General features: G+C 43.7%; 1 protein-coding gene across 3 annotated transcripts; it reads right to left on the reverse strand.

The window, feature by feature from the left end:
- Nucleotides 1–30,706: 30,706 nt before the first annotated feature.
- LOC135527400 (glucocorticoid modulatory element-binding protein 2-like) lies at nt 30,707–57,345 on the reverse strand. Of its 3 annotated transcripts, XM_064955926.1 has the most exons (10): nt 57,215–57,345; nt 48,118–48,276; nt 47,485–47,558; nt 42,363–42,487; nt 41,994–42,097; nt 41,399–41,556; nt 41,243–41,317; nt 38,964–39,101; nt 32,097–32,219; nt 30,707–31,914 (listed from the first exon to the last, which is right to left on the reverse strand). In XM_064955926.1, the coding sequence occupies exons 2-10, from the start codon at nt 48,246–48,248 to the stop codon at nt 31,289–31,291; spliced, it is 1,554 nt and encodes a 517-aa protein (XP_064811998.1). In that variant the 5' UTR covers nt 48,249–48,276; nt 57,215–57,345; the 3' UTR covers nt 30,707–31,288. The 3 variants fall into 3 exon arrangements, with proteins under 3 accessions (XP_064811998.1, XP_064811999.1, XP_064811997.1); XM_064955927.1 differs by lacking the exon at nt 48,118–48,276 and having other exon boundaries at nt 57,215–57,342; XM_064955925.1 differs by lacking the exon at nt 57,215–57,345 and having other exon boundaries at nt 48,118–54,626.
- Nucleotides 57,346–68,571: the final 11,226 nt, after the last annotated feature.

The following is a 68,571-nucleotide window of genomic DNA, read 5'->3' on the forward strand; positions in this document are numbered from 1 at the left end:
ACCCCAGGAACCCCCACAATTCCCCTCTCTGGCAATGACATTCTCCAGGCACCCACCCTCAGGTGCCGCAGACAAGGCTCCAGACAGCCCACTCCCCCTGTTTCCCCCCCTGTGTCACCGCGTGGTTCCCCAGAGCCACAGACTGTATTACCCGTTCCCGCTTCCTTGTCCCCCATATCCCTGCCTTCATCCCCTGGTTCCCAGGGGGGCACTCTGCGACCATCACGGCCACGCAGGCAAAGGAGACCTCCGGGTCGCTTCAGAGACTTTGTTTGTTCCCTCGGGGACGAGGGACTTTGTGGTGGGGGGGCTGTGTAGCGACCCGCACAGACAGCTGTGTTTTATGTCTTAGGCTAGGATGTGGTTGTGTTGTACTGACCAGTACCCGGTGTTCGCGGGGTCCGACATGTCAGTCAACCTGCTATCTGCCAATCACGGGAATGCCTGGAATGTTCTGATGCCGGGCATCCTGGTGGTTGGCGGAGTGGCGTGGAGGGGGGTTGGGCAGGGGGGTGAGCATTGGAAGTTAAGACCAGGTTCAGCCTTTATTCTCTCTCTCTTACGTCTGGGCTGCCCAAGAGAAGGTCACGATTGGCTTATGGGTTATCTGTTATCTTTTTGGCGTGTGCTACGGCCCAAACAGTAGCCTGTGTAAAGTTGGTTTAATAAACCGTCAATTCGCAAACTCAAGCCTCTGTCTGGACAATTGTTCCTTTATGATCTAGTCAGGTCATTACAATATTCTATTGGGCGCCTGCTCAAAAGACCCAACATGAGCACGAATTTCGTCAACAAGATGTACAACAATACAAATCATTTCTGAGATGTGAGATAATTAACTTGCTCTCTGTAGTATCGTGTATATATAGATATCTATATATAATTTTTAGCTTTGGAATCGTGACATTACACACTTTCGAAGAAAATAGGTTGCTGGATCGGATCCCTGACAAGGTAAAAATCTGTCATTCTGCCCTTCAACAAAGCAGTTTACCCACTGTTCCTAGACCATCATTGTCAATACGAATGTGTTGTTATTAACTGACTTGCCTAGTTAAAGGTTGAATTAAAATAAAATAAAAAAGTTTGCTGGGTGGAGCGTTATAAATTCCTTCATTCATTGGATTCTTATCTCCTTTCTATAATATCTCTAGCAACGGCACAACGCAATGCACCCTGGACTAAAGAGTTAGACAAATAGGAAAAATGTGTTAGACCCTCTGTTAAATTATACATTTCTCGAGGTAGAAATATATATATTTTTAAATATGCTCATTCAAGAGAAGACATTATCCCGAGTTATGACATCGTCCAGTAGTGAAATCTGACGTGTGAAATAAGTGTTCTGGATCTAGATGTTGTATTCCTATTAATTTACAGTGACTTTATCACGGTACTAAATCAACCCGACCGGATTTCTGCCTGCTTGAACGCCAATAACTCAGATACACATGAAAACATTGAATTACCCAGGGAATCAATAGAACATCACTCAGAGATGCACAAAAACAATATAACATTCAAAATGTGTGAACCTTTCCTTTAATTCAAAGATGATTTCAGTGACAAGCTCAGCGTGGGCAAATGTATGTTAGCTTTTGTGCCCAAAATCAATCTACAGAAAGACTGCTCATTGAAGCACAATAATCCTTTGCTAGGTGTATATAAAATGGGGCGACTAAGGTTCCTTACCAAAAAACAACAACATTATTGACATATTTATTGTTTTAGTTTTGAAGAAATGGGGTTCAGCAGACAATGTCACCTCCGTAACATGTTTGAATGTTAGACAGCAAATTGTAGCCAAACTACTTTCGAGTTATCCCATTACCCTTTGCGAGATACGAGACCGATCAGTACAGGTGGAATCAACGCGCTATCTGACGTAATACAATGCATGTGGATAGATTAATTACTTATTGTCATTGTGGGGCTTGTGAGGCAAGAGCCCCCACTTAAATCTTCCAAGTACTTATTATTATTATTTAGCACTCAACTCCTATTACACCGTTTAAGGTAAAAATGCCATTCAAACTTTAAAACATGTAGACTGGTCTGGATTGAGTTGCTTGTATTCAACGTTTTTCTATATTTTATACTTCTTAAACTATTCTACTTTTTGGGCTTCTTTTTGTCCATGTTCATTCACTTTCATGACATTTCCTCAAGATTCTTAAAGGCCCCATCATCATTGTAAACGCAAAAATTCTACTTTTGACACAAATCAGATACTTTGACCACATTTTTAACAACTTAGACAAAGTTAGAGCATATGAAATCTTCCTCTACTTCTCTGCTTTTCAAATTTGACTGCTGAACAAAAATACAGTACAGTGCATTCAGAAAGTATTCAGACCCCTTGACTTTTTCCACATTTTGTTACGTCCATGACAGCCAGCTTCGCCTTATTCTAAAATGAATTAAATAAAACATTTTCCTCATCAATCACAATACCCCATAATGACAAATCAAAAACAGTTTTTTTAGAAATGTTATCAAATTTATTAAAAATAAAAAACAGAAATACCTTATTTACAAGTATTCAGACCCTTTGATATGAGACTCAACATTGAGCTCAGGTGCATCCTGTTTCCATTGATCATCCTTGAGATGTTTCTACGACTTGATTGGAGTCCACCTGTGGTAAATTCAATTGATTAGACATGATTTGGAAAGGCACACACCTGTTTATATAAGGTCCCACAGTTGACAGTGTATGTAAAAAAAACAACTAAAAAACAAGCCATGAGGTCGAAGGAATTGTCCGTAGATGTCAGAGACAGGATTGTGTCGAGGCTCAGATCTGGGGAAGGGTACCAAAAAATGTCTGCAGCATTGAAGGTCCCCAAGAACACAGTGGCCTCCATCATTCTTAAATGGAAGAAGTTTGGAACCACCAAGACTCTTCCTCGAGCTGGCCACTCGGCCAAACTGAGCAATCGGGGGAGAAGGGCCTTGGTCAGGGAGGAGACCAAGAACCCAATGGTCACCATGACAGAGCCCCAGAGTTCCTTTTTGGAGATGGGAGAACCTACCATCAATCAGGCCTTTAAGGTAGAGTGACCAGACGAAAACCACTACTCAGCAAAAGGCAGATGACAGCCCACTTCGAATTGGCCAAAAGAACTCTGACCATGAGAAACAAGATTCACTGGTCTGATGAAACCAAGATTGAACACTTTGGCCTGAATGCCAAGCATCACGTCTGGTGGAAACCTGGCACCATCCCTACGGTGATGCATGGTGGTGGCAGCATCATGCTGGGGGATGTTTTTCAGTGGCAGGGACTGGGAGACAAGTCAGGTATGAGGGAAAGATGAACAGCGCAAAGTACAGAGAACCTTGATTTAAAAAAAAAACTGCTCCAGAGCACTCAGGACCTCAGACTGGTGCGAAGGTTCACCTTCCAAGAGGACAATGACCCTGAGCACACAGCCAAGACAACACAGGAGTGGCTTCGGGACAAGTCTCTGAATGTTCTTGAGTGGCCCAGCCAGAGCCCGAACTTGAACCCGATCTAACATCTCTGGAGAGACCTGAAAATAGCTGTGCAGTGACTCTCCCCATCCAACCTGACAGAGCTTCAGAGGATATGCAGAGAATAATGAGATAAACTCCCCAAAAACTATTTTTAATACATTCTCAAATAATTGCTTTGTCATTATGGGATATTGTGTGCAGATTGATGAGGGAAAAAATGATTTAATCCATTTTAGAATTAGGCCGTAACCTAACAAAATGTGGAAATAGTCAAAGGGTCTGAATACTTTCCGAAGGCACTGTTCTGCTAAAAAGTTACAGCTGTTTTAGTAACTGCATCATCAACATTTTCTGTAACTTTTTATAAACTACTGACTGTTTACCCGAAACAAGTTAGAAGTTAGAGGGTATCAGATCTTCATCTACGTCTTTGGTATTCCAATCTGTTTCATGGAACAAAAATATCCTCTACTGATCTAACGATACAGCTGTTTTAGTATCTGCATTAACACATTTTCCCCAAACTTTTTCCATACAACTGCTGTTTTTATCACTCCCCGAACAAGTCAGACAAAAAAACAGGCCTTATTTTAGGGCATTTTTCACCCTGCCAGCTCCTATTAGTTCTATTGAGCACCGTGGCACCAACTTCCTTACTTCCTCATTATGCAGACCTAAGCACACTTGGCACAATTGAGGTGCGGACGTTTACTTTTTACACAAGTTGTTATTTTTCAGTTATGTCCTAAGAACAGTTTATAGTGGTAAAATAAAAAGGGATACATTTTTGGTGCCATTTAGGCAAAATGAAATTTTAAGCATCACTTCAGTCAAAACAGGCTCTGCGAACGTTCGATTCCATTCATTTGCAATGGGCTCTCTCTGCAATTGCCATTTTTCAGCCTTGGGTGAATTTTGACTTTTTCTATTGTCCAGCCTATTTATAGATGTACTAAGTCTTGTCAGAAGCTGGCCGATTCATTACTAAAAAACAACAGCTGCAAATTCCAATAAAACTACATCACGTTTTTGAAGTTCACTTTCCTTTCTTTGTCTAACAACACCATCATGAATCTTGCAAATAAGTTTTTTGGGTTAGAGTGCAGTATTTATTTAGTTTCAAAGCACAACCGTTTGTTAGCATGTTTCTCACATTGGCTTTAGCCATGGAGGGAGCAGGGTTACCAAAGCAACTGATGCCTAGCAACAAGTGCTTCGGAGGAAGACAACATCTTTATAGCTCGACTAATTCCAATGATTTATGAATCTGTTTCGAACCGAACAGATAGCGCTAAGATTTTGAATGTTTCCCCTGTCTCGATGACCTGGAATGATACAGAGAAGATTATTTAACTCAATTGCTTAGTTTGACTGTCTGTAAAGAGAAGGGCAGGCTGTTCGTGATCCTTATATGGCATCCATAAAGGTTCTATATAGAACCCTTTTGTATGGTTCTTTGATCAGAACCTCAAGTTCTATGTGGAACCAATTTCCCCTTAAGAGGTGCCATATATGAAGCAAGCATATAACCCTTTTTTGTTATTTTCAGAACCTTTTTTCCTAAGTGTGCACACAACTACTGACAACAACACAACTATTTACAACACACCTACTGAACCAAACAACTACTGACCAAAACAACACAACTACTGAACCAAACAACTACTGACCACAACCACACAACTACTGACCCCATATCTACTGACCACAACTGAACACAACTACTGACTACAACCACACAACTACTGACCAAAAACTACTGAAAACAACTACTGACCACAACAACTGACCACAAAGCTTCTGACAACTACTGACCACAACCACACAACTACTGACCACACAACTACTGAACCACACAACTCATGACTACAACCACACAACTACTAACCACAACAACTGACCACACAACTACTGACCACAACCACACAACTACTGACCACAACTACTGACCACACAGCTACTGAACCACGCAACTCATGACTACAACCACACAAATACTGACCACAACTACTGACCACAATGACATAACTCCTAACCACATTCACCAACCACACAACTACTGACCTAACCTACTGACCACAATCACACAACTACTGACCACTACTACTGACCACAACTACTGAAGAAAACTACAGACTAGGGATGGGCATTTGAAATGATTTAACTAATCACTATAATATAATTAAAGCCAAACTTTTTCCACTACCACAAAAATGATTTTAAAGAGCTTTAGCAAGACCCACAACTTTACTTTGTAAAGTTATCATCTAGTTGGTAATAATTAACAATAATACTAATTAAATTCAGCTATCCACATGTCATATAATTATTACTATTGCTATTATTGTTAAAATATCATAGTCATGTTTTGTTGATGTTGTTATTGTAGTATCAACTGTAACCAAGTAATAGCTTCAAACTTTTAACAACATTAAAATGGACATTGAAAGTGTGACTTAACCACATTCTAGACACTTTTTTTTATCAGGTTTGCCAATCAACAAACTGATGGATCTGGCAGGAGAATGTGTTCAGTGTGTGTCGTTGTACACTCCTGGCATGCCATAGAGTGCATACCAAGCACATAAACAAAGAGCTTACTGGGCATGTTGTCTGGCAGCTGGGCCATTGTCATCGCCTATTGGTCAGTGCAAGGTTTTCTGCAACTGCAATCAAAAGGGGTATTCAGTGGGGCTTAGGAGAGGCCACTGTGGTCAGCAGGAATATAATTGGACAACCAATTATGTCTCATTGAAGATCTAAATAACTTTTCTGGCCTCTCTGGACTAAAACCCAATTAGTGTACAATATTACGTATTGGATCTTTAAAAGACAGAACTTGTACATTATCCTGCAGTTTACCTATACGATGGGCTGATGGTGAAGTAGACATACATTCATATGGTATTGGTATTCATATCGCAAAATATATAAATTAGCTCTCCAAAATGAATTTCAATAGAATATTAAAAAAGGCCAGATCCTGCAACCATGGAGAGGTAAATACCTGTCTATTTATGGAAAAATTACACTGATAACTAATAGTAATATCTGAGTTTACTCACTTACTTATGGCGCTGCCTACCCCTGATGACTAGTTTTTCAAATCATATGAGCAAAACATATTTCACTTTATCTGGGACACTAAGCCAGACAAGAAAAAGCGTGCCTATCTATATAATGAATATGAACTGGGTGGGCTGAGATTACTAAATATTAAAGCACTAAGCCTCTCACGAAAAGCTTCACTTATGCGAAAGTTTTAATTAAACGGAAAATGGTTCTCAAGGAGATTACTAAGAGAAGCCCATCTGTTGTTGCCTTTATGCAGATTGCCACTTCTCATTTTTAGTTAATTGAAAATTAAACCTTGTTCAAAATATCTCTCTTTCTCAAACAGGCAATACAGAGCTGGTTACAATTTAAATGTCATCCCCCAGAAAAGACAGAACAAATATTACAATATTCTGGTTGAATTCGAATGTAGTGGTTGATAAAATACCTGTTTTTATGGGAAATATGTTTGAGAAGGGTATTACAAAAAAAAAATATTGTAAATTTGAATGGAGTTATGTCTTACATGGAGCTATCGGAAATGTATGAGGTCTGCTCAATCCAAGATTACAACCAATTGATTATAGCACTGCCCCGAAAATGGAGGAGGCAAGTGGCAGGAGGCAGGGAACTGTTCTGTCTGCCCAATATAAAGGATCAAATCTGTCAGAGGAATGAAAGTTGCATAAATAGGAAAGTATACCAGTTTCATTTTAGGACCAGGATGTTGACAGCTGTGCCATACAGATTGCAAACTAGCTGGAAGAGATTTTTGATGTACTGATTCCATGGCATAGGGTGAGCTGATATATAAAATTATGCAAGATTCAACACTTCGTGCTTTTCAGCTCAAATGATTGGACAGAATTCTTGCCACCAACAGAATATTGAATAGTTGGGGCATACAGCCATCGCAGCTCTGCAGATGTTGTTGTGAGGATCCAGAATCAATAGACCATTTGTTTTGGTATTGCCCTCTGTCAGGTAGGCTGCTTCTGGTCTTCAGGAATGGCTGAAAAAAGCATAACATTCATTTAAATGAACCCATAAAATAGCATTTTGGGGAGATTTCGAGAGACCTTGTCAGTCAATCTATAATATATGAATAATCTTAGCAAAACTATTTTTCTACAACTCACAACCAGTAAATTCGATTAGATATAATTTAAATCTATGTTAAACATCACAGCATAGTTGAACGAGACATGGTGTGTAGAAATCTGAAGAGTTTGACCAGCAGAGAGGGGTAAATTAAGGTAAAATATAAACTAAAAACTAAAAATGTAAGAAAAAAACAGATAATATATATTTTTTTCATTGATATTTACATGTGTTCCCAATTACCATGACCTTTAAATGGAGAAAATAGTTTAAAAAGGCATTACCATGATTAGCTCTCAATAGAGACAGCCAATGGCTAGAATATGACTGAAGTCAAGTTGGCACACCTGACACACAAGATGCCTAAAAGTTTCAAATGTATTTTTAGCTTTGGGCAATATTGGAATATATCATTGCTCTCTCCTTTCAATATTCATTGTCATTCAAGTTCCCAGACAGCAGTTACAGGTCGCAGTGAAGGTCTACATTACATCTGATGACCCCTACAGCTCAATGGATGAACCATCACCGTAAATGATTGAGATCAGATGATATTGGCTCAGTCAATTGAAGGAAAAAGGCCTTTACCTATATTATGTTATGTTTAGTTATCTCCCTTTGAGGAATGTACAGCTGAAGTCGGAAGTTTACATACACTTATGTTGAAGTCATTAAAACACGTTTTTCAACCACTCCACAAATTTCTTGTTGACAAACTATAGTTGTAGCAAGTCGGTTAGGATATCTACTTTGTGCATGACACAAGTCCTTTTTCCAACAATTGTTTACAGACAGATTATTTCACTTAAAATTCACGGTATCACTATTCCAGTGGGTCAGAAGTTTACATACACTAAGTTGCCTGTGCCTTTAAACAGCTTGGAAAATTCCAGTAAATGATGTCATGGCTTTAGCAGCTTCTGGTAGGCTAATTGACATAATTTGAGTCAATTGGAGGTGTACCTGTGGATGTATTTCAAGGCCGACCTTCAAACTCAGTGCCTCTTTGCTTGACATCATGGGAAAATGTAAATAAATCAGCCAAGACCTCCACAAGTCTGGTTCATCCTTGGGAGCAATTTCCAAACGCCTGAAGGTACCCCGTTCATCTGTACAAACAATAGTATGCAAGTATAAACACCATGGGACCATGCAGCCATCATACCGCTCAGGAAGGAGACGCGTTCTGTATCCTAGAGATTAACGTACTTTGGTGCGAAGAGTGCAACTCAATCCCAGAACAACAGCAAAATGCCTTGTGAAGATGCTGGAGGAAACAGGTACAAAAGTATATATCCACAGTAAAACGAGTCCTATATCGACATCACCTGAAAGGCAGCTCAGCAAGGAAGGAGCCACTGCTCCAAAACGCCATGAAAACGACAGACTACGGTTTGTAACTGCACATGGGGACAAAGTTGGTACTTTTTGGAGAAATGTCCTCTGGTCTGATGAAACAAAAATAGAACTGTTTGGATATGATGACCATTGTCATGTTTGGAGGAAAAAGAGGGAGGCTTGCAAGCCGAAGAACACCATCCCAACCGTGAAGCACTGGGGTAGCAGCAACATGTTGTGGGGGTGCTTTACTGCAGGAGGTACTGATGCACGTCACAAAATAGATACCATCACAAAGAAGGAAAGTTATGTGGATATATTGAGGCAACATCTCAAGACATCAGTCAGGAAGTTAAATTTTGGTTGCAAATGGGTGTTCCAAATGGACAATGATCCCAAGCATACTTTGCGGCAAAGTTGCGGCAAAATGGCTTAACTTCTTTGGAACTGGGGGGTCAGTATTGATTAGCTTGGATAAAAAGGTGCCCAGAGTAAACTGCCTGCTACTTAGCCATAAAAGCTATAATATGCATATAATTAGTAGATTTGGATGGAAAACACTCTGAAGTTTCTAAAACTGTTTGAATGATGCTTGTGAGTATTTTTATTTATTTATTTTATTTCACCTTTATTTAACCAGGTAAGCAAGTTGAGAACAAGTTCTCATTTACAATTGCGACCTGGCCAAGTTAAAGCAAAGCAGTTCGACACATACAACGACACACAGTTACACATGGAGTAAAACAAACATACAGTCAATAATACAGTATAAACAAGTCTATATACGATGTGAGCAAATGAGGTGAGTTAAGGGAGGTAAAGGCAAAAAAAGGCCATGGTGGCAAAGTAAATACAATATAGCAAGTAAAACACTGGAATGGTAGATTTGCAATGGAAGAATGTGCAAAGTAGAAATAAAAATAATGGGATGCAAAGGAGCAAAATTAATTAATTAAATGCAGTAGGGAAAGAGGTAGTTGTTCGGGCTAAATTATAGGTGGGCTATGTACAGGTGCAGTAATCTGTGAGCTGCTCTGACAGTTGGTGCTTAAAGCTAGTGAGGGAGATAAGTGTTTCAGAGATTTTTGTAGTTCGTTCCAGTCATTGGCAGCAGAGAACTGGAAGGAGAGGCGGCCAAAGAAAGAATTGGTTTTGGGGGTGGCTAGAGAGATATACCTGCTGGAGCGTGTGCTACAGGTGGGAGATGCTATGGTGACCAGCGAGCTGAGATAAGGGGGGACTTTACCTAGCAGGGTCTTGTAGATGACATGGAGCCAGTGGGTTTGGCGACGAGTATGAAGCGAGGGCCAGCCAACGAGAGCGTACAGGTCGCAAAATGGTGGGTAGTATATGAGGCTTTGGTGACAAAACGGATTGCACTGTGATAGACTGCATCCAATTTGTTGAGTAGGGTATTGGAGGCTATTTTGTACATGACATCGCCAAAGTCGAGGATTGGTAGGATGGTCAGTTTTACAAGGGTATGTTTGGCAGCATGAGTGAAGGATGCTTTGTTGTGAAATAGGAAGCCAATTCATTGATGTATACAGAGAAGAGTCGGTCCAGTATAACAGAACTCATATGGCAGGCGAAAACCTGAGAAAAAAATTCAACCAGGAAGTGGGAAATCTGAGGTTTGTAGTTTTATTTAAGTGATTGCCTATCCAATATGCTGTGTCTATGACTTCCCAAGGCCTCCAGCAGATGTCAACAGAAAGTTGTTTGAGGCTCCTATTGTGGAAGGGTTTAGAATAAGAGCGATTTCAACAAGTGGACTAGGCTGAGGCCAATCAGTTGTTTACTGCGTGGGCGCGCCGTTCCTTCTTTTTCCTCTGTAATGAATACGCTATTGTCTGGTTGGAATATTATTGACGATTTATTATAAAAAGACCCTAAGGATTGATTGTAAACATCGTTTGACATGTTTCTACAAACTGTAATGGAACTCTTTTGACTTATGTCTGGATTTTGCATTCGCGCATTGTGCCTTTGGAATAGTGAACTAAACTCGCGAACAAAACGGAAATATTTGGACATAAATATGGACTAAATATTGTGCTTTTGCCGTAAAGCTTTTTTGAAATCTGACACAGTAGTTGCATTAAGAACAAGTTTATCTTTAATTCTATGTCAAACATGTATCTTTCAAAGTTTATGATGAGTATTTCTGTTATTTGACGTGGCTCTGCATTTTCTCCGGATGTTTTGGAGGCATTTCTGAACATGGCGCCAATGTAAACTGAGGTTTTTGGATATAAATATGAACTTGATCGAACAAAACATACATGTATTGTGTAACATTGAGTCCTGGGAGTGTCATCTGATGAAGATCGTCAAAGGTTAGTGATTAATTTGATCTATATTTCTGCTTTTTGTGACACATCTCTTTGGTTGGAAAATGGCTGAATGATTTCTGTGACTAGTGGCTGACCTAACATAATGATATATTCTGCTTTCGCCGAAAAGCCTTTTTGAAATCGGACACTGTGGTTGGATTAACGAGAAGTGTATCTTTAAAATGTTGTAAAATACTTGTATGGTTGAGGAATTTTAATTATGAGATTTCTGTTGTTTTGAATTTGGCGCCCTGCAATTTCACTGGCTGTTGGCGAGGTGGGACGCTAGCGTCCCGAACGATCCCAGAGAGGTCAACATTATGATTCACATATTATAGCTTATGGCTCTTTCATTATGCTTGTGTGATGACATTGATGACTATAGCTCACTTCCTGTAAAATACATAGGCCTACATGGACATGAATTGTGGTTTTGACTTGCAAACATTTTAAGTGCAAATCTCTCTTTACCCACCATCAACACCAACATCTCTACAATTCTCCTCCATACCACTTTCCTTTTGATTTTTTCTCTTTATTCTAAAATCATTCTCAGCAAATAAACAGGGTAGTGATGTTATTTTCCCTTTCTGACATTTTTAATTAGCCTACAATTGCCAGCTCCTTATTTTCATGTACAGTACTGTACCTAGAATGCAAGGGTTGGATTTGCCCTAAACAATTTAATGTCAGAAAGGTAATGTCGAAAGTTTAACTTATGGTCAGCCTCATATACTATCATTATCTACTGGTATCATTTTAAATTGAGAATGTATAACTAGCTCATCAATATGCAAATTATGTGTGAGTTTAGCTATTCTCTGCTTCAGATGTACAATGACAAGGGACACATTGATTGCACATGCCCATTAGGCCAGTAATGCCATCATACTGTAGGCCTATAACAGCCAAATGGCTGATATCCTGAGACAGAGTGACAATCAAATAAAACCTATTGGAGCGCTGACAACTGGACAATAAGGTAATGCTTATTTGAGAAAGGAAACACAGAAACAGACAAATTACAAATGCATTTGGAGCATGAGTTTTTAATTTACAATGATAAATAGGCCTACATCAAGATAACAAGCTGCTTTGAAGTAGCTGATGATATTTCACTTATCTATAGTATGTAAAGTTGTCTGGCTAGCTAACAATCAGCTCATTAGCCTATACACAGTGGCCTGCTGTAGTTAGCAAGCTAATAACACAGTTTTTTTTTTACATTTTCCAAATCTATTTACTTACTTGAATAGGTTCATGCCTATGCCTATCATGCCTGTCAAGCGTAGGCCCTGCTTCTGTTTGAAATGTACCATTTGAGTCCAGTGAGTGTACATTGAACCTGTGCAAGAGAGTCAGTGCAAAAGATAATAACAAATAAGAATAAAATAAGGGGGTCAATGCAAATAGTCCGGGTATCCATTTTGATTAACTGTTCAGATGTCTTATGGCTTGGGGGTATCAAACAGTTATGGAGCCTTTTGATCCCAGAATTGGCGCTCCGGTACTGCATGCCGTGCAGTAGCAGAGAGAACGGTGTATAACTTGGGTGGCTGGAGTCTTTGACAATTTTAGGGCCTTCCTCTGACACCACCTCGTATAGAGATACTGGATGGCAGGAAGCTCTGCCCCAGGGATACACTGGGCCGTCTGCACTACCCTTTGTAGTCGGACAAAGCAGTGATGCAACTAGTTAGGATGCTCTCGATTGTGCAGCTGTAGAACTTTTTGAGGATCTGAGGTCCCATGCAAATCTTTTCAGCCTCCTAAGGGGGAATAGGTGATGTCGTGCCCTTTTCACGATTGTGTTGGTGTGTTTGGACCATGGTAGGTCCATAGTTATCACGACATCAAGGAACTTAAAGCCCTCGACCCGCTCCACTACAGCCCGTTGATGTAAATGAGGGCTTACTCAGCCCTCCTTTTCCTGTAGTCCACGATCAGCTCCTTTGTCTTGCTCACGTTGAGGGAGAAGTTGTTGTCCTGGCACCACACTTCCAGGTCTCCGACCTCCTCCCTATAGGCTGTCTCATCGTCATCAGTGATCAGGCCTACCACCATTGTATCGTCTGTAAACTTAGTGTTGTAGTCGTGCATGGCCATGCAGTCGTGTGTGTGAATAGGGAGTACAGGAGGGAACTAAGCACACACCCCTGATGGGACCCCGTGTTAAGGGTCAGTGTGGCGGATGTGTTGTTGCCTACCCTTGCCATCTGGGGGTGGCCCATCAGGAAGTCTAGGATCCAGTTTCAGAGAAAGGTGTCCAGTCCCAAGGTACAAATCTGTCGTTCTGCCCCTGAACAGGTAGTTAACCCACTGTTCCTAGGCCATCATTGAAAATAAGACTTTGTTCTTAACTGACTTGCCTAGTTAAATAAAGGTAAAAAAAAAAAGGATTCAGACACGGCAAGGACATCAGGGTTGGCAGAGTGTGCTAAAGCAGTGAGTAAAACAAACTTAGGGAGGAGGGTTCTGATGTTGACATGCATGAAACCAAGGCTTTTTCGATCACAGAAGTCAACAAATGAGGGTGCCTGGGGACATGCAGGGCCTGGGTTTACCTCCACATCACCCGCGGAACAAATGAGGAGTGGTATGAGAGTGCGGCTAAAGGCTATCAAAATTGGTCGCCTAGAGCGTTGGGGACAAAGAATCAAAGGAGCAGATTTCTGGGCATGGTAGAATATATTTAGGGCATAATGCGCAGACAGGGGTATGGTGGGGTGCGGGTACAGCGGAGGTAAGCCCAGGCACTGGGTGATGATAAGAGAGATTGTATCTCTGGACATACTGGTTGTAATGGGTGAGGTCACCGCATGTGTGGGAGGTGGGACAAAGGAGGTATCAGAGGTATGATAAAGTTGAAATATGCCTCACCTAAAGCCCATTCTTGTGGGAAACTGCTATAGACCACCACAGTCAGTATCTGGACACTATGTGTGAAATGCTTGATAATGTATGAGATATCAACAGAAAAGTATATTTTCTGGTTGATTTTAAATATTGACTGGCTATCATCAAGCTGCGCACTCAGGAAAAAACTTCAAACTGTAACAAAAGCCTGCCACCTGGATCAGGTTGTCAGTCAACCTACCAGGGAAGTTACAAACAGCACAGGAATTAAATAATCAACATGTACTGATCACATCTTTACTAACGCTGCAGATATTTGCTTTAAAGCAGTATCCACATCCATAGGATGGAGTGATCACAATATAATAGCCATATCTAGGAAAACCAAAGTTCCAAAGGCTGGGCCTAATATTATCAGAGATCAAGGTAAGACCCAGATGCAGACTGTCGAAGTAACACTGTTTAATGTTTCAACAGAGGTAAGCAGTAGACGGGTCAAGGCAGGCAGAGGTCAGTAATCCAGAGGGAGGCAGAGGTACAGGTCGGCAGGCAGGCTCAGGGTCGGGGGCAGGCAGAGTGGTCAGGCAGGCGGGCTCAGAGACCATGACAGGCAAGGGTCAAGACCGGGAGGAATAGCAAAGAGAGAATAGAAGCAGGAGTACGGGAAAACACACTGGTTGACTTGAAAAACATACAAGACGAACAACAAACAGATGGCAACAAACAGACAGAGAACACAGGTATAAATACAGGGAATAATTGGGTAGAGGGGTGACACCTGGAGGAGGTGGAGACAAGCACAAGGACAGGTGAAACTGATCAGCGGAGTGACAAATATGGCATATAAGAGGTCATACAAGAAGTTTTGTTGTGATTTATATCTTGATGATGTAAAAAAATATTTGCTGGTCTGTGGTGTGTAATGAGGAGCAACCAGATGCTGCACTTGACGCATTTATGAAACTACTTATTCCAGTCACTGATAAGCACGCACCCATTAAGAAAATTACTGTAAAAACTGTTAAATCCCCTTGGATTGATGAGGAATTGAAATATTGTATGGTTGAGAGGGATGAGGCAAAAGGTATGGCAAGCAATTAAGTCTGGCACCACAACCGATTGGCAAACGTACCGCAAATTAAGAAATCATGTGACTAAACTAAAAATAAAAGAAACTACACTATGAAACAAAGATAAATTATATAAAGAATGATAAAAAGCTTTGGGGCACCTTGAATTACATTTTGGGGAAAAAAGACAACTCGGCTCCTTCATTCATTGAATCAGATGGCTCCTTCATCACAAAGCCCACTGATATTGTAAACTACTTTAATGACTTCTTCATTGGCAAGATACGCAAACTTTGGGATGACATGCCAGCAACAAACGATGACACTACACATTTAAGTATGTCAGAACAAATTATGAAAGACAAGAATTGTACTTTTGAAATCCGTAAAGTCAGTGTGGAAGAGGTGAAAAAAATATTGTCTGTCAACAATGACAAGCCACCGGGGTCTGACAATCTGGATAGAAAATTACTCAGGATAATAGTGGATGATATTGCCACTCCTATTTGGGAAGCTAAAGTCATTCCGCTACCCAAGAATAGTAAAGCACCCTTTACTGGCTCAAATAGCTGACCAATCAGTCTGTTACCAACCCTTAGTAAACTTCTGGAAAAAATGGTGTTTCACCAGATACAATGCTATTTCACAGTAAACAAATTGACAGCAGAATTTCAGCATGCTTATAGGAAAGGACACTCAACAAGCACAGCACTTACACAAATGGCTGAGAGAAATGGAAGATAAAATGATTGTGGGGGCTGTCTTGTTAGACTTCAGTGCAGCTTTTGACATTATCGACCATAGTCTCCTGCTGTGTGTTATGGCTTATGTGTTATGGCTTTACACCCCCTGCTATGCTGTGGATAAAGAGTTACTTGTCTAAAAGAATACAGAGGGTGTTCTTTTAATGGAAGCATCTCAAATATAATCCCGTTAGAATCACGAATTCCCCAGGGTAGTTGGTTAGGCCAATTGCTTTTTTTCAATTTTTACCAACGACATTCCACTGACTTTGAGTAAAGCCAGAGTTTCTATGTATCCGGATGACTCAGCACTATACACGTCAGCTACTACAGTGACTGAAATGACTGCAACACTCAACAAAGAGCTGCAGTTAGTTTCAGAGTGGGTGGCAAAGAATAAGTTAGCCCGAAATATTTCAAACTAAAAGCATTGTATTTCGAACAGAACACTCACTAAACCTCAACTACAGTGGGGAGTCTTGCAATAAAATGCAAATTAATTACTTAAAAATCATACTGTCATGTCTTGTTATGTCTGTTCCTGTCCTTTCTCTTCATTCTCTCTCTCTGCTGGTCTTTTTAGGTTACCTTCTCTGTCTCTCATTCCTCAGCTGTTCTACATCTTCCCTAACTAGCTCTTTCACTCTTCCCCACCTGTTCTCTCTTCCCCCTCTGATTAGGTCTCTATTTCTCTCTCTGTTCCTGCTACTTTCAGTGTCTGATTCTTGTTTGTGTTTTTTGATGCCAGAAGCAGGCTGTCGTCTCGTTTGCTTCCACCTTGTCCTGTCCTGTCGGAGTCTGCCTGGCAGGAGCATCCTGCACTATACTAACGTTCTTTTTGTTCCGCTGACAACGTTGGAAGAGGATTTATGCCATTCCTGTATTTTCATTAAAGAACTCTGTTTTCTGTTAAAACCGCTTTTGGGTCTTCACTCAAGCTCATAACAGAAGAATCAGACCAAGAATGGACCCAGCGGCTCCGGACCCTTTTCACTCCGCCGTCGAGATCCAGGGAGCGATGCTAGGCAGACACGAGGAGGAATTGTCTGCTGCTCAACATGCCGTTGAGACCCTGGCCGTCCAAGTCTCCGACCTCACAAGACGGGTTCACCAACTCCACCTCGATCCACCGCCCACTTCCAGGGTTTCCGAGTCTCCGGAGCCCAGGATCAACAACCCGCCGTGTTACTCTGGGGAGCCCACTGAGTGCCGCTCATTCCTCACTCAGTGTGATGTGGTGTTCTCTCTCCAGCCCAACACTTACTCCAGGAGCGCAGCCCGCATCGCCTACGTCATTTCTCTCCTTACCGGACGGGCGCGTGAGTGGGGCACGGCAGTCTGGGAGGCGAGGGCTGAGTGTATTAACCAGTATCAGGACTTTAAGGAGGAGATGATACGGGTTTTTGACCGTTCTGTTTTTGGCGAGGAGGCTTCCAGGGCCCTGTCTTCCCTATGTCAGGGGAATAGATCCATAACGGATTATTCTATTGAGTTTCGCACTCTCGCTGCCTCTAGTGACTGGAACGAGCCGGCTTTGCTCGCTCGTTTTCTGGAGGGTCTCCACGTCGAGGTTAAGGATGAGATCCTCTCCCGGGAGGTTCCTTCCAGTCTGGACTCCTTAATAGCTCTCGCTATTCGCATAGAGCGACGGTTTGATCTTCGTCGCCGAGCTCGTGGAAAGGAGCTCACGTTCTCCGTTGCTCCCCTCTCCACATCACTGCCACCTGCCGCATCACTGCCACCCTCCTCCGCCGGCTCGGATGCTGAGCCTATGCAGCTGGGGGTATTCGCATCTCGGCCAAGGAGAGGGAACGGAGAATCACCAATCGCCTCTGTCTCTACTGCGGCTCCGCTGGTCATTTTGTCACCTCATGTCCAGTAAAAGCCAGAGCTCATCAGTAAGAGGAGGGCTACTGGTGAGCGCAACTACTCAGGCCTCTCCTTCTGGATCACGCACTACCTTTCCGGTCCATCTCCGCTGGCCCGGTTCATCTGCTTCCTGCAGTGCCTTGATAGACTCTGGGGCGGAGGGCTGTTTTATGGACGAGACCTGGGCTCGGGAACATGACATTCCTCTCAGACAGTTAGGGGAGCCCAGGGCCTTGTTCGCTTTAGATGGTAGTTCTCTCCCCAAGATTCAGCGTGAGACGCTGCCTTTAACCCTCACTGTCTCTGGTAATCATAGCGAAACCATTTCTTTTTTAATTTTTCGTTCACCTTTTACACCTGTTGTTTTGGGTCATCCCTGGCTAGTGCGCCATAACCCTTCTATTAATTGGTCTAGTAACACTATCCTATCCTGGAATGTTTCTTGTCATGTAACCTGTTTAATGTCTGCTATCCCTCCTGTTTCCTCTGTCTCTTCTTCACAGGAGGAGCCTGGCGATTTGACAGGGGTGCCGGAGGAGTATCACGATCTGCGCACGGTGTTCAGTCGTTCCAAGGCCACTTCTCTCCCTCCACACCGGTCGTATGACTGTAGTATTGATCTCCTTCCGGGAACTACTCCCCCCGGGGTAGATTATACTCTCTGTCGGCTCCCGAACGTAAGGCTCTCGAGGATTATTTGTCGGTTTCGCTCGACGCCGGTACCATAGTCTCCTCCTCCTCCCCGCCGGAGCGGGGTTTTTTTTTTTCAGAAGAAGGACGGGTCCCTGCGCCCATGCGTGGATTATCGAGGGCTGAATGACATAACAGTTAAGAATCGTTATCCGCTTCCTCTTATGTCTTCAGCCTTCGAGATCCTGCAGGGAGCCAGGTTTTTCACCAAATTGGACCTTCGTAACGCCTACCATCTCGTGCGCATCAGGGAGGGGGACGAGTGGAAGACGGCGTTTAACACTCCGTTAGGGCACTTTGAATACCGGGTTCTTCCTTTCGGCCTCGTTAACGCTCCAGCTGTCTTTCAGGCACTAACGACGTCCTGAGAGACATGCTGAACATTTTTGTTTTCGTTTACATGGACGATATCCTGATTTTTTCACCGTCTCTCTCGATTCATGTTCAGCACGTGCGACGCGTCCTCCAGCGCCTTTTGGAGAACTGTCTTTATGTGAAGGCTGAGAAGTGCACTTTTCATGCCGCCTCTGTCCCTTTTCTCGGTTCCGTTATTTCCGCTGAGGGCATTAAGATGGATCCCGCTAAGGTCCAGGCTGTCATTGATTGGCCCGTTCCTAAGTCACGCGTCGAGCTGCAGCACTTTCTGGGCTTCGCTAATTTCTACCGTCGTTTCATCCGTAATTTCGGTCAGGTGGCAGCTCCTCTCACAGCCCTTACTTCTGTTAAGACGTGCTTTAAGTGGTCCGTTTCCGCCCAGGGAGCTTTTGATCTTCTTAAGAATCGTTTTACATCCGCACCTATTCTTGTTACACCTGACATCTCTAGACAGTTTGTTGTTGAGGTTGACGCGTCAGAGGTGGGCGTGGGAGCCATTCTTTCTCAGCGCTCTCTCTCTGACGGCAAGGTCCATCCTTGCGCGTTTTTCTCTCATCGCTTATCGCCGTCAGAACGTAACTATGATGTTGGTAATCGCGAACTGCTCGCCATCCGCTTAGCCCTAGGCGAATGGCGACAGTGGTTGGAAGGGGCGACCGTTCCTTTTGTCGTTTGGACTGACCATAGGAACCTTGAGTACATCCGTTCAGCCAAACGACTTAATGCGCGTCAGGCTCGTTGGGCTCTGTTTTTCGCTCGTTTCGAGTTTGTTATTTCTTATCGTCCGGGCTCAAAAAACACCAAACCTGATGCTTTATCTCGTCTCTTCAGTTCTTCTGAGGTCTCCACCGACCCCGATGGGATTCTCCCTGAGGGGCGTGTTGTCGGGTTGACTGTCTGGGGAATTGAGAGGCAGGTAAAGCAAGCACTCGCTCACACTCCGTCGCCGCGAGCTTGTCCTAGGAACCTTCTGTTCGTTCCCGTTCCTACTCGTCCGGCCGTTCTTCAGTGGGCCCACTCTGCCAAGTTAGCCGGCCACCCCGGCGTTCGGGGTACGCCGCTTCCATTCGCCAGCGTTTCTGGTGGCCCACTCGGGAACGTGACGCGCGTCGATTTGTCGCCGCTTGTTCGGTCTGCGCGCAGACTAAATCTGGGAACTCTCCTCCTGCCGGCCGTCTCAGACCGCTTCCCATTCCCTCTCGACCGTGGTCTCACATCGCTTTAGATTTTATCACCGGACTGCCTTCATCAGCGGGGAAGACAGTTATTCTTACGGTTGTCGATAGATTCTCTAAGGCGGCTCATTTCATTCCTCTCGATAAGCTCCCTTCTGCTAAGGAGACGGCTCAGATCATTATCGAGAATGTTTTCCGAATTCATGGCCTTCCGTCTGACGTCGTTTCCGACAGAGGTCCGCAGTTCACGTCTCAATTTTGGAGGGAGTTTTGCCGTTTGATTGGGGCTTCCGTCAGTCTCTCGTCCGGCTTTCATCCCCAGTCTAACGGTCAAGCCGAACGGGCCAATCAGACTGTTGGTCGCATTTTACGCAGTCTTTCTTTTCGTAACCCTGCGTCTTGGTCAGAACAGCTCCCCTGGGCAGAGTACGCCCACAACTCGCTTCCCTCGTCTGCTACCGGTCTATCCCCTTTTCAGTGTAGCCTCGGGTACCAGCCTCCGCTGTTCTCATCTCAGCTCGCCGAGTCCTGCGTCCCCTCCGCTCAGGCTTTTGTCCAGCGTTGCGAGCGCACCTGGAAGGGGGTCAGGTCGGCACTTTGCCGTAATAGGGCGCAGACTGTGAGGGCCGCTAATAAGCGTAGGACCAAGAGTCCTAGATATTGTTGCGGTCAGAGAGTATGGCTCTCCACTCAGAACCTTCCCCTTAAGACAGCTTCTCGCAAGTTGGCCCCGCGGTTCATTGGTCCGTTCCGTATTTCCCAGGTCATTAATCCTGTCGCAGTGCGACTTCTTCTCCCGCGCTATCTTCGTCGCGTTCACCCGGTCTTCCATGTCTCCTGTGTTAAGCCCGTTCTTCGCGCCCCCGCTCGTCCCTCCCCCCATCCTTGTCGAGGGCGCACCCATCTACAGGGTTCGTAAGATTTTGGACATGCGCCCTCGGGGCCGTGGTCATCAGTACCTAGTGGATTGGGAGGGGTACGGTCCTGAGGAGAGGAGTTGGGTTCCCTCTCGGGACGTGCTGGACCGTTCGCTGATCGATGATTTCCTCCGTTGCCGCCAGGTTTCCTCCTCGAGTGCGCCAGGAGGCACTCGGTGAGTGGGGGGGTACTGTCATGTCTTGTTATGTCTGTTCCTGTCCTTTCTCTTCATTCTCTCTCTCTGCTGGTCTTTTTAGGTTACCTTCTCTGTCTCTCATTCCTCAGCTGTTCTACATCTGCCCTAACTAGCTCTTTCACTCTTCCCCACCTGTTCTCTCTTCCCCTCTGATTAGGTCTCTATTTCTCTCTCTGTTCCTGCTACTTTCAGTGTCTGATTCTTGTTTGTGTTTTTTGATGCCAGAAGCAGGCTGTCGTCTCGTTTGCTTCCACCTTGTCCTGTCCTGTCGGAGTCTGCCTGGCAGGAGCATCCTGCACTATACTAACGTTCTTTTTGATCCGCTGACAACGTTGGAAGAGGATTTATGCCATTCCTGTATTTTCATTAAAGAACTCTGTTTTCTGTTAAAACCGCTTTTGGGTCTTCACTCAAGCTCATAACACATACAATGTGATTTTCTGGATTTTTGTTTTAGATTCCGTCTCTCACAGTTGAAGTGTACCTATGATAAAAATTACAGACCTCTACATGCTTTGTAAGTAGGAAAACCTGCAAAATCGGCAGTGTATCAAATACTTGTTCTCCCCACTGTAAATTGTGTAATACATAACGTGGAAATTGAGCAAGTTGAGATGACTAAACTGCTTGGAGTAATCCTAGATTGTAAACTGTCATGGTCAAAACATATTGATGCAGTAGTACAGTTGAAGTTGGAAGTTTACATACACCTTTGCCAAGTACATTTCAACTCAGTTTTTCACAATTCCTGACATTTAATCCTAGTAAAATTTCCCTGTCATAGGTCAGTTAGGATCACCAATTTGTTTTAAGATGTGAAATGTCAAAATAATAGGAGAGGGAATCATTTATTTCATCACATTCCCAGTGGGTCAGAAGTTTGCATACACTCAATTAGTATTTGGTAGCATTGCCTTTAAATTGTTTAACTTGGGTCAAACGTTTCGGGTAGCCTTCCACAAGCTTCCCACAATAATTTTGGTTAATTTTGGCCCATTCCTCCTGACAGAGCTGATGTAACCGAGTCAGGTTTGTAGGCCTCTATGCTCGCACACACTTTTTCAGTTCTGCCCACACATTTTCTATGGGATTGAGGTCAGGGCTTTGTGATGGTCACTCCAAAACCTTGACTTTGTTGTCCTTAAGCCATTTTGCCACAACTTTGGAAGGATGCTTGGGGTCATTGTCCATTTGGAAGACCCATTTGCGACTAAGCTTTAACTTCCTGACTGATGTTTTGAGATGTTGCTTCATTATATCCACATAATTTTCATGCCTCATGAAGCCATCTATTTTGTGAAGTGCACCAGTCCCTCCTGCAGCAAAGCACCCCCCACAACATGATGCTGCCACCCCTGTGCTTCACGGATGGGATGGTGTTCTTCGGCTTGCAAGCCTCCCCCTTTTTCATCCAAACACATCAATGGTCATTATGGCCAAACAGTTCTATATTTGTTTCTCCAAAAAGTACCATCTTTGTCCCCATGTGCAGTTGCAAACCGTAGTCTGGCTTTTTTTTATGGCGGTTTTGAAGCAGTGGCTTCTTTCTTGCTGAGCGGCCTTTCAGGTTATGTTCATATAGCACTTGTTTTACTGTGGATATAGATACTTTTGTACCAGTTTCTTCCAGCATCTTCACAAGGTCCTTTGCTGTTGTTCTGGGATTGATTTGCACTTTTCACACCAAAGTACGTTCATCTCTAGGAGACAGAATGTGTCTCCTTCCTGAGTGTCTCCTTCCTGATGGCTGCATGGTCCCATGATGTTTATACTTGCGTACTATTGTTTGTACAGATGAACGTGGTACCTTCAGGCGTTTGGAAATTGCTCCCAAGGATGAACCAGACTTGTGGAGGTCTACAATTCTTTTCTGAGGTTTCGGCTGATTTCATTAGATTTTCCCATGATGTCAAGCAAGGAGTCACTGCGTGTAAAGGTAGGCCTTGAAATACAGCCACAGGTAAACCTCCAATTGACTCAAATGATATCAATTAGCCTATCAGAAGCTTCTAAAGCCATGACATCATTTCCTGGAATTTTTCAAGCTGTTTAAAGGCACAGTCAACTTCGTGTATGTAAACTTCTGACCCACTGGAATTGGGATACATTGAATTATAAGTTAAATAATCTGTCTGTAAACAATTATTGTAAAAATGATTTGTTTCATGCACAAAGTAGATGTCCTAACCAACTTGCCATAACTATAGTTTGTCAACAAGAAATGTGTGGAGTGGTTGAAATGAGTTTTAATGACTCCAACCTAAGTGTATGTAAACTTCCGACTTCAACTGTAGCTAAAATGGGGAGATGTATGTCTATAATAAAGCGATGCTCAGTCTTCTTAACAACACTATCAACAAGGCAGGTCCTACAGGCCCTAGTTTTGTCGCACCTTGACTACTGTTCAATCGTGTGGTCAGGTGCCACAAAAAAGGACTCAGGAAAATTGCAATTGGCTCAGAACAGGGCAGCTCGGCTGGCCCTTGGATGTACATGAGAGCTTATATTAATAATATGCATGTCAATTTCTCCTGGCTAAAAGTGGATGAGAGATTGACTTCACCACTACTTTTATTTATGAGAGGTTTTGACATGTTGAATGCACCGAGCTGTCCATCTAAACTACTGGCAGCTCCGACACCCATGCATACTCCACAAGACATGCCACAAGAGGTCTCTTCACAGTCCCCAAGTCCAGAACAGACTATGGGAGGCACACAGTACTACATAGAGCCATGACTACATGAAACTCTATTCCACATCAAGTAAGTGATGCAAGCAGTAAAATTAGATTTACAAAACACCTTATGGAACAGCTGGGACTGTGAAGCAACACAAACATTGGCACAGACACATGCATAAACACACACACTATACAAACACATGGATTTAGTACTGTAGATATGTGGTGGAGTAGGGGACTGAGGGCACACAGTGGGTTATGAAATCTGTGAAAGTATCGTTATGTTTTAAAAATTGTATAAACTGCCTTAACTTTGCTGGGCCCCAGGAAGAGATTTCAGGAAGAGATTTGCCAAAGCAGCAGCTAGTGGGGATCCATATTAAATACAAATGAGCTCAAGTGTCCAGGATTTAACCTTGAAGTGATTTCTCCATATTCTCCATATTGAATACGTTACAGTACTACTTGACACAAAGACAACATATGCTGTTATGACCATTCAAGAAGCCCATTGAAATTGTAATTCCTTGCATACATATTGTAACCCAATGCCCTATGAATAACCTACATCATATGCTCTCCTGTTCCACCTGCACCTCTCCAAGCCTGGGTTGAATCAATTCTCCAAGGTTAATGAGGTATTTCTATTATATTTATTATTATAGTATTTTGGTCAGTTTGGTTATTACCATGTTGTATTGGCGTTATAATATTTCCAAATAACTAATTTCTTAGTCGTTGCAGCTTTTGCTGTCTTGCACTGTTACTTGCATTTACTGTGTATTAAAATCAGTAATGGACTTGTAAATGTATTGTTTATTAATCAAAATGTTTATACTAGCCTATTACAACATTGGCAAAGTGTTGGCAGTTAACAGTGTAGGCTTGAATGGCCTCGCACAGTCGATAAATTGCACCACTAAATTGTATTGAAACAAAGCCTAATCAAAGTTAAAACAAATAAATGTTAATTGTCCAGGGATATATAAAAAAAAAAATCTGAAGAAAATTGTAAACCTCATACCCAAGTGTCATCATAGTCCCTTGGGTCTAGGGGTAAATCCCTTAGAATTATTTTGGCCATCTAAAGATAATTTCCTGCATTTCTAAACAATCTAATATGACTCTTTTGGGGTCGTTTGGGAGTCACGTTTATTGTCAATAAGAATATAATCTGTTTCTAAACACTTCTACATGAACGTGGATGCTACCATGATTATGGATAATCCTGATTGAATCATGATGAGTGAGAAAGTTAGACACACAAATATCATACCCCCAAACAACGCTAACCTCTCCTGTTATTGTCATGTTGAGAGGTTAGTATGTCTTGGGGGTATCATATGTGTGCGTCTAACTTTCTCACTCATCATTATTCACAATTCATTCAGGATTATCCGTAATCATGGTAGAATCCACGTTGACGTGGAAGGGTTTAGAAACATATTCCATTCTTATTTACAATAAAAGTGACTCCAAAATGACACAATACATTATTTACCATTAATTTCTATTAGGCACTAAATAATCTGGAAAAAAAAAACAACAAATAGCAAATGCATCCAACAAATGTGTAGAGTCACACACTTAACGTAGTCATTGTGTTCTATGAATGTGGGAGCAAATACTTAACTTTTTACTACTTTAATACACATACAAGTGAATGTGTCCCAATGCTTATGCTCCCTTAAAATGGGGGGACAAAAAGTGCTGTAATTTCTAAACTTCACAGCCGACATGGATGAAAATACCCGCAAATTAAAGTTGAGAGTCTGCACTTGAAATTCATAGTCATTGTTTGATTTCAAACCCAAACTGTTGGAGTATAGAGACAAAATAATACTGTCCCAATAATTACAGAGGGCACTGTAATTCATATCATACCCATCCTGCCCCTAGGGTTCCACTGCCCTGCAGTGCCCCAACTCAACACACTTCACATTTACATTTACATTTAAGTCATTTAGCAGACGCTCTTATCCAGAGCGACTTACAAATTGGTGAATTCACCTTCTGACATCCAGTGGAACAGCCACTTTACAATAGTGCATCTAAATCATTAAGGGGGGGGGGGTGAGAAGGATTACTTATCCTATCACTCAGCTTTAGGATCTTAGTGAAACATTCATTATTGGTTTCAGGTGTGTTAGGCCAAGACCGGAGTGACAACCAACAGTAAGGCAGATCCCCAGAGCCAGTACTGAACAGCCCAGCAGCTAGAGATTGCCTAAATAGGTATCTCTCCTGACGTGGGAATTTTTTCAATACAGACTCCTTTTGTCTTACTGTATTCTATATAAGGCATCCAGACCTTATGAAAGTTGCACAGTTGACCTTAATCTTGTAATAAATCAAATCTAGTAATACATAACATGACATTTCTGCCATCCAATGTGACATTGTGGGAGGATAACCAACCTTCCAACTAATTGCAATGCATTTATTAGCCACTATAAATCCTAGGTTACACAGTTTCTTCTGATAACAGTCTCCAGTATCAAGATTTCCAAGCAAACAAAAACAGGGAGAAGGTAGAATCTGTAGACACGCTGAGATAAAAGAACATACTCTTTGCCAGAATTCAGCCAGCCTTCACAAGACCATAACATATGCAAATATGTCCCCTTTTGTGTTTTACACCTCCAGCAGAATAATACCATTTCTGAGTGCATGATACTCAGTTTCACTGGCATATAGTACATTCTATGAATGGTCTCAAACTACAGTCATTTATGTCTGAGATGATATGAACATGACTAGGCATTCAAACATACAGTGCCTTGCGAAAGTATTCGGCCCCCTTGAACTTTGCGACCTTTTGCCACATTTCAGGCTTCAAACATAAAGATATAAAACTGTATTTTTTTGTGAAGAATCAACAACAAGTGGGACACAATCATGAAGTGGAACGACATTTATTGGATATTTCAAACTTTTTGAACAAATCAAAAACTGAACAATTGGGCGTGCAAAATTATTCAGCCCCCTTAAGTTAATACTTTGTAGCGCCACCTTTTGCTGCGATTACAGCTGTAAGTCGCTTGGGGTATGTCTATCAGTTTTGCACATCGAGAGACTGAAATTTTTTCCCATTCCTCCTTGCAAAACAGCTCGAGCTGCAAACGATGCCCACAAACTGTTAGGGCCTACATAAAGCTGTCCCAACAGCAGAGCATTCTTTTCAGCACCATGGAATGAATCCTTACCACTGCTACACCTTGTTATCAGCGTAGTTTTGTCTGGCATCGAAACAGTTCACTCAGCCTCATTTACTACCTTTAAGAAAAAAATATAGCTGATATGGCTGACTTGCTTGAACAAATGTGGTTTCTACTGACAATGGAGATGTACAAATTATGGCATAAGGGAATTTGACATTTTGACTTAACTCACTAATTAAAGACAATAAGTGAGCTAAGACGGACGTAGTCAATATAACTATTTGTTCATAACTTTGAAATGTACAGGTAAAGAATTCAGAACATGGGTTCTTACAGTATTGCCCCTGTACACCAAATCAGAAACGTAGGATAAATAAAGTGGGCAAATAAGCAGACAATGAAAGCTCTTACAATATTCAATGATGACATTTCTTTAAAACAGGCTATAGGCTACATGTGCACCACCAAGTCAGAATAGTAGGCTAAGTTATGAAGGGGAAAGGGACCGAATTATTAGGGTGAGGCACATAGGCTACTAACAGCTTACTACACAACATACACTTAGTATTACTTTCTTAGCTATAGTATACATACAGTGCATTCGGAAAGTGTTCAGACCCCTTGACTTTTTCCACATTATGTTAGACTTATTCTAAAATGTGATAAAATATTTTTTTACTGTAATACCTTAAATAAGTATTCAGAGCCTATGCTTTGCAAATCGAAATTGAGCTCAGGTGCATCCCGTTTTCATTGATCATCCTTGAGATGTTTCCACAACTTGATTGGAGTCCACCTGTGGTAAATTCAATTGATTGGATATGATTTGGAAAGGCACACACCTGTCTATATAAGGTCTCACAGTTGACATTGCACGTCAGAGCAAAAACCAAGCCATGAGATCGAAGGAATTGTCCTCAGAGCTCTGAGACAGGATTGTGTTGAGGTTCCAAAACATTTCTGCAGCATTGACGGTCCCCCAAAACACTGTGGCCTCCATCATTCTTAAATGGAAGAATTTTGGAACCTCCAAGAGTCTTCCTAGAGCTGGCCGCCCGGCCAAATTGAGAAATCGGGGGAGAAGGGCCTTGGTCAGGGAGGTGACCAAGAACCCGATGGTCACTCTGATATCGCTCCAGAGTTCCTTTGTGGAGATGGGTGAACCTTCCAGAAGGAAAACCATCTCTGCAGCACGTTATTACATTTGCAAAAATTTCTACAACCCTGTTTTCACTTTGTCATTATGGGGTGTTGTGTGTAGCATGGAGAGGGAAAAACGAATGTAATCAATTTTAGAATAACATGCTGACCAGACCGGACAAAAATTGGCCACAGATACGTGATTTTGTAAATGTATCTACCGTAACTTTGATTTGACTGACCATGTCAACATCATACACGCGTGTCTAGCTTGCTAAGATTTTGAAAGTATGATGTTGACATGGTCAGTCCTTAAAGCTATGGTAGGTAAAATCATGTTATGTAATTTTATCTGTGGCCAATGGCCTTGAGCCTTCTTGGATGGGCACTTCTAATGTAAATCTATGGCAGAACCCAAGGGGGCTTGAACTTTCTAGCTCCCCCTGTAGATTTTTCAGTGATGTGTTCTTATTGGTGACAGAACACTGAGCCAATCACGGCACAACGAGAGAACATTACCAACCCCTACGCTGTGTATTTTCTGCTGTCTGACCCTCCACTACAGAGAGCATGGAGCTAAGCTGAAACACCTGCATTTTGGAGATGCCTTACTCAAGAAAGCAAAAAAAAGAGACCATGTTTGTATGCAGCTTTATTAACTGTTTATTTTTTACATTATTTGCAAACTGATGTGTGAAAAGTATTAATGCCAAAATAACATGCAAAAACAGACAACACATTTTTTTTTTCTAAGCCCTGAATGATGGGTCGCCACTGGCTACAATAGAAAAAAATCCCCCCCAAAATGGAATCCAATGGACATCTTGCCATTCACCTTGTAGTGCCAAAGATGACAAAACACGTAAATACACTCATCTTTGGGCACCGCCAACAACCTGTGACCCTAAACGTCTTTAGGTGTCAAAGTTGATCTCATTTGATACATTTCATTTTTTTTGACTTGTGGTTCTGAAACAACTGCAATATTTCAACAAACGAGAAGAACAGGCTTACAGGCCTGCAGCATAGCGAACAGAGGATGATGAGGATGATGAGGACCTTTGGTGTTTTCATTTATAATCGATGTTCAACAATATGATTTTAAGAAACGATCATCCAACTAAATGGAATGCTGATGAGTGAAATTGGACTAGCACCATCTTGTGGACGAGTAGCCCTACATTGCCAAGGGGACAGCGTGGAGCATTGGGCATTGTGGAGTACCAATGCAGATAGGCTCGTGGTGCATTTCAGCATCATGGAGAGCGCCTTTCATTGCATTCACAATCATGAGTCAGCTCGAATGATTCACATTGAATAAACTGTTGTTGTCTTTGAACTTCACCGATTGTAATGCCAATTTCAAGAATCAATCAATCAAAATGTTTTGAACATAAAGTTCCCATCACGAAAGGGAAAATCAAACTAACAAGAAAACAAATGTAAAATATACTGTATCCGTAAAATTCATATAGGTTCAGAACTTTTGTGAAACAGCAAAGTTGAAAAATATGGCAAGTAGAAATCACAACTGGATTGGTCTTCAGAGATAGATGGGAGGGGTTGAGGGTAGCTGAAGGATGGGACTAAAAATAAACAAAAGATAACTATTGTAAACCCTATACCGGGTGGTTCGTGCACTGAATGCTGATTGGTTGACAGCCGTGGTATATCAGACCGTATACCACGGGTATGACAAAACATTTAATTTTACAGCTCAATATACATGAAGGTACCTCGGGGGTTTGTGATATATGGCCAGTATACGGCCTGTATCCAGGCACTCCGTGTTTTGTTGTGCATAAGAACAGCCCTTAGACATGGTATATTGGCCATATACCACTCCTCCTCGGGCCTTATTGCTTAAATACACTGCGTCCGTAAAATGTATATAGTATGTCAGCTTGGACATGTATAAGCTGGAAGTTGAAGCCTCGGTGTTGTTGTCCATTAGTTTACTCCAATTAGTGGAGGTAGGGTTAGGGGAAAACAAAGGAATATCTGGAGAAGCAAAATAAACCCTTCAACACTCCCTACCGGCATGTTCTGATATCAAGGTGCGGGGCTAGTGGCATATTAGAGACAGGTCTGAAAACATGCATAGTAAACATTGGCTATTGTAACAGACCGATGCAGTACAATAAGCTTTCAGAGCGTGTAACGAGCATGAGTAAGTTTAAATAGAAAAACATTGTAAAAACAGGGCCATATATCAACATACAAACTTAAGCTTACCTACAGTATTTCATTGCAGCGCGACCAGACGGAGAGTTTAACAGTCATGTAGCCTGGCTTGTATGCTTGCCCATCAAGCGAGGGTCATGATCACGTGGACTCACTGTTCAAGGTTGCATTTGATTTGCCCTTTCATGATCCATGTCATTTAAGTTAATGAGAAGACTGGTGAAATTCACAACTCAACGCCTTTTCTGGTCAGAAGAAATGTTACACAAAGCTATTATAAGTTGATTTCATGGTGAATTGAACAACTGGTTTAGAAATAAAAACAAATGCCAAATACTTCAAGTTTTCCAGTAATGGCTAGATTTAAGAATTTATACAATTAATTTACAGAGTACACTGACAAGTTCAACAAAACCACCAGTTTGTTCACTTTTCATTTGTTCAAAAATATTAACTATATCATAAAATTCATTGTAATATTAAACAAAAAGTTATATACAGTTATTAAATGTTGAAAAGGAAAAACATTCTGATGTTGAAAGATGAGCATTGTAGAATTTACATTTTTAGCACAATGTAAAGAGATAATGTGAACATGGCACCTACACCCCAGTGAAAATGGACACCTGAGAATAACTAAGATCATGGCTTTTGAGCAGAGTCGGCATCTACTTGCATGGTTATAAAAATATACACTTATGAATCCCAAACTCAATTCGACATTTTCACCTCTACACACATGCTGGTGCTTTGAGTAAAATGAGCAGTGCATGTAGTTATACATTTTAAGTCATCTTTACTGATATGGGTCCTTCATAGTTCAACACCACTAGACCTAGGCACTGGTTCCTGTACTTCCACTCCAAACCAGTGAGGAGTCCCCGACATGTTTTTAACACTATAGGAGGAGTACATCTCTCTAACTCTCCACCGTCTCCTTCGCCTCCTGCTCCTCAGTCTCTGGTGCCACACCCTCCTGCACATGAACTTCCACCTGTCTCCCCAATGCTGTGACCACTGCCGCCGTGCTCTGCAGTGCGTTGTTACCCATAGGTACTGCCATCATGGTAGTGGTGCCCTGGGCCGTGCCCCCAGCCAGGCCCTGTAGCTGGGTGCTCAACGCGGCAGGCAGCGTGATCAGCTGATAGCCTGAGCTGACCATCTTGACGAAGGCTGATGGTGCGGGTGCACCCTCCTGAACAGCGGCAGCCGTGGAGAGTACAGTCAGATTGGAGGCATCTGGCCCCAGCTCGCCCGTGGGGGAGGTCAGCACCGTGTAGGTCTGCTGGCCGGCACCGGCTCCCCCCACCGAGAGAACTTTGCACCCAGCAGGCAGGCCTGCCAGCTGGGTGAGGGGCAGGGTGATCTGGGTGGGGGCACTGGACATAACGGCAGGGCCCGAGACAGCGCGGGTGAGGCGTGGGCGTTTGGGCGTGGACGGCACGGCCACGGGAGTTAGGGTCATGAGGACGTTGTTGAGGTGTTGGGATTTGCTCTTTAACTCCTTGGCACGTTTCCTGTGCTCGTCACACTGCTGCTCCAGAGCTACGGAAAAAGACGGGCCAAACTTAATACACAACGCAAAACAGTAACATTTCACATTATTTGCAAAAGGAGCTGCTTCCTAAGCCAGCTGCAACGAAAATTGTGACATCTAGGAAATCCTCATAACAGAAAGGGCTCAAAGGCAAAATAATGAAGAATGTTATTGTGAGAATTTAACTCACCGACAAGACTGCGTGAATACTGCTCCCTATGTCGGTCCATCTGGCTCTTGTGACTGGCTAGCACCTTCTTAACCAAGTCGAGCATGCCGAAGTTCTGCACTATATTGTTCAGCAGCACAGCATCTGAGAAGACATAGTCCAACACAGAGAGTAGGAGCATGAAAAGTCAGGATTGAAGTGAGAATGGCATTAGGACAGCAGAAAAACAGATCCCACATGACTATATTCAACGAATGGGGGAAACATTTCTGAGAAAGTCCTTGTTTAAGTTTAAAATGTTGTTTTAGCACATAACATACAAGCAGAACCATCTTTTGTTTATTTTGTCTTATTATAAGACCCTCCCAGGGGTTAAAACAAAAATCCCATGACTGAAACTTAAGGTCAATTGCAGATCAATTATCTGTGGGGCCAAGTTAACCCATCCTTTCTTGTAAAAAAAAAAAAGTAATGACTATCAAATCATGCTTTAAGTGACTTGTTAGGGCTCGGGTCCTTTTTTCAGAATTTCCGCCTGACTGAAGTGCCCAATGTAAATTGCCTGTTACTCATTGTCGTTGGCGGTGCCCGAAGATGTGTGGCTGGCTTCCGGGTTAAGTGAGCACTGTGTCAAGAAGCAGTACGGCTTGACAGGGCCATGTTTCGGATGATGCATGGCTCTCGACAAAATTGGGGAGAAAAAAAAAGGGGTAAAAGTACCAAAAACTAAAAAGAAAAATACACATACAGTGGGGCAAAAAACTATTTAGTCAGCCACCAATTGTGCAAGTTCTCCCACTTAAAAAGATGAGAGGCATGTAATTGTCATCATAGGTACACTTCAACTATGACAGACAAAATAAGAAAAAAAAATGAATTTATTTGCAAATTATGGTGGAAAATAAGTATTTGGTCAATTTTATTTTATTGATTTAACCTTTACATAACTAGGCATGTCAGTTAAGAACAAATTCTTATTTTCAATGACAGCTTAGGAACAGTGGGTTAACTGCCTGTTCAGGGGCAGAATGACAGATTTGTACCTTGTCAGCTCGGAGGTTTGAACTTGCAACCTTCTGGTTACTAGTCCAACGCTCTAACCACTAGGCTACCCTTTTTTTTGAAAATATCTCAATACTTTGTTATATACCCTTTGTTGGCAATGACAGAGGTCAAACATTTTCTGTAAGTCTTCAAGGTTTTCACACACTGTTGCTGTTATTTTGGCCCATTCCTCCATGCAGATCTCCTCTAGAGCAGTGATGTTTTGGGGCTGTTGCTGGGCAACACAGACTTTCAACTCCCTCCAAAGATTTTCTCTGGGGTTGAGATCTGGAGACTGGCTAGGCCACTTCAGGACCTTGAAATGCTTCTTACGAAGCCACTCCTTCGTTGCCCGGGCAGTGTGTTTGGGATCATTGTCATGCTGAAAGACCCAGCCACGTTTCATCTTCAATGCTCTTGCTGATGGAAGGAGGTTTTCACTCAAAATCTCACGATACATGGCCCCATTCATTCTTTCCTTTACACGGATCAGTCGTCCTGGTCCCTTTGCAGAAAAACAACCCCAAAGCATGAGGTTTCCACCCCCATGCTTCACAGTCGGTATGGTGTTTTTTGAAAGCAACTCAGCATTCTTTGTACTCCAAACAGGCTAGCTCCAGGCTAACTGGTGCTTGCTTCGGGACAGAGACGTTAGCCAGGAGTAGCCACTCGGATAGCAGCTAGCTAGCTGTGATGATCTGGTGATTTCAGCTGAGCCACTTACACTGAGTGGTCTTGACCACCCCTCATCACTGTCAAACGCTCCCCTTTCACAATAGAAGCCTGAAACAACTTCTAAAGACATCTACAGACACTGGATATTGGATAGGCATTCACTTAAACTACAAACCTCAGAATACCCACTACCTGGTTGGATATTTCTCAGGTTTTCACCTGCCATATGAGTTCTGTTATACTCACAGACATTATTTTAACAGTTTTAGAAATGTTTAGTGTTTTTTTTAATCCAAATCTAATTATATGCATATCCTAGCTTCTGGGCCTGAGTAACAGGCAGTTTACTCTGGGCACGCTTTTCATCCAAACTTCCCAAACCTGCCCCTTATCCCAAACAGGTTTTAAACAGCTTCTTGATATGCCACGCCTGTCAGGTGGATCAATTATCTCGACAAAGGAGCAATGCTCACTAACAGGTTGTTTCCAAGATGGCGTAGCAGTCGGACGTGTGTTTTTGTCTTGTCCCGTACATATCGTTTTCTTCGTATATATATTTTAATCTCACTTTCCATCTACGGACTGAATATACTCTCCTGCAACCCGCCTCACCCAATGTGGTACGGCTCTGCTATTTTTATACTTTAGAACCGGAACCCCCTTCAGAAGCTGGCCAGCTAACGAGCTAGTAGTCATTTAGCCACTGCTAGCAGTCCTCATCGTTAACTCGGACATCAGCCAGCCTCAACCCAGTCAATTCCTGCAAGTCTGCACAGAGTGATATCAGCCCAGAGCATAACGGACTGCTTTTTCTCTACAACATCTCCGGATTCCTACCGCAAGCTCTGAACCTTTACACCGGATCATCACAGCTAGCTAGCTGCTATCCAAGTGGCTACTCCTGGCTAACGTCTCTGTCCCGAAGCAAGCACCAGGTACCCTGGAGCTAGCCTGAAGCTAGGCCCATCTCCCGGTTAACCAAAGGGGTCCACCAGCCAATTCTTGGGCTACAATACTTATTTTGCCAATTGGCCTGGACCCTGGATCACGACTGGTCTGCCGACGTAACCATCCGAGGTGGTCTCAACAGGATCTTCCATTGCGATGTCACCAGATACCCATCTGCTAGCCCTGGCCCGCTAGCTGTCTGAATCGCCATGTCTCCAGCTCGCCTAGCGTAGCAGTGACTACGGAATTGGCTCCCTGAATCATCTAGTGCTACTCATTGGACCCTATGATCACTCGGCTACACATGCCTCTCCCTAATATCAATATGCCTTGTCTATTGCTGTTTTGGTAAGCGATTTCACTGTAGAGCCCCAAGCCCTGCCAAATATGCCTTAGATGCACCTTTTGTTCCACCCCCCACACATGCGGTGACCTCACCTGGCTTAACTGGTGCCTCCAGAGATGCAATCTCTCTCATCGTCACTCAATGCCTAGGTTTACCTCCACTGTACTGGCATCCTACCATACCCGTGTCTGTACATTATGCCTTGAATCTATTCTACCGTGCCCAGAAATCTGCTGCTTTTACTCTCTGTTCCGAACGCACTAGACGACCAATTCTTATAGCCTTTAGCCGTACCCTTATCCTACTCTTCCTCTGGTGATGTAGAGGTCACCCCAGGCCTTGCAGCCCCCAGCACCACTCCCATTCCCCAGGCGCTCTCATTGGTTAACATGCATGAAACCGGTCACAGAAGTCAACATTAGAAGCCTCCTCCGGAAGTTTGTTTTCTTCACTTCATTAGCACACTCTGCCAACCCTGATATCCTAGCCGTGTATGAATCGTGGCTTAGGAAGGCCACCAAAAATCCTGAAATTTCCACCCCTAACTCTAACATCTTCCGATAAGACAGAACTGCCAAAGGGGGCAGAGTTGCAATCTACTGCAGAGATAGCCAGCAGAGTTCTGTCACACTATCCAGGTCTGTGCACCCCCCTAAAAATCCACCTTTCCAGAAACAAGTCTCTCAGTTGCCGCTTGTTATAGACCCCCTTCAGCTCCCAGCTGTGCCCTGGACACTTATGTGAAATGATTGAAGATAGATGGGGGACAGAGTTTGTGCTGTTAGGTGACCTAAACAGGGATATGCTTAACACACCAGTCAAATCAAATCAAATTTTATTTGTCACATACACATGGTTAGCAGATGTTAATGCGAGTGTAGCGAAATGCTTGTGCTTCTAGTTCCGACAATGCAGTAATAACCAACAAGTAATCTAACTAACAATTCCTAAACTACTGTCTTATACACAGTGTAAGGGGATAAAGAATATGTACATAAGGATATATGAATGAGTGATGGTACAGAGCAGCATAGGCAAGATACAGTAGATGGTATCGAGTACAGTATATACATATGAGATGAGTATGTAAACAAAGTGGCATAGTTAAAGTTGAGTCAGTGTCAGTGTGTTGGCAGCAGCCACTCAATGTTAGTGGTGGCTGTTTAACAGTCTGATGGCCTTGAGATAGAAGCTGTTTTTCAGTCTCTCGGTCCCAGCTTTGATGCACCTGTACTGACCTCGCCTTCTGGATGATAGCGGGGTGAACAGGCAGTGGCTCGGGTGGTTGATGTCCTTGATGATCTTTATGGCCTTCCTGTAACATCGGGTGGTGTAGGTGTCCTGGAGGGCAGGTAGTTTGCCCCCGGTGATGCGTTGTGCAGACCTCACTACCCTCTGGAGAGCCTTACGGTTGAGGGCGGAGCAGTTGCCGTACCAGGCGTTGATACAGCCCACCAGGATGCTCTCGATTGTGCATCTGTAGAAGTTTGTGAGTGCTTTTGGTGACAAGCCGAATTTCTTCAGCCTCCTGAGGTTGAAGAGGCGCTGCTGCGCCTTCTTCACGATGCGGTCTGTGTGAGTGGACAAATTCAGTTTGTCTGTGATGAGTATACAGAGAAACTTAAAACTTGCTACTCTCTCCACTACTGTTCCATCGATGTGGATAGGGGGGTGTTCCCTCTGCTGTTTCGTGAAGTCCACAATCATCTCCTTAGTTTTGTTGACGTTGAGTGTGAGGTTATTTTCCTGACACCACACTCCGAGGGCCCTCACCTCCTCCCTGTAGGCCGTTTCGTCGTTGTTGGTAATCAAGCCTACCACTGTTGTGTCGTCCGCAAACTTGATGATTGAGTTGGAGGTGTGCGTGGCCACGCAGTCGTGGGTGAACAGGGAGTACAGGAGACGGCTCAGAACGCACCCTTGTGGGGCCCCAGTGTTGAGGATCAGCGGGGAGGAGATGTTGTTACCTACCCTCACCACCAGTCATCCTACAATCTAAGTTAGATGCCCTCAATCTCACACAAATTATTAAGGAACCTGACAGGTACAACCCTAAATCCATAACCACGGGCACCCTCTTAGATATCCTCTTGACCAACTTGCCATCGAATACACCTCTGCTGTCTTCAACCAGGATCTCAGCGATCACTGGCTCATTGTGTGCGTGATGGGTCTGTGGTCAATGGACCACCCCTCATTTACATTTACGTCATTTAGCAGACGCTCTTATCCAGAGCTGTCAAATGCTCCCTAAAACACTTCAGTGAGCAGGCCTTTCTAATCGACCTGGCCCAGGTATCCTGGAAGGATATTGACCTCATCCCGTCAGTAGAGTGTGCTTGGTTATTCTTTAAAAGTGCTTTTCTCGCCATCTAAATAAGCATGCCCCTTTCAAAAAAATGTAGAACTAAGAACAGATACAGCCCTTGGTTCACCCAAGACTTGACTGCCCTTGACCAGCACAAAAACATCCTGCGGCGTTCTGCATTAGCATCGAATAGCCACCGCAATATGCAACGTATCAGGGAAGTCAGGAACCAATATACTCAGTCAGTTAGGAAAGCTAAGGCTAGCTTTTTCAAACAGAAATTTGTATTCTGTAGCACTAATTCCAAACCGTTTTGGGACACTAAAGTTCATGGAGAATAAGAGCACCTCCTCCCAGCTGTCCACTGCACTGAGGCTAGGAAACACTGTCACCACCACTCCTTGAAAGCGGCAGCTCTAGCCTTTAGCTCGATGCGGCTGTTGTCTGTAATCCATGACTTCTGGTTGGGATATGTACGTAGTCATTGTGGGGACGACGTCATCGATGCATTTATTGATGAAGCCGATGACTGAGGTGGTGTATTCCTCAATGCCATTGGATGAATCCCGGAACATATTCCAGTCTGTGCTAGCAAAACAGTCCTGTAGTGTAGCATCTGCGTCATCTGACCATATTGAGCGAGTCACTGGTACTTCCTGCTTTAGTTTTTTCTTGTAAGCAGGAATCAGGAGGATAGAATTATGGTCAGATTTGCCAAATGGAGGGTGGGGGACAGCTTTGTATGCATCTGTGTGTGGAATAAAGGTGGTCTACGATTTCTTTTCCCCTGGTCGCAAAAAAAAGAAAAGGTAAAACTGATTTAAGTTTGCCTGCATTAAAGTCCCCGGCCACTAGGAGCGCCGCTTCTGGGTGAGCATTTTCTTCTTTGCTCATGGCCTTATAGAGTTGGAAGAGAGCGGTCTTAGTGCCAGCTTCGCTTTGTGGTGGTAAATAGACGGCTACAAATAATACAGATGAGTACTCTTGGTAGATAGTGTGGTCTACAGCTTATCACAAGGTAGTATACCTCAGGTGAGCAATACCACAAGACTTTTTTAATATTAGACATTGCGCACCAGCTGTTTTTGACAAAACGACACATACCCCCACCCATCGTCTTACCAGAGGTAGTGTCTCTGTTCTGCCGGTGCATGGAAAATCCCGCTAGCTCAACATTGTCCGTATCTTCGTTCTGCCACGTCTCGGTGAAACATAAGATGTTACAGTTTTTAATGTCCCGTTGGTAGGATAATCTTAAATCGTAGGTCATCAATTTTATTTTCCAATGATTGCACGATAGTCTTTTCTTCACTTCAAAGGAAACGTTTTTTCCAGTCCGCAGTGAGTAATCGCTTTTCTGATGTCCAGAAATTATTTTCGGTCATAAGAGACAGTAGCAGCAACATTACGTCCACAATAAGTAAACAAGTTGTACAAAACGCAAAAGACAACAACAAAATAGCACAATTGGTTGGGAAAATGTAAAACGTCAGCCATGTTCTTCGGTGCCATCTTATATCACACACACACACACAGAGATAATTTAATTGAGAGAAGCCCCACTGACCATTGACCTGCAGGGGAGGCTCGGTGATGCGCTCCTGCATTCCCTTTAGCACCTCCTGAATCTCCTTCTGGAAGTCCTCCACCACTTCCTCCAGAAACCCTGCCTCCTTCAGACCCCTCCAGAAGGTCAGAGAATCCTCTGAAACAAAGCAAGGGCAGGAATTTGATGAACTGACTTGTTGGAAAGGTGGCATCCTATGATGGTGCCACGTTGCAAGTCATTGAGCTCTTCAGTTAGGCCATTCTACTGCCAATGTTTGTCTATGGAGATTGCATGGCTGTGTGCTCAATTGTATACACCTGTCAGCAACAACTGGCTGAACTAGCCAAATCCACTAATCTGAAGGGGTATCCACATACATACATACATACATGCATGCATGCATGCATGCATGCATGCATGTATGTATGTATGTATGTATGTATGTATGTATGTATGTATGTATGTATGTATGTATGTATGTATACATACAGTGGGGCAAAAAATTATTTAGTCAGCCACCAATTGTGCAAGTTCTGCCACTTAAAAAGATGAGGCCTGTAATATTCATCATAGGTACACTTCAACTATGACAGACTAAATGAGAAGAAAAAAAAAATCCAGAAAATCACATTGTAGGATTTTTTTATGAATTTATTTGCAAATTATGGTGGAAAATAAGTATTTGGTCACCTACAAACAAGCAAGATGTCTGGCTCTCACAGACCTGTAACTTCTTCTTTAAGAGGCTCATCTGTCCTCCATTCGTTACCTGTATTAATGGCACCTGTTTGAACTTGTTATCAGTATAAAAGACACCTGTCCACAACCTCAAACAGTCACACTCCAAACTTCACTATGGCCAAGACCAAAGAGCTGTCAAAGGACACCAGAAACAAAATTGTAGACCTGCACCAGGCTGGGAAGACTGAATCTGCAATAGGTAAGCAGCTTGGTTTGAAGAAATCAACTGTGGGAGCAATTATTAGGAAATGGAAGACATACAAGACCACTGATAATCTCCCTCGATCTGGGGCTCCATGCAAGATCTCACCCCGTGGGGTTAAAATGATCACAAGAACGGTGAGCAAAAATCCCAGAACCACATGGGGGGACCTAGTGAATGACCTGCAGAGAGCTGGGACCAAAGTAAAAAAGCCTACCATCAGTAACGCACGATGCCGCCGGGGACTCAAATCCTGCAGTGCCAGACGTGTCCCCCTGCTTAAGCCAGTACATGTCCAGGCCCGTCTGAAGTTTGCTAGGGAGCATTTGGATGATCCAGAAGAAGATTGGGAGAAGGTCAACTCTTCATGTTTGGAGGACAAAGAATGCTGAGTTGCATCCAAAGAACACCATACCTACTGTGAAGCATGGGGGTGGAAAAATCATGCTTTGGGACTGTTTTTCTGCAAAGGGACCAGGACGACTGATCCGTGTAAAGGAAAGAATGAATGGGGCCATGTATCGTGAGATTTTGAGTGAAAACCTCCTTCCATCAGCAAGGGCATTGAAGATGAAACGTGGCTGGGTCTTTCAGCATGACAATGATCCCAAACACACCGCTCGGGCAACGAAGGAGTGGCTTCGTAAGAAGCATTTCAAGGTCCTGGAGTGGCCTAGCCAGTCTCCAGATCTCAACCCCATAGAAAATCTTTGGAGGTAGTTGAAAGTCAGTGTTGCCCAGCAACAGCCCCAAAACATCACTGCTTTAGAGGAGATCTGCATGGAGGAATGGGCCAAAATACCAGCAACAGTGTGTGAAAACCTTGTGAAGACTTACAGAAAACGTTTGACCTCTGTCATATTTAGATAAACTTTTAGATAAACTTTTGTTATTGACCAAATACTTATTTTCCACCATAATTTGCAAATAAATTCATTCAAAATCCTACAATGTGATTTTCTGGATTTTTTTTTCTCATTTTGTCTGTCATAGTTGAAGTGTACCTATGATGAAAATGACAGGCCTCATCATTTTAAGTGGGAAAACTTGCACAATTGGTGGCTGACTAAATACTTTTTTGCCCCACTGTGTGTGTGATATATATATAGATAGGTTGACAAGTTGAATTAGGTGGGCTAGCTGTGGAATAGTTCAAATACATGGAACGTCTGCGGGAGCCCAGAGAGATTTGATCATCATGATCACAATTATAACGGTCAACAGATCTAAGTGCACTGTCATGTGATTGGAAAAGCAGTGGGGCCATTACGCCATTGAGTGTCTGATTATTGAACGTTGAACGTCTAAAGTAATCTAGCCTAATTTCTAAGCAAAGTGGTCAGTTAAAACTCACCTCCTATGGCCGTGACCCATTCCGTGGTGTCGTCTGACGATACCTCTGTTGGAAACATGGCCGGTGATCCGTTCACTAGAATGACATCATGGTAAGCTTTGAACACCTCAACTGTTTCACATCCTAGTCTTTGGAATGAATTGTGTGAGTGTTTACCGTCAGATAAGGAAGGAGTGACAGGAACATATTCGGTGGCCTGCTGACTGCTGAGTGACACTCTGGTCCCCACCAGGTCAATCCTAGTACTGCGGCAGGTGTTGGAGCACACCTTGGAGTGCTGGTAGAAATCCAACTCGCCCGAGTCCATGATTTTCCTATGGGGAATTATATCATACACCATTAATCAGCTGCCAGACAGCATCAGAGAATGTCTTATCTCCCGACAAAATGCAGTGTCGCGTTCATTAGGGCATGCGATGGAAAACTATTTAAAACATTTTGCAACTGAAAGCAAAAATAAGCATTTCTTATTCAGTCTAGGTAGACCCTTCCCTGTTTTAGCCAATTTGAAACATGTTTTTTTCATTTAGTTCAATAGCCACATGACCCAGGCCTTGTGCCATGGAAGCACCCTTCATTTATTTTATGTTACAGTGCCATCGTGTGGCACATTTCAGAACTGCAAAATTATTGATAATCCATTTTGCAGACTGACAGTGTGAACTTAGAGAACTCTACTCAACTCTTGCATGGAGAACCATACGGTTCACATTGTAAATTCTTTGTGTGCATCCCTTTCGAAGCCACTGACCTGATCATAGTGCCGTTCACGCGAATGGCTCTCTTCCAGTCCTTCAATGTAGATTTCCCAGCCAGATAGACAAATTCCTTGGGACTGATGAGATGCTCATTGAACTGGAACAGAGATTGACCCCGATGATGTCGGTCTTATTCATGAACGCACATCGTAGCAAAATGGTGTGTAAAAGAAAACAAGCTCTTCTTATTGGACAAGTTCAGACTGTTTTTTTTCTTTAGGGCCAAATGAACATGACCCGGTACCTCCATGGTTCCGCTCTTTGTGCGCATATCATGGGGATAATAAACCTCAAAATGATGATTCGATAGGACTGTGAAAGATTGAGTTGAACTTGGCTAAAATGGTTAAAATCAGACATACTTGGACACATTTGATGTTGATGCCAGGGCAAACAAACTTCTTCCAGACCAGGGTGCCCTTCACATCCCCACAAGTGATTGGGTAGACCAAATCAGCTTCCACATCCATCTCCTCTGACAGCTTCACTGCTCAGACAGAGGCAGACGACAAACCAGCATTTAATTAATTTGATCATTTAAGACATGCACACAGCCACTTTACAAAAACAAAGTGATGGTTTAGGGAAGTAGAATGGCACCGGAGGGGATGGCTGACGTTTTACAACTGTGCTATTTTGTACTTAATGTTGCTGCTACCATCTCTTATGACCGAAAATAACTTCTGAATATCAGAACAGGGATTACTCCCCTCGAACTGGAAGAAACTTTTTCCATTAACGAGTCCGACATGAAGGATATACTGCTTTCTCGTGAACAGGCCCAAATACACATCATTTGCATGAAAAAAAAAAAGACGGGAGAAAAAGAGGGCGGAGGTCAGGCTGCCTTCTGAGAAATCGTAGGCGAGCGAGTAAACCCTCACTGCCTTCCGTTCTATTGGCCAACATGCAATCATTGGAAAATAAAATCAATGACCTAAAATCAAGATTATCCTAAAAACGGTACATAATCTTGTTTTTCACATAGTCATGGCTGAACGATGCCACAGATAATATAGAGCTGGCAGAATTTCCCATGCACCAGCAAGACAGAGAAGCTACATTTGGTAAGACGAGGGGTGGGGGTGTGTGTCTTTTTGTCAATCACAGCTGGTGTGTGATGTCTAATATTAAAGAAGTCTCTAGGTATTGCTCACCTGAGGTAGAGTAACTTATGATAGGCTGTAGACCACACTATCTATATTATTCGTAGCTGTCTATTTACCACAGAAAAAAAACGATGCTGGCACTAAGACAGCACTCAACCAACTGTATAAGGCTATAAGCAAACAAGAAAATGCACATCCAGAAACAGCGTTCCTAGTGGCCAGGGAGTTTAATGCAGGCAAACAAATCCATTTTTACCTACATTTCTACCAGCATGTCACATTTCTAACCAGAGGATCACCTTTACTCCACACAGAGATGCATACAAAGCTCTGTCCCGCCCTCCACTGGGCAAATCTGAACATAATTCTATCCTCCTGATTCTTGTCTACAAGCAAAAACTAAAGCAGGAAGTACCAGTACTCAATATGGAAGTGGTCAGATGACATGGGTGCTTCGCTACAGGACTGTTTTGCTAGCACAGACTGGAATATGTTCCGGGATTCATCTAATGGCATTGAGGAGTATACCACCTCAGTCACCGGCTTCATCAATAGGTGCATCAATGACTTCCTCCCCACAGTGACCGTACGTACATATCCCAACCAGAAGCAGTGGATTACAGGCAACATCCGCATCGAGGTAAAGGCTAGAGCTGCCGCTTTCAAGGAGCAGGAGACTAATCCGGACGCTTATAAGAAATCCTGCTATGCCCTCAGATGAACCATCAAACAAGTGGTAATACAGTATTAAGATTGAGACCTACTACACCAGCTCTGACGCTCGTCGGATGCGACATGGCTTGAAAACTGTTACGGACTACAAAGGGAAACCCAGACGCTTCCCTGACCGATTCTGTAATACCTACATGTTTCAAGGAAACCACCATAGTTCCTTTGCCCAAGAAAGCAAAGGCAACCTGCCTAAATGTTTACCGCCCCGTAGCACTCACGGTAGCCATGAAGTGCTTTGAAAGGCTGGTCATGCCTCACATCAACAGCATCCTCCCGGACACCCTAGACCCACTCCAATTCGCATACCGCCCCAACAGATGTCACAATCTCAATCACACTCCACACTGCCCTTTCTCACCTGGACAAAAGGAACACCTATGTGAGAATGCTGGGGCGGCAGGTAGCCTAGTGGTTAGAGCGTTGGACTAGTAACCGAATGGTTGCAAAATCGAATCCCCGAGCTGACCAAGGTAAACATCTTTCATTGAGACAGCCTATAGGGAGGAGGTCAGAGACCTGGCAGTGTAGTGTACACTGCCAGGACAACAACCTCTCCCTTAATGTGAGCAAGACAAAGGAGCTTATCGTGGACAACAGGAAAAGGCGGGCCAAAGAGGCCCCCATTAACATCGACGGGGCTGTAGTGTAGCGGGTCGAGAGTCTCAAGTATAGGTCAACCGATGGCATGGCCGATTAATTAGGGCCGATTTCAAGTTATCAGCATTTTCGGACGCCAATTACATTGCATTCCATGAGGAACCTGCATGGCAGGCTGTTACGCGAGTGTAGCAAGGAGCCAAGGTAAGCTGCTAACTAGCATTAAACTTATAAAAAACCATCAATCTTCACATAGTCACTAGTTAACTACACATAGTTGATGATATTACTAGGTTAACTAGCTTGTCCTGCATTGCATATAATCAATGCAGTGCCTGTTAATTTATTGAATCACAGCCTACTTCGTCAAACGTGCTTTTTTCATGAATGCGCCTTTGTTAAATCACCCCATCATTGCACGAATATACCTAACCATAAACATCAATGCCTTTCTTAAAATCAATACACAGAACTATATATTTTTTGAAACCTTCATATTTAGTTCAAAGAAATTAATGTTAGCAGGCAATATTCATTAGGGAAATTGTGTCACTTCTCTTGCGTTCATTGCACGCAGAGTCAAATGCAACAGTTTGGGCAGCCTGGCTCGTTGCAAACTAATTTGCCAGAATTTTATATAATTATGACAAAACATTGAAGGTTGTGCAATGTAACAGCAATATTTGCCACCTGTTCGATAAAATAAATGTTTTGTATTCGATATGATAGTTTCCAGATTTGATCATATTAATGACCAAAGACTTATATTTCTGTGTTTATTATATTCTAATTAAGTCTCTGATTTGATAGAGCAGTCTGACTGAGCATCTCGTAAGCATTTATTCAAACTTTACTGCGTTTGCCAGCAGCTCTTAGCAATGCTTGATCACAGTGCTGTTCATGACTTCAAGCCTATCAACTCCTGAGATTAGGCTGGCAATACTAAAGTGCCTATTAGAACATCCAATAGTCAAAAGGTATATGAAATACAAAATGGTATAGAGAGAAATAGTTGACACGTCGTAATTCCTGTAATAACTGCAACCTAATATTTATTAACTGGGAATATTGAAGAACTGGGAATATTGAACCACCAGCTTTCATGTTCTGAACAAGGAACTTAAACGTTTACATGGCACATATTGCACTTTTACAACACTGTTTTTGAATTATTTCAACCAAATTGAACATGTTTCATTATTTATTTGAGACTAAATAGATTTTATTTATGTATTATATTAAGTTAAAATAATTGTTCATTCAGTATTGTTGTAATATATATATATAAAATCTGCTGATTAAAACTGTTTTTTTTTGGTCCTCCAATAATCGGTATTGGCGTTGAAAAATCATTTTTTTTTTAAATCGGTTGATCTCTAGATTCAAATTCCTTGGTGTACACATCACCAACAAACTATCATGGTCCAAACACACCAAGACCCCCTTGGGAGACTGAAAAGATTTAGCATGGGTCCCCAGATCGTCAAAAAGTTCTACAGCTGCACCAGAGAGCATCCTGACCGGTTGCATCACCGCCTGGTATACCAACTTCTCAGCATCTGACCATAAGGTGCTACAGAGGGTAGTGCGTACGGCCCAGTACATCACTGGGGCCAAGCTTCCTGTCATCCAGGACCTATATACTAGGCGGTGTCAGAGGAAAGCCCCAAAAAATTGTCATTGACTCCAGTCACCCAAGTCAGACTTTTCTCTGCTACTGCATGGCAAGTGGTACTGGAGCACCAAGTCTAGGACCAAAAGGCTCCCTAACAGCACAGCAAGTGGTACTGGAGCACCAAGTCTAGGACCAAAAGGCTCCCTAACAGCTTCTACCCCCAAGCCAAAAGACTGCTGATCAATTAAATAAAATGGCCACCTAACTATTTACATTGATCACCCTCCCCCCATTTGTTTTTACACCGCTGCTATTCACTGTTTATCTATGCAGTCACTTCACCCCTATCTACATGTACAAATTACCTCCACTAACCTGTACCCCTGCACATTTACTCAGTACCAGTACCCCCTGTATATAGCCTTGCTGTTATTTCATTTCTTTACTTTTATTCCTTTACTTTTGTTTATTGGTAAATATTTTCTTAACTCTTTCTTGAACTGCACTGTTGGTTAAGGGCTTGTAAAGTAAGCATTTCACGGTAAGGTCGACACGTTGTATTCGGCGCATGTGACAAATAAAGTTTGATTTGAATTTGATTTTTAGTTTGATAGTCCTGCCTCGAGGGACAATGAATAAGTTAGAGAAATTTGTACAGCAGAACTAGCTGTGTCCTTTGGTACAGGGGATATTATTTATTATAAATGCAATATGAATACCGCTAGTGAAGTTTCCAAACAGTCGGTCACAAACATCACAGAGTTCTGTTTAGATTCATCATCAAGCTCATGGCAGTGACAATGTCCTGATCAGCATATAACTTCACACTTTACCTTAGGCTCCTTCAGTCCATTATTAGGCAAACATTATTCCTTATAGTCCAAGGACCTTACATGTTCCGTTTAGAAACTAATTGGCTCTGGCAGCCAAAAACTCCATCTAAACCTGAATTGATTCTCATATTGCGGTACGGTTCTAGAACAAAGCCACATATGCTTTCATATCACATCAAAATTATTTAAAATGCTAAATATACACTTACTGTACACTGTTTTAACACAGTTGCAGCCGACAGTGGTTGAGTGACAACACATTTGTGGTGTCAGTCTTCGGTTTACACACAGGTGTTTGGAGACACAGACGGCTAATTAGCACAGGTAGTCGACTGTCTTTCATTTGTTTTCTGTAAACAAGCGCTGCAACATGGAACTATGGCAGTGTGGGAACCCTATAAAAAAGGTGTAGTAATAAAACCTTTATTTGATTGTTGCTGATATGGAGGATATGTTCCTTCGCTTTCCAAAACCGTACCGCAAGTGATGAGTGTTAATGTTTAGAGCAAGTGTCGGGGATCTAAACAAACCTCCCCGGCCAGAAGATACTATCGTCAGTCGGCGCTAAAGGTAGTTTGCGTGAATGGGTTAACTTTACCTAGGACTGCCTCCTTTGTCACAGTGATGGTGGCGTCAGTTTCTGACTCCACGCTTCCATCTGTAAGTTCCTCCCTGAATAGATAGAGAAACTCCAATAAGTCAATAAGCCATAGACAAAGCTCAGTGAGTGTTAAATCAAAGACAATATGCAGCACCCCAGATGAGAGGGGACAGACACTATCAAGCGTACCACTACCAAAGACTAGACTATGTCCATCTTTGGTTGTGGTATGCTTGATTACAAACCTACTACCACCACTAGGGTTGACCTTTTGAATATATGTAACCTGATGAGGAACAACTCATCAAATAGTCTTATGTAACATAAGGCCAGTGGCGGCTGCTAAGAGGATGGCTCATAACGGCTGGAACAGAGCGAACGAGGTATCAAACACATGAAATGTTTTTTTATTTGATACAATTCCACTCATTCCGTTCCAGACATTACCATGAGCCTGTCCTCCCCAATTAAGGTGCCACCAACACCCTGTGGCATAGGGCTAAGGGGTATCACTGACTGTGTTTACCATACACACAATTAACTCACTGTTTTAGGCTTTAATACTTCCCTGATTGGTCTGGAGAAGCTGTCATGGGACTTTCATCTCAATGTGTGTGTACCACCACTCACCCTGCCTGGGTCAGCTCTGTAGCCACCAGCACAGTCTTCACCACCTCTGCAGCCGAGCCCTCCCCTGCTCCATCCGGCGTTGTCACGACTACCACCTCCTCCACATTAACATTGACCTCAGATGATGCCATGGGGAGGGGGAGGGGGTGTCAGGTCTCACTGAGTGAAACAGACAGTTCTTTGCTAATGATGAAATTTGACATTCCAGAGTACATCTCCCTTCAATGTCTTTTAGGCTGGTTTAACTTGCATGATATATGGGGTGGGCTATTATTAGTAATTGAAAGAAGTGTACTAGGTCTCTTCACTATGGCTACCACCAACTGGCCTTTTAGGGGTGAATGGTCATACTTCTGCCTAGGCCACCATTTGGCAATGTAAACTAGTTAGTAGGGACGCAACAATTCACCAATACACGTCAGTCCCTGGTTCAAATGTTTAAGATATGAGTGCAACAGTCTGCAGTCCCCGAACAGATCTAAAATGTAGCATGCGTCGGTCAGAAAAAAATCACCAGTTCACAAAATAATTCTCATATTAGGCACTTTTAACCATCTAAAAATAACTAGTCTTTTGTGACAACTGATGCATTCTCTCCTTCAGCGTCAAACTGAGCATGTAACTGTGCTGACAGTCATTGATCAATAAGTAATTTTGCATTCCAAACAATCCCAAGCAATATCAGTTGCCTAGTTAAACTGTGTACGCTCCGCTGACCAACAAGAGGTAGGCTGTCCGTCCCCTTGAGCATTCAAAATGTTTGTAAAATAGCTTGCGCGATATTAGGCTTTATTAGTTGAGTGACAACCAATGCAATTTGTTAGGCTGTTATCAAATGCACTGTTAGTGTTTTACCAGAATAAAGGATCCTAAGCAACCTTCTGATTGGAGCTTAGTTTAGTTTTGCATTAAACCATAAAGATGGGCAACTTTGATGGGGGTGGGGGCACAAAAAAATTTGAGCTCAATATGAGGGGCTGCAGTTGCTCACAAGTCGGATATCTGAGTGAGACCGACTAACAAATGGTAGCCCCCCGGCCTGTATTCGGCCATGATAACAAGCTTATATAGCTGGCCACTAAACTAACTTAGCAATAAATAATAAAATGTTGCTGACATGGGCTAATTGAGAGAAAGAAAGAAACTGCTAATGCACAATGTCATGACGTTGGCCTGGGGGTAGGTTTATGACAGTCATAAATATCTCCCCCCCTTTTTCCTCTCTCTACCCTACTGATGTGACATTTGAAAATCCCTTGGTTAAATAGAGATTCTGGGAACATCAGAAGGTGGGGGGAAATGAACTATATTCTGGTAATCCGACCAGTTGAACAAATGAGTTGGTACTTAATGAATAGGATGTCATTATAGGACCTCTAGGAAACACTTGTCAACACTTTGGTTCCTACCCTGTCACAATAACTCCTCCCTGGCACTGTATTCAAAGTGCCCACTATTATACTACAGAATTAGAATAATTATTCTATTTCCATAATTCCAACAGTCCACCCAAGTGAACACAATCACAACATTATGGTTAAAAATAAGGCCTACATTATTGCAGTGTGGAAATTACTTCAAAAAAATTAAGTATTTGGCCTCCCGGGTGGCACAGTGGTTAAGGGCGCTGTACTGCAGTGCCAGCTGTGCCATCAGAGACTCTGGTTTCGCGCCCAGGCTCTGTCGTAACCGGCCGCGACCGGGAGGTCCGTGGGGCGACGCACAATTGGCCTAACGTCGCCCGGGTTAGGGAGGGCTTGGCCGGTAGGGATATCCTTGTCTCATCGCGCACCAGCGACTCCTGTGGCGGGCCGGGCGCAGTGCGCGCTAACCAAGGTTGCCAGGTGCACGGTGTTTCCTCAGACACATTGGTGCGACTGGCTTCTGGATTGGATGCGCGCTGTGTTAAGACGCAGTGCGGCTTGGTTGGTTTGTGTATCGGAGGACGCATGACTTTCAACCTTCATCTCTCCCGAGCCCGTACGGGAGTTGTAGCGATGAGACAAGATAGTAGCTACTAAAAACAATTGGATACCACGAAATTGGGGAGAAAAAGGGGTAAAATTCAACAATAAATAAATAAAAATTGATAAATGCTCAAAGTTGATAAATGCTCAGAATGGAGAAAGACCCATTGAAATCACCTAGAATGTATGTCTTGCCACCCTAGAGTCACGCACTACTTAGTTAAAACTGCGTAGTTAAAACTTGTATTATTCCTAAACATAAAATACCGTTAAATGGTTTAATTTATTTTAAATACTGTGATAGCCCTAGCCCACAACCCAATTTTGATATCCGAACATTCTCACGTCCCCAACCATTATTTAAGATCCAATATTTACTTTATTTGGGGCCATGACAGTCAATTTGATAAACATCCTAACAGTATGTCTCTTATGACAGTTTAGTCTGACATAATGCATCATAACTCACCACCACTAATGAGACGGCTGTGCTTGATGCATGTCGCGTCGGAGATTCTCAAAGTTAGGGGGCCTGGCTGACAGTGCGCAGCTCATTGCTGCCGTCACATTCAACCTGGATTGATATTTGTTTTTGTTTATATATTTGTTTTTAAATGCAGACGAGAGCACCGAGTGCTTTCAAGACAACTGGGAATTCTGAAAACTATGAGGCCAAATCATGACTTCTGATCTTCGGGTTGGAAAGTCAGAGCTCTAGAAAGAGGCCCCCCCGAGTTCCCGGGTTGGAATTCCGAGTTGGTTGACAGTTCAAAACTTGTTTCCCCCCCAGTCGGAGCTCGATTTTCCCAGTTGAACGTGGCATTAATCATCAGAGGGAGACGGCGGGGTATTCCCTTTGTGGCAGGAACCAAAACTCCTCTGTAGTGACCCATGAATGCATTCGGTCACATGACAGCTCAATCAGCTGTTTGATTTGACTTACTGGCATGTCAACTGGGCCAGGATCACAGTCAAACAGAAATAATTACTTATTCTGAATCCACTAATTCAGTCACTCACCTGTAGAATGTTTTTGTATTTAACCTGCATGCTTGCGTTTAGTTTCCCCACATATGTACAGTACCAGCCAAAAGTTGACTCACCTACTCATTCAAGTGTTTATTTTTTAAAACTACTTTCTACATTGTACATTCTATTTGACCAAGAAGGAGAGTAATGAGTACTGCATCAGATGATCTGGCCTCCACAATCTCCAGATCTCAACGCAATTGAGATGGTTTGAGATGGAGTTGGACCACAGAGTGAAGGAAAAACAGCCAAGTGTTCAGCATGTGGGAACTCCATCAAGACTGTCAGAAAAGCATTCCCACTATCATTGTTGAAAAACAAACGATAGTGGGCCTAAGGGAAAACCAGATGGGATGACATTTTGCTGCAGAATGCTGTGGTAGCAATGCTGGTTGTGCCTTGAATTCGAAATAAATCAATGACAGTGTCACCAGCAAAGTACCCCCACACCACCTCCTCCATGCTTCACGGTGGCAACCACACATGCGGAGATCATCCATTCACCTACTCTGCATCACAAAGAAACAGCTTTTGGAAGAAAAAATACATCTCAAATTTGGACTCAGACCAAAAGGACACATTTCCACCAGTCTAATGTCCATTGCGCATGTTTCTTGGCCCAAGCAAGTCTCTTCTTATTATTGGTGTCCTTCAGTAGTGGTTTCTTTACACCAATTCGACCATGATGGCCTGATTCACACAGTCTCCTCTGAACAGTTGATGTTGATGTCTGTTACTTGTACTCTGAGGAATTTATTTGAAATATAATCTAAGGTGCAGTTAATGGCCAATTTCTGACGCTGGTAACTTATCATATCGCTTGATGGTTTTTGCGACTGCACTTGTAGAAACTTTCAAAGTTCTTGGAATTTTCCGGATTGACTGACCATGTCTTAAAGTAATGTTGTTTCTCTTTGCTTATGTGAACTGTTGACCTAATATGGACTTTGTCTTTTACCAAATTGGTCTCTTCTGTAAACCACCCCGACCTTGTTACAACACAACTGATTGGCTCAAAACGCATTAAAGAAAGAAATTCCACAAATTAACAAGGCACACCTGTTAATCGAAATGCATTCCAGATGACACCTCATGAAGCTGGTTGAGAGAATGCCAAGAGTGTGCAAAGCAGTCAAGGCAAAGGGTGGCTACTTTGAAGAATCTCAAATATAAAACTACATTTGAATTTGTTTAACACTTTTTTGGTTACTACATGATTCAATGTGTTATTTCATAGTTGATGTTTTCACTATTATTCTACAATGGAGAAAATAGTAAAACATAAAAGAAAAACCCTTGAATAAGTAGGTGTCCAAACTTGACTGGTATATACACGACTCAAAAAAATAAAGGGAACACTAAAATAACCCATCCTAGATCTGAATGAAGGAAATATTCTTATTAAATACTTTTATCTTTACATAGTTGAATGTGCTGACAACAAAATCACAAACATTTTCAATGGAAATCAAATTTATCAACCCATGGAGGTCTGGATTTGGAGTCACACTCAAAATTAAAGTGGAAAACCACGCTACAGGCTGATCCAACTTTGATGTAATGTCCTTAAAACAAGTCAAAATGAGGCTCAGTAGTGTGTGTGGCCTCCACGTGCCTGTATGACCTCCCTACAATGCCTGGGCACGCTCCTGATGAGGTGGGGGATGGTTTCCTGAGGGATCTGGACTAAAGCATCCGCCAACTCCTGGACAGTCTGTGGTGCAACGTGGCGTTGGTGGATGGAGCGAGACATGATGTCCCAGATGTGCTCAATTGGAATCAGGTCTGGGGAACGGGCGGGCCTGTCCATAGTATCAATACCTTCCTCTTGCAGGAACTGCTGACACACTCCAGCCACATGAGGTCTAGCATTATCTTGCATTAGGAGGAATCCAGGGCCAACCGCACCAGCATATGGTCTCACAAGGGGTCTGAGGATCGTCTCCAGACTCTGTCACATGTGCTCAGTGTGAACCTGCTTTCATCTGTGAAGATCACAGGGCGCCAGTGGCGAATTTGCCAATCTTGGTGTTCTCTGGCAAATGCCAAACATCCTTCACGGTGTTGGGCTGTAAGCACAACCCCCACCTGTGGACGTCGGACCCTCATACCACCCTCATGGAGTCTGTTTCTGACCGTTTGAGCAGACATGCACATTTGTGGACTGCTGGAGGTCATTTTGCAGGGCTCTGGCAGTGCTCCTCCTGCTCCTCCTTGCACAAAGGCGGAGGTAGCGGTCCTGCTCCTGGATTGTTGCCCTCCTACGGCCTCCTCCACGTCTCCTGATGTACTGGCCTGTCTCCTGGTAGCGCCTCCATGCTCTGGACACTACACTGACAGACACAGCAAACCTTCTTGTCACAGCTCGCATTGATGTGCCATCCTGGATGAGCTGCACTACCTGAGCCACTTGTGTGGGTTGTAGACTCCATCTCATGCTACCACTAGAGCGAAAGCACCGCCAGCATTCAAAAGTGACCAAAACATCAGCCAGGAAGCATGGGAACTGAGAAGTGGTCTGTGGTCACCACCTGCAGAACTACTCCTTTATTGGGGGGTGTCTTGCTAATTGCCTATAATTTCCACATGTTGTCTATTCCATTTGCACAACAGCATGTGAAATTTATTGTCAATCAGTGTTGCTTCCTAAGTGGACAGTTTGATTTCACAGAAGTGTGATTGACTTGGAGTTACATTGTGTTGTTTAAGTGTTCCCTTTATTTTTTGAGCAGTGTATATAGAAATATAACATTCACATAAGTATTCAGACCATTTACTCAGCACGTTGTTGAAGCACCTTTGGCAGCGATTACAGCCTCGAGTCTTCTTGGGTATGATGCAACACGCTTGACACACCCGTATTTGGAGAGTTTCTCCCATTCCTCTCAAGCTCTGTCAGGTTGGATAGGGAGCGTCGCTACACAGATATTTTCAGGTCTCTCCATGTTCGATCGGGTTCAAGTCCAGGCTCTGGTTGGGCCACTCAATGACATTCAGGGACTTGTCCTAAAGCCACTCCTGTGTTGCCTTGGCTGTGTGCTTAAGGTCGTTGTCCTGTTGCAAGGTGAACCCTTGTCCCAGTCTGAGGTCCGTAGCAGGTTTTCATCAACGACCTCAGTACCTTGCGCTGTTCATCTTTCCTCGATCCTGACTCCCTGCCACTGAAAAACATCTCCACAGCATGATGCTGCCACCACCATGCTTCACTGAAGTAACGGTGCCAAGTTTCCTCCAGACTTGACACTTGGCATTCAGGCCAAAGAGTTCAATCTTGGTTTGATCAGACCAGAGAATCTTGTTTCTCATGGTCTGAGAGTCCCTTAGGAGCCTTTTTGCAAACTCCAGTGAAAGGCACGTGACAGCCCACTTGAAGAGTGGCTTCAGTCTGGCCACTCTACCATAAAGGCCTGATTGGTGGTGTGCTTCAAAGATGGTTGTCCTTCTGGAAGGTTCTCCCATCGCCACAGAGGAACTCTGGAGCGGTGTCAGAGTGACCATCGGGTTCTTGGTCACCTCCCTTCTCCCCAGATTGTTCAGTTTGCCCAGGCGGCCAGCTCTAGGAAGTCTTGGTGGTTCCAAACTTCTGATGGAGGCCACTGTGTTCTTGAGAATCTTCAATGTTGCAGACATTTTTTGGTACCCTTCTCCAGATCTGTGCCTCGACACAATTCTGTCTCGGAGCTCTACAGGCAACTGCTTTGTTTTTGCTCGGACATGCACTGTCAACTGGGGGACCTTATATAGACAGGTTTGCCTTTCCAAATCATGTCCAATCAATTGAATTTACCACAGGTGGACGCCAATCAAGTTGGAGAAATATCTCAAGGATCATCAATGGGTCTGAATACTTCTGTAAATAAGGTATTCATTTTTTATATTTAATACATTTGCAAAAATGTCCTAAATAACTTTTATTATGTGGTAGTGTGTGTATATTGATAAGGCCATTTTATTTAAATCTGTTTTCGAATAAAATTCTGAACTGACCGCACGCCAGACGTCTGCCATCGTGCGCATGTTGATTTTGTCCCCCACATCAGACGCAATCAGGACAAGCAGTTTGAAATATCAAAACAAACTCTGAACCAACTATAAACATTTTGGGACAAGTCAAAAAGCATTAAACATTTATGGCAATTTAGATAGATAGCTTGCTGTTGCTAGCTAATTTGTCCTGGGATATTAACATTGGGTTGTTATTTTACCTGAAATGCACAAGGTCCTCTATTCTGACAATTAATCCACAGATAAAAGGGTAAAAGTTAAGTTTCTAGTAATCTCTCCTCCTTCAGGCTTCTGACTTTGAATGGCGGTTTGCAACCAACTTTAAGGTGCATTACCACTACCGACTGGAGTGTGGACCTCAGTTCATCTTTCATTCACCCATGTGGGTATATGCTCATAAAAACCAATGAAATGGCATATGCTCCTAAAAACCCACGTGTCAATGAGGAGATGGGAGAGGCAGGACTTGCCAAGTTCTATTTTAGCACCTGACTATGTAGACGCTCGCACGCAGTGTGGGTGCAATGATTGCATGACATGTTTGTGTACATTTATTTTACTACGCTCGCACACTCAACGTGTGCAGTCTGGTCAACGTGTATGGCTGTAACATTTAAAAAAAAAAATATCTGAATGCACTGTAGACACACACACAAAAGTATGTGGACACTGCTTCAAATGAGCAGATTTGGCTATTTCAGCCACACCCATTGCTGACAGGTGTAAAAAACAAAACAAAAAACACAACCATGCTATCTCCATAGACAAACATTGGCAGTAGAATGGCCCATACGGAAGAGCTCAGTGACTATCAATGTGGCACTGTCATAGGATGCCACTTAGCACTACAGCATACAATGACATTCTAGACGATTTTGTGCCTCCAACTTTTTGGGGGAGGCCCTTTCCTCTTTCAGCAAGACAATGCCCTCGTGGACATAGCAAGGTCCATAGAGAAATAGTTGGTTGAGATCGGTGTGGAAGAACTTGACTGGATTGCACTGAGCCCTGACCTCAACCACAATGCGTCACCGGAGGCAAACTAACTGCCCTCCATGACACCTACAGCACCCAACGTCACAGGAAGGCCAAAAGGGTCATCAAGGACAACAACCACCCGAGCCACTGCCTGTTTACCCCGCTATCACCCAGAAGGCGAGGTCAGTACAGGTGCATCAAAGCTGGGACCGAGAGACTGAAAAACAGCTTCTATCTTAAGGCCATCAGACTGCTAAACAGCAATCACCAACTCAGAGGCTGCTGCCTACATTGAGGCCCAATCATTGGCCACTTTAATAAACGGGTCACTCGTCACTTGAAACAATGACACTTTAAATAATGTTTACATATCTTACATTACTCATATGTATATACTGTATTTTATACGGCCATCGCTCATCCATATATGTACATATTCTCATGCACCCCTTTATTAGGTAGTTGTTGGATTACTTGTTAGATATTACTGCACTGTCGTAACTAGAAGCACAAGCATTTCGCTACACTCGCATTACCATCTGCTAACAATGTGTATGTGACAAATAACATTTGATGAAAGACCTTTGGGATGAATTGGCTGAGCCAGAATCGTCTTGAAAGGGAAACATGCACACGCCTAAGTAGTTAGTTTGTTGGTCACAATATTCATCCCTAAGACATTTGGAATCAACGCTATTGAACTAACTAGATTTTACATATAACGTTAGTTCTTCTCATTGCAGTTTTTGTGCTGTAGCTACAACATTATTCATGGTATAAGAAGATAGTTGGGTGGCTAAGTTTAGCATGTCAAGCCAGGCCCAAACAAGGCATATAGATACTTGTTGTACTGTGGCTATGGCGCACTAGCTGGATAGTTCACTAAATTAGCGGATCCATACACTGACATTTCATTTTAAACTGAGCTTCACAGTTAACGCACAGCGAGCCAAAGCCAGCGATCTACGCCGTGGGGATGAAATAACGTAGCACGTTACGACGGCCCGACCGAAGCGTCCAGTGTTTACGTTCTGCTGCGTCGTGAGGAGCAGTTGCTTGCTAACAACAGAGGCACACATATGCCTGTTTTATAGTACTGTAAAACTTGTTCGTCTTACCTTTTTCGGAAATGGCTGCCGTTGTAGTGGTCAAGAATAATGCTAACGTTGCTTAAAGTTCACGAGCGTAGGTTATGCGCAGTGGATGGTTACGTGAGCCAGATGTTTCACCGAATGTATAAAGCTGAAGCATCCGGTTGACGGTTCCACTCACCACCAAATATGGTAAGGAGAGGAAGCCTAGTGTCCGGCAGTTGGAGAAGATGGAGCGAGATTGAACTGGGCTGACGAACGTTCTGCTGATTTTCTTATCGAAGAAAAGTCCGATCTGAATACACGTTTTTGTTCCCAAATCTAAAATATGTTACGAACAGAGTGCATTGTGTTCTGTATACGTGACCCTTTGCCAAAGTAAAAAAAATGCGTTGTTTACAAGAAGTGGACGAGCGAATTGAGTTATTGCACACGTGCACGTCACCGTAGTGATGGGCATTCCGGAGTTTTTCCAGTGAGCAGGCTCATTTGGCTCAGCTCTCCAAAAACAGCCTGCTCTTTTGGCTCCCAAACGGCTCTCTCTTTTTTCAAATCAAAAAGTTTGCAATAGTTTGACTATGATTGGTGTTAAAACAATTATAATTAAATTATTAAATGAAATCATACTCTACCTTATCCACATTGTATTTAAAAATGCATTTGTTTGTTATGAAAAATAATGCTATTAAACATTTGCATTTAAAGTATAACTTTTTAATGTATATAAACAAATTGCATATAAATCTAGCGATTCCAAAATGAAGACAATCTGAACAGCATAATAGACTTTTGCACCATATCAAAGAAAAATAAATAACAATTTGCAAAACTGCAGCTTCCCACAAATTGAAATAAATGTAAAAAAGAAGGATGCTATTACACTTTTTTATTTTTGTTATTTCACCTTTATTTAACCAGGTAGGCCAGTTGAGAACAAGTTCTCATTTACAACTGCGACCTGGCCAAGATAGAGCAAAGCAGTGCGACACAAACAACAACACAGAGTTACACATGGAATAAACAAACGTACAGTCAATAACACAATAGAAAAAAACATCTATATACAGTGTGTGCAAATGTAGTAGCCTCACCCCCTCAAACTGGTTAAAATAATGGTGACAATGGCGTTCAATATGGCCCTGTCCTTCCGGAGTCCGAGCCAACAACCTGTGCACAGCATCCAGTCAAAGCTATCAACTGCCTTTTCTCTCAGGAGTGTGACATGAGTCCACGTGGAGTGAGCATAGAGAGAGATCCTGTACAAACTTCTCTCATGCTGCTGGTGTACTGGTAGGAAAATGGACAAGACATAATAGACCGTTAAGGACAGTGGCGGCTCAGGTGAAAGATTTGTCTGCTTGGGAAAATCAGATAATGTCCCGATATCAAAATCTGGGGGATAATCAATGGTCATCCACTTTGAACATGTGCCATTGGGAGGATGAACTGAAACATTATCTGAAGAAGAAAATGAAGAGATGCCAGAAGAATGAGTGCCGTGAGGGTCAATCGTGCCCGTAATTGATTCAGGCTTGTCCAAAATTGTTTATTTGCAGTATCATGTTGATTGTGGCAGTCTGCACACCACGGAATCTATAATAATTTCAACAAAACATCCACTGAGATACCGATCTGTCAATAACTTGCCACTCGCGACAAAAGCTCCAGGTGAAATGTCTTTGCCAGAATCCATAAATGAAATTGTGTATGAAGGGAAGGTCTTAAATGTTCTACCTGCAATGGTTTTACAAGTTTTGTAATTGTAAATATTAGGGATCCCCATTAGCTGCTCTATTTTACTCTTCCTGGGGTCCAAACACATTTATGCACTTACATTACATATCAAACAAAAGATAAAGCAGTACACCATATAACATTACAGCACTATATATCTACAATACAAAATGTATAACACACCATACAACAATATTACAATGTACGTGTGTGTAGAGTGTGTCTGCTAGCACTTGTGTGCGAGTGTCTTTCCCTGTGTGTGTGTCTCTTCACATTACCTGCTGTTCCATAAGTAGAATTTCTACGTGTTTTTAAAAATCTGATTCTACTGCTTGCGTCAGTTACCTGATATGGAATACAGTTCCATGCAGTCATGGCTCTATGTAGTACTGTGTGCCTCACATAGTCTGTTCTGGACTTGGGGACTGTGAGGAGACCTCTGGTGGCATGTCGTGTGGGGTATGCATGGGTGTCTGAGCTGTGTGCTAGTAATATAAACAAACAGCTCGGTACATTCAGCTTGTCAACACTTCTTACAAAAAAGTAGTGATGAAGTCAATCTCTCCTCCACTTTGAGCCATGAGAGATTGACATGCATATCATTAATGTTAGCTCCCTGTGTACTTTTAAGGGCCAGCCGTTCTGCCATGTTCTGAGCCAGTTGTAATTTTCCCTCTTTGTGGCACCTGACCACACTACTGAACAGTAGTCCAGGTGTGACAAACCTAGGGCCTGTAGGACCTGCCTTGTTGATGGTGTTGTTAAGAAGGAATAGCAGCACTTTATTATGGACAGACTTAGCTACTGTTGTATCAATATGTTTTGACCATGAAAGTTTACAATCCAGGGTTACTCTAAGCAGTTTAATCACCTCAACTTGCTTAATTTCCACATTATTCATTACAATATTTAGTTGAGGTTTAGTGAATGATTTGTCTGAAATACAATGCTTTTAGTTTTTTAAATATTTAGGACTGACTTATTCCTTGCCACCCATTCTGAAACTAACTGAAACTCTTTGTTAAGTGTTGCAGCCATTTCAGACACTGTAGTAATGTGTATAGTGTTGAGTCATCCACATACATAGATAGACACACTGGCATGTCATTAGTAAAAATTTACAAAAGTAAGGGGCCTAAACAGCTGCCCTGGGATTCCTGATTCTCCCTGGATTGTGTTGGAGTGGTTTCAATTAAAGAACACTGTCTGTGTTCTGTTAGACAGGAGACAGGAGACTTGGACAATTTTTCAAACAACCATCTTTATTTAACATCGATTAATTATTGCAATAGTGAAACCATCGACCGCACACTCTAAATTGTGTTCCCGAGAGCTTAACAGATCTTATATAGGCACTAAATGCTCAGTAAGTCATTTCTACCATTCCCATATGCCACCTTGGTCCATCTACTGGTTATCTGCACGGGATGTTGTTTCACTTCCAATCTGGCTTTGTTACCCAGATTCCAGGAAGATGACACAATGAGACATTGTTCTAAAATCTTCCAAGCTCTTGCTATCTTGGGTCACACACACCACATCTTGTCTATAAAATGCCAGCTTTTAGATTTTTAGCACCAAGTCATTGTCAGCTCAAGCTATTCTTAGCTAAACCCATTTCCTTAACCAGACAACCAGACTAACTGCAGGAAGCTAGAGTGGACACTATAAAAACTCAGCATGAGCAGGCCAGGCTTACTCTTAATTAAATATATAACCGTTTACTATTAATATCAAACAAATCAGGTAAGTATGTCATTTTTCCCTGACATTTCCCTCTCAAGAAGCTAATCTTCCACAAAAATGTAAGGGTACAAGCATTACATGATTATTGGCAAACATACATTTAAACAAACAAAGTTTGTGCCTGATATTTCATCCATTATTATCAACATTTTGGGGGGTTTCTGAGTTTTAGACCTTTCTTATCCAAACACAGTCAATCTGGAACAGAAAATGAAACAAAAATAAAATCACACACAAGGTTCCTTGCAGCAAATAGGACAGTCAACACGCAGGCACCATGCACAAGGGTAGGGGTCAGAATAGTTAAAAATGTCCATCCTTACCATTCATTGATTTCTAACACCAATAACATCTACCTTCCTTGGGACATTTCTTACAATTTGAGTGGACCATTAGTTCAATACCCTTAGCCCTAAGATCAGGGATGGGGTCCTCGTCATCAGATATAGATCCAAACTGCTATAGACCTATATCTATCCTACCATGCCTTTCTAAGGTCTTTGAAAGCCAAGTTAACAAACAGATCATCGACCATTTCGAATCCCACCGTACCTTCTCCGCTATGCAATCTGGTTTCCGAGCTGGTCATGGGTGCACCTCAGCCACGCTAAAAAATATCATAACCGCCTTCGACAAGCGACAATACTGTGCAGCTGCATTCATCAACCTGGCCAAGGATTTTGACTTCAATCACCACATTCTTATCGGCAGACTCAACAGCCTTGGTTTCTCAAATGGCTGCCTCGCCTGGTTCACCAACTACCAAATACTTATTTTCCACCATAATTTGCAAATAAATTCATAAAAAATCCTACAACGTGATTTTCTGGATTTCTTTTCCTCATTTTGTCTGTCATAGTTGAAGTGTACCTATGATGAAAATTACAGGCCTCTCTCATCTTTTGAAGTGGGAGAACTTGCACAATTGGTGGCTGACTAAATACTTTTTTGCCCCACTGTATGAGATGAGTAATGTAGGGTATGTAAACATTATATAAAGTGGCATTGTTTAAAGTGGCTAGTGATACATTTATTACATACATTTTCCATTATTAAAGTGGCTAGAGTTGAGTCAGTGTGTTGGCAGCAGCCACTCAATGTTAGTGAAGGCCGTTTAACAGTCTGTTGGCCTTGAGATAGAAGCTGTTTTTCAGTCTCTCGGTCCCAGCTTTGATGCACCTGTACTGACCTCGCCTTCTGGATGATAGCGGGGTGAACAGGCAGTGGCTCGCGTGGTTGTTGTCCTTGATGATCTTTTTGGCCTTCCTGTGACATCGGATGATGTAGGTGTCCTGGAGGGCAGGTATTTTGCCCCCGGTAATGCGTTGTGCAGACCTCACTACCCTCTGGAGAGCCTTATGGTTGTGGGCGTAGCAGTTGCCGTACCAGGCGGTGATACAGCCCGACAGGATGCTCTCGATTGTGCATCTGTAAAAGTCCTGACACCACACTCTGAGGGACCTCACCTCCTTCCTGTAGGCCGTCTCGTCGTTGTTGGTAATCAAGCCACTGTAGTGTCATCTGCAAAGTTGATGATTGGGTTGGAGGCGTGCATGGCCACGCAGTCATGGGTGAACAGGGAGTACAGGAGAGGGCTGAGAACGCACCCTTGTGGGGCCCTAGTTTTGAGGATCAGCGGGGTGGAGATGTTGTTACCAACCCTCACCACCTGGGGACGGCCCGTCAGGAAGTCCAGGACCCAGTTGCACAGGGCGGGGTCGAGACCCAGGGTCTCGAGCTTGATGACGAGTTTGGAGGGTACTATGGTGTTAAATGCTGAGCTGTAGTCGATGCAACTTGGCTAGCTAGCGAGCTAGTTCCAGTTAGCTTTCTCATCATGAATGTAATCAAATTTTAATTGTCACATGCTTCGTAAACAGCAGTTGGGGACCAAACAGTGAAATGCTTACTTATGGGCCCTTCCCAATAATGCAGAAAGATCCTGCAGATCCTCTCAAACTCTGTCAGGTTGGATGGGAGCTTTGCTGCACAGCTATTTTTAGATCTCTTCAGAGAGGTTTGGGCTCTGGCTGGGACACTCTAGGACATTGTCCCAAAGCCACCCCTGTGTTGTCTTGGCTGTGTACTTAGGGTTGTTGTCTGGTTGGAATTTGAACCTTCAACCCCAGTCTGAGGTCCTGAGTGCTCTGGAACAGGTTTTCATCAAGGATCTCTCTGTTGTTGTGGAAAATTACATAATTAGTCATGCTATCCGTGTTTCACTGCTTAAAGAATAGTCTCTTATATGCTAGTGTCTTTTCTAACCTGATACAAACTCGTATTTGTATGACTTAGTCATAAGACTGGGCGTATAGCTAAGATCCGTTTAGGTGTGATCGCAGCATGTGAGACATTACTATCTGCAGGAAGTCAGCTGTGTGGAACCTTGCTGGAAGCAGCACATTATGTGTGAACTGTGACAATACACAGCTATATGGTTGAGCCCTCGTGCTATCAACCTCGGGCTATCTGCACAGACAAACCAATCACCTTTTACACTATGTTCCGCCCCTGTTTCCACACATCAGCTAAACTGCCACGTTAACTAAATACGTTGTACTTTTTCTATAAAAGCAGAGACCCAGAGTTTGTCAACTCTGAACCATTCTTGGTGATGGTTCATGGCTTCATTTTTGCAAATCTTATAAAAATGTTGTTTGAAAGAGTCTAGAGTCTAGAGCGATTTTCTAGGTTAGCTAGCCACCTATTGTCGTTCTTTTAACGTAACGTAACGCAATCAACACTGCTAGCTAGCCAGCTAGCCCCCGAATAGCAGCACTGTAGAGACTATTACACTCGACGGAACGACTTGATTAGTGTAGTGTCAACATCGCAGCCACTGCCAGCTAGCCTACAAAGTCAACAACGCAGCCACTGCCAGCTAGCCTACTCCAGCAGTACTGTATCATTTCAATCATTTTAGTCAATAAGATTCTTGCTACGTAAGCTTAACTTTCTGAACATTCGAGACGTGTAGTCCACTTGTCATTCCAATCTCCTTTGCATTAGCGTAGCCTCTTCTGTAGCCTGTCAACTATGTGTCTATCTATCCCTGTTCTTCCTCTCTGCACAGACCATACAAACGCTCCACACCGCGTGGCCGCGGCCACCTAATCTGGTGGTCCCAGCGCGCACGACCCACGTGGAGTTCCAGGTCTCCGGTAGCCTCTGGAACTGCCGATCTGCGGCCAACAAGGCAGAGTTCATCTCAGCCTATGCCTCCCTCCAGTCCCTCGACTTCTTGGCACTGACGGAAACATGGATCACCACAGATAACACTGCTACTCCTACTGCTCTCTCTTCGTCCGCCCACGTGTTCTCGCACACCCCGAGAGCTTCTGGTCAGCGGGGTGGTGGCACCGGGATCCTCATCTCTCCCAAGTGGTCATTCTCTCTTTCTCCCCTTACCCATCTGTCTATCGCCTCCTTTGAATTCCATGCTGTCACAGTTACCAGCCCTTTCAAGCTTAACATCCTTATCATTTATCGCCCTCCAGGTTCCCTCGGAGAGTTCATCAATGAGCTTGATGCCTTGATAAGCTCCTTTCCTGAGGACGGCTCACCTCTCACAGTCCTGGGCGACTTTAACCTCCCCACGTCTACCTTTGACTCATTCCTCTCTGCCTCCTTCTTTCCACTCCTCTCCTCTTTTGACCTCACCCTCTCACCTTCCCCCCTACTCACAAGGCAGGCAATACGCTCGACCTCATCTTTACTAGATGCTGTTCTTCCACTAACCTCATTGCAACTCCCCTCCAAGTCTCCGACCACTACCTTGTATCCTTTTCCCTCTCGCTCTCATCCAACACTTCCCACACTGCCCCTACTCGGATGGTATCGCGCCGTCCCAACCTTCGCTCACTCTCCCCCGCTACTCTCTCCTCTTCCATCCTATCATCTCTTCCCTCTGCTCATACCTTCTCCAACCTATCTCCTGATTCTGCCTCCTCAACCCTCCTCTCTTCCCTTTCTGCATCCTTTGACTCTCTATGTCCCCTATCCTCCAGGCCGGCTCGGTCCTCCCCTCCCGCTCCGTGGCTCGACGACTCATTGCGAGCTCACAGAACAGAGCTCCGGGCAGCCGAGCGGAAATTGAGGAAAACTCGCCTCCCTGCGGACCTGGCATCCTTTCACTCCCTCCTCTCTACATTTTCCTCCTCTGTCTCTGCTGCTAAAGCCACTTTCTACCACTCTAAATTCCAAGCATCTGCCTCTAACCCTAGGAAGCTCTTTGCCACCTTCTCCTCCCTCCTGAATCCTCCTCCCCCCCCTCCTCCCTCTCTGCAGATGACTTCGTCAACCATTTTGAAAAGAAGGTCGACGACATCCGATCCTCGTTTGCTAAGTCAAACGACACCGCTGGTTCTGCTCACACTGCCCTACCCTGTGCTCTGACCTCTTTCTCCCCTCTCTCTCCAGATGAAATCTTGCTTCTTGTGACGGCCGGCCGCCCAACAACCTGCCCGCTTGACCCCATCCCCTCCTCTCTTCTCCAGACCATTTCCGGAGACCTTCTCCCTTACCTCACCTCGCTCATCAACTCATCCCTGACCGCTGGCTACGTCCCTTCCGTCTTCAAGAGAGCGAGAGTTGCACCCCTTCTGAAAAAACCTACACTCGATCCCTCCGATGTCAACAACTACAGACCAGTATCCCTTCTTTCTTTTCTCTCCAAAACTCTTGAACGTGCCGTCCTTGGCCAGCTCTCCCGCTATCTCTCTCAGAATGACCTTCTTGATCCAAATCAGTCAGGTTTCAAGACTAGTCATTCAACTGAGACTGCTCTTCTCTGTATCACGGAGGCGCTCCGCACTGCTAAAGCTAACTCTCTCTCCTCTGCTCTCATCCTTCTAGACCTATCGGCTGCCTTCGATACTGTGAACCATCAGATCCTCCTCTCCACCCTCTCCGAGTTGGGCATCTCCGGCGCGGCCCACGCTTGGATTACGTCCTACCTGACAGGTCGCTCCTACCAGGTGGCGTGGCGAGAATCTGTCTCCTCGCCACGCGCTCTCACCACTGGTGTCCCCAGGGCTCTGTTCTAGGCCCTCTCCTATTCTCGCTATACACCAAGTCACTTGGCTCTGTCATAACCTCACATGGTCTCTCCTATCATTGCTATGCAGACGACACACAATTAATCTTCTCCTTTCCCCCTTCTGATGACCAGGTGGCGAATCGCATCTCTGCATGTCTGGCAGACATATCAGCGTGGATGACGGATCACCACCTCAAGCTGAACCTCGGCAAGACGGAGCTGCTCTTCCTCCCGGGGAAGGACTGCCCGTTCCATGATCTTGCCATCACGGTTGACAACTCCATTGTGTCCTCCTCACAGAGCGCTAAGAACCTTGGCGTGATCCTGGACAACACCCTGTCGTTCTCAACCAACATCATGGCGGTGGCCCGTTCCTGTAGGTTCATGCTCTACAACATCCGCAGAGTACGACCCTGCCTCACACAGGAAGCGGCGCAGGTCCTAATCCAGGCACTTGTCATCTCCCGTCTGGATTACTGCAACTCGCTGTTGGCTGGGCTCCCTGCCTGTGCCATTAATCCCCTACAACTCATCCAGAACGCCGCAGCCCGTCTGGTGTTCAACCTTCCCAAGTTCTCTCACGTCACCCCGCTCCTCCGCTCTCTCCACTGGCTTCCAGTTGAAGCTCGCATCCGCTACAAGACCATGGTGCTTGCCTACGGAGCTGTGAGGGGAACGGCACCGCAGTACCTCCAGGCTCTGATCAGGCCCTACACCCAAACAAGGGCACTGCGTTCATCCACCTCTGGCCTGCTCGCCTCCCTACCACTGAGGAAGTACAGTTCCCGCTCAGCCCAGTCAAAACTGTTCGCTGCTCTGGCCCCCAATGGTGGAACAAACTCCCTCACGACGCCAGGACAGCGGAGTCAATCACCACCTTCCGGAGACACCTGAAACCCCACCTCTTCAAGGAATACCTAGGATAGGATAAGTAATCCTTCTCACCCCCCCCCTTAAATGATTTAGATGCACTATTGTAAAGTGGCTGTTCCACTGGATGTCAGAAGGTGAATTCACCAATTTGTAAGTCGCTCTGGATAAGAGTGTCTGCTAAATGACTTAAATGTAAATGTAAATGTAAAGAATCTGCAGTCTCTCTTCCTGTAGATTTTCTCTGACAATTTGGCGACAAGGTTGGGATGCTACCTCCGCTTGCTGATTGCTCCCAGGGAGACTGAGGTTAACTGTGTGCAGGCTGCTGTGTTAAACGTGGCAGGGAGCCCCACACTCCGACTAAGTGGAGCAGAAAAGGGACCCACCTTGGACCAGTGAGTGGATATGTCATTCTGAACAGACACAATAAATTAGGAGTGAGACTGATTCTTTTAAACGTCATAGAAAATACTATTCTAGAAACAGGTTGTGCACATTAGGTATTTTGTTGGAGCAGAATACACCCCTAGTTAGAAACTTTGTTGAAGCAGAGTCATTTCTGATTAGGGGCAGTCCTGGAATCTTTCATTAGGAAATCTTACAAAACAGACATCTTTAATTAAATAAATAATTATGACACTTTAGGAGCAGGGACATCTCCAATTGGGATCTTTTTGTTGAAATAGAGGTATCCTGGTCGGAGCAGAGGTTGTGTTTCTCTGTTGAAGCGGAAAAGCAGCCATGGGATGACATGACATGGTTATGAGTTATGTGATCCCTGGGCACAATCCTGAGCTATTCCTGATTAGAGTCTCTGATATTTATTAAAATACAAGGGGCAGGCAATAGGCAGGTTGAGGACAGGCAGAAGTTTGTTAACCAGGTCAGTGTCTGAAAGGTATAGGGGGGCAGCCAGGCTCGAGGTCAGAGTAGTCAGAACCAGTCGGAAACAGGGTGGGCTAGAAAATAGAGCCTAGGAAAAACAGGAACGCAAAAAACCATGCTGGTGGGCTTGACAAAACAAGACAAAACTGGCAACAGACAGTGGGTGCATACCTGGTTGACCGGGGTGCCGGCAGTGGAACTCGTCGATGAGGGCCAGGTCCAGAATGTCCTTAGCGGGGATCCAGCCGCTCGGGCCGTATGCCTCCCAGCTAACCAGGTACTGGAAACCCCTGTCCGAGAAGATAGAGGGGAGCCTGAGTCCGGTGGTGGTCCTCTTGTCCACGATACCTGGAGGCGGACGAACATCTGGGCCAAGGGTATGTTGACCTCTTCTTCTTGCTCTAGGAAGAGCGGGCTGATAAACCATGGAGCACTCAAAAGGCGAGAGCCCAGTGGCCGAGCAGGGAAGAATGTTCTGGGCGTACTCCACCCATACAAGTTACTTGCTCCAGGTGGCGGGGTTGGTCAAGACGAGGCACCTAAACGCAGTCTCCAGGTCTTGATTGGCATGCTCCAACTGGCCGTTAGACTGGGGATGAAACCCAGAGGACAGGCTGGCAGGCGACCCAATGAGGATGCAGAGCGCCTTCCAGAATCGGGACAAGAATTGAGGATCACGATCAGAGACAATGTCGACAGGGAGTCCATGGATTCGGAAGACATGCTGGGCCATCTCCTTGGCTGAAGGTAACTTGGGGAGAGGGATGAAAAGGGCAGCTTTAGAGAACCTATCCACTACTGTTAGGAAAGTGGTGTTGCCATCAGATGAAGGAAGCCAAGTGACAAAATCCAGGGATATATGTGACCAGGGACGATGAGGAACAGGCAGGGGCTGAAGGAGGCCAGCCGGAGCTTGCTGCGGAGTCTTATTCTGAGCACACACCGTGCACGCGGTGAAGAATCCTGAGATGTCAGGAACCATACTGGGCCACCAAAACTGTTGTCGGAGGAATGCCAGGGTTCGACGGGAGCCGGGATGGCAGGTGAGCTTGGTGGAATGAGCCCATTCCAGGACCTGAGATTGGGCCCGAATCAAGGACAAACATTC

Source organism: Oncorhynchus masou, chromosome 33 (genome assembly GCF_036934945.1).
Source record: "Oncorhynchus masou masou isolate Uvic2021 chromosome 33, UVic_Omas_1.1, whole genome shotgun sequence".
In the NCBI taxonomy this organism is placed as follows: Eukaryota; Metazoa; Chordata; class Actinopteri; order Salmoniformes; family Salmonidae; genus Oncorhynchus; species Oncorhynchus masou.

Coding starts and splice junctions, on each gene's coding strand:
- LOC135527400 (XM_064955926.1), bottom strand. CDS start 48,248: ATGGCATCATCTGAGGTCAATGTTAATGTGGAGGAGGTGGTAGTCGTG. Junction 32,220..38,963: donor GCCTCCCCTGCAGGTCAATG/GTCAGTGGGGCT, acceptor ATGTCTTCTCAG/ATGCTGTGCTGCTGAACAAT. Junction 31,915..32,096: donor GTATTCACGCAGTCTTGTCG/GTGAGTTAAATT, acceptor CTTTTTCCGTAG/CTCTGGAGCAGCAGTGTGAC.